At 48.2% G+C, this 71,681-nt stretch overlaps 5 protein-coding genes across 5 annotated transcripts; 3 read left to right on the top strand and 2 right to left on the bottom strand.

Annotated features, from left to right (window-relative positions):
* Positions 1-16,263: 16,263 nt before the first annotated feature.
* Positions 16,264-20,336, top strand: LOC135818125 (pancreas transcription factor 1 subunit alpha-like). Its single transcript, XM_065331453.1, has 2 exons — positions 16,264-17,409; positions 19,433-20,336. Exons 1-2 carry the CDS (start codon positions 16,789-16,791, stop codon positions 19,607-19,609), a joined length of 798 nt encoding a protein of 265 aa, XP_065187525.1. The 5' UTR covers positions 16,264-16,788; the 3' UTR covers positions 19,610-20,336.
* A 6,846-nt stretch (positions 20,337-27,182) lies between these two features.
* On the bottom strand, positions 27,183-42,674 carry LOC135818126 (tRNA endonuclease ANKZF1-like). Its single transcript, XM_065331454.1, has 15 exons — positions 42,250-42,674; positions 41,717-41,766; positions 40,072-40,174; positions 37,569-37,783; positions 37,148-37,263; positions 36,412-36,510; positions 35,103-35,275; positions 34,012-34,110; positions 32,235-32,765; positions 31,061-31,679; positions 30,323-30,434; positions 29,885-29,983; positions 29,477-29,578; positions 29,277-29,326; positions 27,183-28,973 (listed from the first exon to the last, which is right to left on the bottom strand). The coding sequence occupies exons 1-15, from the start codon at positions 42,425-42,427 to the stop codon at positions 28,850-28,852; spliced, it is 2,670 nt and encodes an 889-aa protein (XP_065187526.1). The 5' UTR covers positions 42,428-42,674; the 3' UTR covers positions 27,183-28,849.
* Positions 42,675-43,301: 627 nt separating this feature from the next.
* On the top strand, positions 43,302-47,485 carry LOC135816915 (uncharacterized). The gene is made up of 4 exons (XM_065330018.1): positions 43,302-43,489; positions 44,409-44,476; positions 45,016-45,565; positions 46,735-47,485. Exons 1-4 carry the CDS (start codon positions 43,485-43,487, stop codon positions 47,483-47,485), a joined length of 1,374 nt encoding a protein of 457 aa, XP_065186090.1. The 5' UTR covers positions 43,302-43,484.
* Positions 47,486-49,360: 1,875 nt separating this feature from the next.
* Positions 49,361-66,138, bottom strand: LOC135818123 (late secretory pathway protein AVL9 homolog). The gene is made up of 18 exons (XM_065331452.1): positions 65,801-66,138; positions 65,572-65,692; positions 63,116-63,201; positions 62,630-62,701; positions 62,198-62,287; positions 60,977-61,049; positions 59,864-59,904; positions 58,957-58,995; positions 58,677-58,746; positions 56,910-56,989; positions 56,363-56,416; positions 55,825-55,959; positions 54,907-55,036; positions 54,595-54,681; positions 54,050-54,164; positions 53,519-53,575; positions 52,934-53,043; positions 49,361-50,469 (listed from the first exon to the last, which is right to left on the bottom strand). Exons 1-18 carry the CDS (start codon positions 65,891-65,893, stop codon positions 50,165-50,167), a joined length of 1,758 nt encoding a protein of 585 aa, XP_065187524.1. The 5' UTR covers positions 65,894-66,138; the 3' UTR covers positions 49,361-50,164.
* Positions 66,139-66,683: 545 nt separating this feature from the next.
* On the top strand, positions 66,684-69,746 carry LOC135818122 (RNA-binding protein 45-like). The gene has a single exon (XM_065331451.1). It carries the CDS (start codon positions 66,809-66,811, stop codon positions 68,462-68,464), a length of 1,656 nt encoding a protein of 551 aa, XP_065187523.1. The 5' UTR covers positions 66,684-66,808; the 3' UTR covers positions 68,465-69,746.
* The last annotated feature ends 1,935 nt before the right edge of the window (positions 69,747-71,681 follow it).

The following is a 71,681-nucleotide window of genomic DNA, read 5'->3' as shown; positions in this document are numbered from 1 at the left end:
TCCCCGCGTGTGTGTGCTGGATGACCGCCTTGTCCAACGTGACGTTCGTGACAAGACCAGCTGGGCAGGACTTCAAACTAGTCCAGAGTGAGTCATTGGTCCTAGTGCAAACAAGAACACCTACCCATAGCCTATACTAGGGCCGCCGCCGGGCGGTATTGTTCATACATTCATTTATACATTCATTTCAAGGCCAGAGGTACAGAGTCTTTCAGGATGGCAATGGCCTACTGAGTTCCCTCCACTGTCAAGAGTACTCTGTCTAACGCAGAGAGAGGGTGTACCATTTCATTGCACCCCCAACCGACTAGGCTTTCTGCACCGCCTGGAGAAAGAACATCGGGAAACTGCAAAGGAAGAAGGTGCTCCAACGTGCATGGGTTGTAAGACAGGTCCAAATGCATGCCACTCCGGGAGAATAATGATCTGACGCCGTGTTCACTACCGATGTGCCTCCAGGGCAGCACGCGGCAACTGACAACACCTAGTAGGAAACTGGTGAAGAAACCTTTGGACTGGTCTCGCTCACCGTCTAGTTGAGTGACTCTCTCCCTCGCTTTCTGAGTTCGCCTGAGGTGACAACGTGGGATCGCCCGAAGGGGGAAAGGGTTTTCGCGCGCACACTGCCACATAGTTATAGGTGTATAGTACAGGTGTGTTGGATAGTGCCTCGCGCTCTCAGGGTACCGGGTAGCAGTCACCGACAATATCTGTCCGTCTCCCAGTTTCAAGCTTCTCACGGGTGATACAGATAGGTAGGAATGCGCGAGACGCAAGCAAGGCCCTGAGGTGTGAGCTGACACCCAGTGTTTGGCCAGAGGCCTAGCTTGCGCAGGAGAACGATGAATGCTTTAGTATCGTCGACCGACTCAGCCACACACACGGCTATCTATTTGGAAGAGGGTGTCAAAGAAATGGTTCAAAATACACATAATTCGCAGGTAATTGCATGCTCAAACCATACTTTATTATGACGATCATCAAGCCCCAAGAACACTCAGCTCTTGCTCCTAGACGCAGTGGAAATATTGTTTCATTCAACACACGCCAAGTACGAGTAAGAACATCGATCGAATTTTCGTCTCTCCGCGACTTGAGATAGACGTGGTGCGGACATATCCAGTCGGTGTTCACCAAGTCAGCCGAAGAGCGAACACTGTCGATCCGGCACACAACGAATGCTCCTACACAATTATCTTCTTGTCTAGTGGGTACTTCGTCAGGCACTTCCCATCACGGAAAATGATACAGAACATCAGTGTCTGCTCTAGGATTGTAGGACAGCCAAGTGCATGTGTACCTGGCGCAACCGTTTCAACCGGGTTGGAGCCGGGTACACCTGGCGCTGTCTTACCAGCCGAGTCACATGCTTTAACTGGTTGGTTGGTATATTTTAATTCGGACAATAAACGGGAACTAGGCCCAATGATATAAAGGCGAATGGATTAGCCGCATTTAGAAAAGAGAGGACAGAAATTAGAAAATTACGAAAGAAGAAGACATACAAGCCATGTAGTCAGTCCTTTCAAAGTTCGAAAGTGTAAAGTACTAGCCGGGTCACAGGTGACCCGGTACTATATTTTCAACCGGGTCCAAGCGCCGCCCAACCGGGTGGATTACCCGGCTCACCCGGCTCTGGAGCAGACACTGAACATCTGCTGGTCAGGTGTCCGTGAACAAGCGCGCACATTACGCAGAGCGGCCCACCAACCCCAGAGGAACAGCGCGAAGAAGCAACAGCCGCTGGCTCTGGAATCTACGAGGCCTCGGGGCACCACTGAGGTAACGACCACAAGCGAACGGATCGCAAGGGAGTCGAGCAAAAGGAGCGATCGACACGAATCGTAGCCTTATGCACAATGGGGACACACAACGCATCTGTGAACGTGTACTGTTTGAGTTGGTAATAGACCTCTGGGTAATTAGCAAGTGGAGGTATCGATTTGAGTGAGTTCCGTGGCTCGGACTGACTATCTCCAGCACGTTCCCAATGTGCGCGAGTATGTTTTATGCTGCTAGAACCTACAACGCGTGTAATACGCCACCGCAATAAAGTGAACACTTCTCCGACTCCCCGGAGGCTTGAAATCGATCCGCGACCGCACGCCATGTCAAATCAGTGACACGACGCCTTCGGGGCGGCAAACCGGTCAACGCGCCACACACGCGGCTGTGCGCCGCCTTGACCGGAGTGTACGATACGAAGTTTGGCATATTGGCCAGCAGAAGGAGCTACCAGCAACTGGACTGGAGTCATATTACATGTAGTAATGTGTATGTATGTGTTGTTGAAATCGATCATTAATTTTAAGGGACCAATGCCACTGCTATGGAAGGATTGATCACAGCTTATTTACGCTTTACGTGCATGGTTTACAGTCGTGCAGGCTGTAGCAGAAGCAGTGACTCTGATCCTCTTGTACACTGTACACTGACTGTACAGACGGTCATGCAGTCGCCACTGTGCACTGTGCACCTGTAGACCGTCCTCATTTTGTAAACGGTACTACCTGAGGACCAGTATTGGTTGGGGGGAATGTGGCAAATGGCAGGCTTGAAACACGACTGTTTGTTCTGCCAAAACATGCTGTGTCTCCGACGCTCTCCAAGTCTCGCCCAAGCGTCGCCTTGCTGTTTAGTCGTGCCTGGCACTACGTGAACAGGACGTGGCGCCTTCTTTGATCCCCATGTACAAGCATGTCCTGGCAACCTCAGTGCTTCGCTATACATGTGCCCCGGCCTTATCAGTATGGCCTTACATTCGGCTCCATTACCCCGAGCACAGGAAACGAGAAGATGTTTGTGCTGTGCTACAACTTCAAGTAACAGTTTCATGCACTTGCCAACCCCTCCCCTCCCCCCGGCAGTGCGTGAAGCAACCTGTTGTTACAGCGCAAACAGCTTCTCGTCTCCTGTATTGGTGTACATGGTACATGTATTATACTGCTCTGCACTCTGGCGCACTGAACACTGCACACACTTTCCAGCTGCCCACACTGGCCCTAACTGTGTCTCCGGCTCCAGCAGCAGTCCAAGCACACTATTTCTAAAGTAAAGGCTGTAGCGTAAGGTGAAACCAAACAGACAGAATGCATCTTGTACTACATGCACATGGGACGACGATGTGATGTCTGCATAGCACAGGGCGCCAGCCTGGCTTGCTTGTTTGGAAACCACTGGATTCAGTCCGACCTAGCGAAGAGACGGTCCGGCTCGGAGTGTTTTGTCTTTCGGAAAACAGTATCAGTCATATGGTTACGCCTGGTCATGTACCCATATCCAATATCAGTATTCCCGACGCAATGCAAAAGACGTTACGACTAGTGGCGTCTAGCTATGAATTCGTTTCCTTTCAAGCCTCCCACCAGTGCTAGCTGTACTAGTGTTTGACTGTCTGCTAAGTCACTTGAATACAACTGACGATACGTGCTCATGAACTCGTGTGTGGAAAATGTGGTCCAGTATTGATGGTCAACAACTGCTGGAATGCCACCACGATGGTCACTGTTCGTATTTTCGTTCATAGACTGCATACTACATAACGCTACACTATGGGTGAATAGTCGCTTCCATTCCACTTTTGTCTCCTTGCCTGACAGGTACAATACCTGTTATGATGTTTGGTCCGCTCGCTAACATCAACACAATGTTATACTTTGTCTGTGACCATCATCCCAGGAAGCATTACTGGCAAGTCTCTAGTATAAGTATTAGTAACATACAGAAGTATTGTAGAAGCCTTCCGGAGACGCAGATGCTGAAATACAAACCATCAGTGGGACCATCATAGGCATACGTTTGGCTACTGCATGGAGTAGTAGTGGTAGTAGTGCTGATGGCGCTACGCGACCCAGTATTCAAACGGATTTAGCTCTCGCAACTGCAGTGCCCAGAACGACGACAAGGAGGAATACAGGTTTGCACATACATGCATACATACATACATTGTAGCGACGCGAAAGGAGGGCATGCAACTTATTGAACTAGTGACAATCTGGGAAGGGAAAGGAGTTGAAACTGGCCATGTATCTACCTCTGTAATGTTACTCACGATAATGGGATCAAGGTACGCTTACCATCTAACACGACCTGTCAGAAAGATGCTAATATCGTCAAGAGAGAATAGCTTGATGATAGTACCTCTGAGTATATTGATGATCATTCAATGCTTCATGAGCAGACACTCAAAGAGAAAGAAGGGTGTCTCCTCGCTGGACTTACCAACTCAGGCAGTCAGGGTAACAAAGTGGGCAGTGGAGAAAAGAAAAGAGGTGCACGTCCGACCACATGTACACAATCATATTATCATGCATACATTTCTCTACCCGGTCTCCCTTTGGTGCGTCCATCGAGCTATGAAGCCGAGGCCTCTGGTCGGCTGCCCCACCACCACACTCCATTATTCACCCCAGTGTCTGGAGATTTGTGGATTTTGTAGACGAAAAAATACGCTATTAAAAAGCAGCTCTCTGCTGCATGCCATTGTACATGTATTACTATTATCGCATGTATGCACGACGATGCACCCACACTGAGATGAGGATCAGAGCTGAGTGACAGGCATTAGGAGCGTGCATCTCCACTGAATTTTCAACGAGCGGACTGACGCCGCAACACCTCTGGGGCCAGTCGCAAATTGGCATCGCATCAAATTGCACCTGCATTACCGAATGCATGCACAGCGGTTGAGAAAGCAACCCTACTCGGTGATAGTGATACAGGCCGATTGTGATCATTCTGCACGACACCAATCCAAGAGAACGAGTCTACAAGGACACAGTCATAACATCATGATGACAGTCATCATGTGTAAGATTTCCGAGAACCGCCAGGCGTCACCTTCAGCTTCTCTGATCTCAGCACAGCGGCGGTTGTTATGGATGTTGATCAAAACAGTTAATGACATCAACACCGAACAGCTGCTCGAGTGTCTCCATGGAATATGCTTCTTTACAGGTAACAACTCGACACAGCAATCCCGTCCGGAGTCAATATCCTTAGGAGACACGAATACATGTATGCCGCGGCTTTCGCGAGTAGTCGCAAGTGTCTGCGACCCTGTCATGAGTCTACCATCTGGTCTGGGATCTTCTTAAACCGCTAAGCAGACCTCCATGATCTTAACCGTGGTGGGACAATGACAACTGCCAACGCAGGTTCCGAACGTCTCGAGCAAAGTTGCAGGTAATATCCATGTGGCATTATACAGGCTCTGTAGGCCGATACACTGGGCAAGTTATCTCTGATCGTCAACAAAACCAACATGTGATCTTAGCACCTGGAAAGTTGTGGAATTTCACTGCACGTTACAATTTGGAACTATGCAGAGCACAAAGCCTACGTCTGTGGCATAAACATTACCATCAGCAGAAGCTTCTCACCAGAACTACTATAGTACATGTACATGATTGTACATGTAACGTTAGGCGACGGCTGCAGAGCCATGCATGGCGAGAATACACGATCGTAACCACTGACCAGGGACAGGGTGGTAGGTGCACTGTAGATGGTTCCAGAACAAGATGCCTGTGAGTTTGCCAGGTCATATTACAGCGGGGCGGTTCTGCGCTGGGTAAACGTGGTGGCAATTTCATGAGAACCCCTCGCAACACATCACTCTGCAGAATACATCAGCCATGATGGCTCAGTGTTCCGCAAGGGTTAAGGTTCCCTGGTATCGTGCGAGTATAAGGTATTAATGGTGCCAGCCGTTGATATCTGCTCCAGGAACCGTGCTGATGTGGTCAGAATTCAGTACTGATCACCAACACGTCAGCACGGATCGCCAACAAGTCAGCACTGATCGCCAACAAGACTAACAAGTGATCGTAGCACCTGGCAAGTTGTGGAATTTTTCAACTATTCCAGGGATACAGAGTAAAGACCCACCACTTGCTTGACCCTGGCTGTATAATGCCCATACAACTCTGTGTTGTGGGTGCAAATCAAGGAATGGTTTACTGGTATCTGGCTAACTCCGTGCAATTTTCATCAAAGAATGCACATGTACAATGCATACGTGGCATCACATTCCCACTACTCAGAACTCATCACCCTTCTTCTAATTCTGCATATGCATACAGTATGTTGCAGTGATTTAGTGCAGAGTCGTCCAAGTGCCTCGCGAATACTGTGTAAATATGTTCAGGCATCATCCAGGAATTCATGTTCAGGAGCTGATATTCCAGTGCTTTCCTACAATACACTCTGGGCGTGTCTGGGCAAGCTTTGAGCATTATGGTCGGAAGCCACCCCATGCCCCATCGGGATAATATTGTGACCCTGCTAAGTTGGAAATATGCCTGCAAGCTAGTCAGAAGCTACCTTGGAAGTACTGTAAACACGACATTTTTGCCTGCCTAAAAGGCACTAGAGGACCCACTGTATGCGACGGGAATGCTGGTCATCTAATTCTACCTTACCCCTGAAACCTGGCAGGTACCTTACACCGATTTTGTTTAAATACATCTAAAATAATACTTGTAAAATAGAAGAAGAAAACACATGGGAACGAGTTATGAAGCACCAATCAACGACTGTAGCAAGATGATAAGCAGTCAGAACTGACCGGCTACTGAGACATTCAACGACCTAGGACCTAGCTCTAATGTTAACACATCTCCACTATGTGCAAACCAACAGCCTTCCAACTAACTTGGAAGGTTCAATGTTGGGTTAGACCAAAGAGGGGAAGGTGAGCACAGCGGAAATGCGCACAAGCTACGTGTATGTCCCACGGCAACGGTTCTACCCAACCTTGAACCTTCCAAGTTGGAAGACTGTTGGTTTGAACACTGAAGACGTGTTAGAGCTATATGTAGGGTTTAGGTGGTTGAATGTGTCAGTAGCCTGTCCGTTTTTTGCCCTGGTATCGCACGTTCTGACTGCTAATTCTCCTGCTACAGTTGTGGATAGTTGCTTCGTAACTCGTTCCCATGCGTTTTCTTCTTCTATTTTACATTTTAACACTGCGGGCTCATTATCCGAGTTCAAAATAATACTTTGAAGTACATGTTATACAGTACACTGTGGATGTAAGCCACAGCTGCTCATGAGCACAATGTGGATAAAATATGAAGTTAAAGGGGCAACGTCACCCACATGTTCCTACAATTGTAAGAGGCTTGATCAGGATGGAAAATGCCTAGTGTGTTGTTGGAGCTGGACAGTTGCACCACAGCATTGTCCATGCCAAACAGATAGCAACACCCAGACTCAATGCCTCATACTTTGAAGTGCTGACGACCAGAAAGTCACAACATACGATGGATGTTCTGCGGTCAATGCAACTCGTCTCGGTCGGACTGGGAGTTTTTTTGCTTATTAGGTTAAAGTGTGAAAAAGAGATTACTACAATCGGGTCAGGAGCCAAAATCTGATGTAACGTTACTGTGGCTCAAAGTCGTCAGAAAGTTTTTGCATGATTGTGTAAGCGGCTTCTTTCATAGGTCTGACGGAGAAGAGTGGTACACTGCTACTTGTAGTTGTCGTTGTTTATTTATTTTACATCGCATGTCAAACGGGCAGTTCTGCCCAATATTATGAAAGCGATGACAACCAGTAAGAAGAGTCAGAAATGAAGAGAAAAGGAAATAACAATACGAAAATGGAAGTGGCAATGAGGAGAGGCAGGGTCAAGACGAGCAGAAAAATGGATCTCAAATTTACAAGTCGGGTCATCTTAGCATGATTCTATCAGTCACCTCTGGTGACGGGATTAGTCAACCCTCCAACACTTGAAAGCTTGTGGCCAAGACCACCGACACAGGAATATACCGTGATTGTAGATTCTACCCGAACTCACTGATGGCCAGATGGCCAGAATGAGCGCTCTATACGAAGCACTCTCGGAACGTGCTACGGATTTTTCTATGCCGCAGAAAGTCAGACCCGGGAGAGGAAGTGCTAATACAGTGCAGCACGTTAACAAGCTAGCCAGGTGCCAAACTCATTCGTGGAGCACGAGCAAATTGCCAGGAAAACACAGCAGTCAGTTAGCAGCTTTGCGGGACTAGAGAGAAGCAGGTGGATGTGTCTGTCACTGTCCGGTAGCTGTGGAGGATGGTTTGAATTAATTACCTGAGGAATGCGTTGGCGTGTGGCTGACTCGTCTTCTCCATGTTGTCTTAACACCACTGCAAGCTGTCTGGATGGGCAGGAGCAGCGACACGTGAGTAGTGTTCATTGGCCAAGAGAACAGATCTTGAAGGTAGACCTTAGAATCAGCCGACATCACAACTTGAACTGTCTTCACTGCTATGTCTTTGATTTGTTTGTTAGATGAAGCGAATCACCCATCAGAAGGATCATATCCACCATCTTTCAGTTCCTAGTCGAGGCTGCTTCACTAGGCGTATGTTGTACGAGCTGCACGTTTCACGCACATCACAATAACGTGTGAAGATGGGCCGGCTGGGAACGGTGTGTCTATAATCATATCTAATATTTACCTGTCACGAGCGCTTGCTAGTCCTGTTGAATGAATCCAAGCCAAGAGATACTGCAATCATTTGTATGTTTCACACACCAATGTGACGATGGGAATTTGTTTTTGGGGGTGGTCTGGTCCAATGGCATTCATTGCTTCTCGCGCTGATATGACATCAAGCCAACTTCAATACTATTAATTTTTGCACACACACACACACACACACACACACACACACACACACACACACACACACACACACACACACACACACACACACACACAGCGCATGTACTCGCACATGATTATTCGCTGTTTTTGAATACGTGTACAATGTACAGTCATGAACATCTCAAAACACAAGTTTCTGTCACCTGGGACACTGGATGATGAATCCCTGACATGCACGACCTAACAAACATGACAATGCCATCATGCACAGTTATTATCAGGGCGGTATTGACAAAATTTGAGGACTCTCGCAGCACCGGTACGTGTTAGCTCCGCGAAACACTTGGTTCGTTTCAGTCACAACCATGTAAAGTAACTCAGTACTTGCCAAATATGAGAAGAAAGGAAGGAGGAGAAATACATTGTAAACCACTTCAAGTACAAGGAGAAGACACGCAACGGCAAGAAAAAGTACACAATGCAAACTCTTCGCCAACCTTTAAACTCGGATACTGAGCCCGTAGTAAATGTAAAAAAGAGAAGAAACACATGAGAACGAGTTTATACGACTGTAACAACCAACCCTTGTGGAATATTGATGTGCATCAGCGCAGTTGGCATGGTACCATTGACAGATTTACCATGACCATTATTGCATGGAGCACAGGTCACTGGTGCGCAAGACTCAGTTAGACTGAGAGGTATGAAGGGACAGACCAATGGCTAGATTAGATGATGCCGTTCACCGTCAAGACTCCTTCGTTGGTGGAATTCCTCCTCCCGACACAGCAGTATTGAACACGTACAATGATCATAGCCAGCATCAGCACCAATGCGATGATTATACACGACAGGAATACTACATTGCACATGTATGGTGTGAGGAGGAATTGGGACCAACAACCTAGGCCATAGGTCGGCGGAGCCCACCAGTAGCTTTCCGTCATCACCGCTGTTTCATGCAGCCTCACTCAATTTCTGTCCTGTAACCTGTTTGTTCTGTCTTGGCCCTTTCCTTCCGTCCTGTTCGTTCTTTTAAGAAATTTAAAATTTTCATTTCGAACTCAGATGATGAGCCAAGGATGTTGCAATTTTTATTTCATTTGTCTTTTTCCATACAATGCATGCATTCCCATCCTAACACTTGCGAGTTGGGTGTACGATTCTTACTTTGAATTAAGTATAGAAAACGAGTCTTCTCTCCATAGAGTCCACACACACACATCATGATCTTGCAATCAGTAAAGACACATGTCCCACCACTTCCCAACTCGTCGCCACAGAGTCCATTCAGTTCGAGTTAAAAGCCATCCAGGACATCATCACACATATCATCATGGCAAACTATTTCACAAAGTCCTCCTCGAGTGCTGTTCGATCCTGGCCTCTGCCTGGTACAGTATTGGCAAATCAAGGAGGATGTTGCCAAACAACAAAATTGTACTCGTACAGCTACAGTCGTACTATAACTTCGGATGGTCTGAGCACTCAGCTCAAACAAGAAACAGCACCCTAGCCCTGGTCTTGGTCCCAAAGACAGTAGGTAGACTTTGAGTATACATGTACATGTACACTAACAGTATTATTCATGTATGCACACGTGATAAATCACTGACAATGGTCACTGTGACCTACACGTACGTACCTAGTGTATTGGACACGATTCTATTTTTACACCCACTGGTAAAAAAACTAACACTACAAACAAATATAACAGCCCGATCAAGAGGCACTTATAAGTTTAGGGGTGAGATGGTGAGCATGTATGCCATAGTGCATGTATCCGACCGCCCTAGTAGTATTCTGCTTCCGCTGGAAACAATTAGAATTGTCCACTACAATAATCACGGGCACGTACATGTACATGCAGTGGACAATTTCGCACTCACTGACGTCAAGTGTCAGCACAACTACGGTTACTTGAAGGTCAATACTGTTTATCGCCGGTCACCCGCAGTGCACGACATTCATCATCAACACCTCTGTTGGACGCAGCATCAATTGCTGCCTGGAAACTTGTCAGCTGATCGACCACCAGTGACCAAATTTGGCCATGGAGAGTCACAGCGTGAGCGACAATTACAGGATAATCGACACCATTTGGATTCTTGCTCGTTGGCCAAGTAATCAGCTCCATTAGTTTCACTAGCTTCAACTCAATACCTAGGGCTACTGCAGTACCGTTTCTTTACACGCCTAAAGCTCAGAATGGAACGCATTGATAGTGAGGAACAAGACTTCAATGAAGACGTTTAAAAACAGCACTGAAACTGGAACAACTTCGGCCAATGGCTTTATTATCGAGCCTCCCGGACTCGGTGTCAACAGTTAATGTCAATCATGTGGAAACCAAAGCTGAATTATTAAATGGCATGGGCCTGAATCATGCTGTCCATATGTTACTTGAAGTACTTCAATGGTTAGTATTGGTTACCCTGGTGCTTAGCTAATAAGCTATTTTTGCAGAATGCCACAAAAACAGCAGGTACTATTGTAGGTGTTGTTTAAAGCGACTTGCATTGTTGACTACGAGTATTTAAGTGAACACAATCATAATGTACGATAACGATACAATCATGTACTACGCATTTCAGTGGCATGGTGAGATGAGCAAGACATCGACCGTGTACATTGTACACGTGTGAGTGTAATTATCGTGTTGCGAACGCCTTCCCCCAAGTTTCCAGCAACGTGACAGTGGTACATTGTGCCGTTCTTGAATGGAGATCGTGATAGTTCCATCTCCAATTCGCACCCACGCACGGAAAATAATGTACTGACAGGTCAGCTCACACCAGTTTGTTCTTCTGTCCGCGTGTGGACATGCTCCTGTCACACACGGCACAGGTAAAGGAGGGGGGCTAAGTAAGTAATTACAATGTAGTTAGTTGGGACCAATAGTTGTGTAGTATCCCCGCTCTAACACTACTTGAACATTGTTCTTTTCTACGTCTTGCCTAGTAACTGCTTGGTAGGATTCCTGGCTAGTACTAGGAGTACATGTACTGTATGTGCGTGGGTTCCCAATCTTCTACAAACGGTTCATGAAGAGATCATCCGAGGCTACATTGTTGTCGGCTACTAGTATTCACCAATCCAGCTACTGTATCAGGAAAGAGAGCAGTAGCCTGCGGTGAACTGGTGAGCAGTGTCTATCTTATTCTAGCCTTCTATGGTCAACACACTGCACGCACTGGATGCTCCCTGGCCACGGCTTCCACTGGCTACAAAGATCGAGGGGCGTGTACTAGTAAAACTGCATTGCAGGATTTCAGCACACGTCCCTGTTTCCCCAAAAAATATTGTCAGTGTGTGTTGAAGATACTGTATATCCAGGATGCATAATGACGTCGAGAATGTGGCAGCAAGTGCGTGCGCGTCTCTGGCCGGCTCTTCCGCTCTCACCCGTTCGAACTACTGAAGCACTATTTCGTAGAACAGCTCTTGCATTTTATTCCGGGAACCAGGTTTTCAATACTCTGGCATGGCAGCCGAGCTGGGGTTTGCCACACTCCGGAGTCACGTAGATCTACGTGTACCGTCGAGACCGTGCAATGGGTGGACCCGACAGTGGAATTGTATTCGTCGATGTTTTAACGTGCCGGTGGAGAATAGGACCAACAGACGTCGCAGCAGTTGAGCAGGTTAATAAGCTTTAAAAACCAGGAGAAGAGGGCCGCAATAAACCAATAATGATTTCCGTATATCCTTTGAACGCAAATAGCCGCACCGTGACATACGGCCGTCGTGTTCAAACTGTTGCCTCATTACTCAAATAGCCATGGCGGTACGGAAATCGACTGAAGTGCTTTTACAGCGATCGTGTCTCGATTTCGCTTGAAGATCGACCAGGCACGGAACCGCAAGAAGAATTGACTCCTGACCGGTGTCTTGATGCGTGGTGTCGTTGGTGAGGTTTTCCTGGTTATTTGGCAAACGAATTTCCTTAAAGATGTGACTGGCGTAGTAGTAGACGAATGCCGTGTAGAACTAGAAACGACAATAATTATTATACCGTTGCCGCGCACTCCAGTTGGTCCACAATCTCATTGGCACGTACCGTGAAAGTAACACAAACTTGCCGTTGATACGGGGCAATGGATGTTCATTTGCAAGTGGGCCGGAGCTCGTCCTTGCCTAATCAATTACATGTATATTAAATGCAAGTAGGCAGTCGCACATTCCATCAATAAATAGAAAAGTGTGAACGGTGCGGACAAATTCACAATGAATGATCAGTACATGGCAATGTGGAGAAGCCGAAGCGAACTGCATGTACATGATTGTGTTTGTAACGACGGGGTTACGTCCCTATCAATCACCCACTACTAGTACTACTGTATCTGCATGCTAGGATTTCCGAAACATGGTTTTATGCAATAACCTCCTAATCATTACATGTGGATACATCGTTTACGTTGTGTAACTAACTAACTAATTGCTTGTGTGCCTGCCGAATCGTGCCCGGCTTGCACGATTCGGCAGGCACACAAGTTAGTTACACTTACAGGGCAGGTCTAGAAGTCCGGATGAGTGACGAACCGTACTGGTATGCTTGCTGGCCGCTTATCTGATTAGGAAAAAGTGTGTTTGTTGAGATGGCAGAACGACGTTACGTGCATGACTTGTTTTTCAACAGCATCACTGTGTATCTGCCAAGAGAGTCAGAAATACCGTAATAACGTCTGCAAGTAGTCACTGTAGTACTGTTGTCTCTGTATGTATGTGCGTGTGCGTGTGTGTGTACAGTAGGGGCGGCTTCGTTTTTTCTCTGGAATAGCCACGTCGACCAGTACCCGTCAGGCGTCACCCTTGCCTAGTCAGTGACTGTATATTATTACTATACAATCACGCAACATCATTCAGCTAGTGAGCTACACATACTTCACGCTCGAGTGTCAACAGCCACCCAGCAAAGCATTGACACGTCTGATTGGACTCGACATGTTGACAGCAAACTCTACTCAGCGTCGCGCCCAACACAGGCAGAACTGTGAGCGAGCGCGCTGTTTTCGGTAAACAAGCCCAGCGTCTCAATTTCACCTCCGACCGCAATGGGGAATCACCCGTGGATAGGCGAGTCCCGGCACCATCCTCACAACAGATGTCTTCTTTGCTGCCCTGTCCTCAGCCTTGGCCGTGCATTACAATTGACAATTAATTTGACATACATGACTGTACATGTGCTGTACTGGAATGGAGACACACTGCACTGTAGGCTGTACTCATACTAGCGCAGTAAAACCTGTCAAGGCGACCACTCGGAAAAGGCGACCACCTGTCCCAGAAGACCACTGCAGCCAGGTTCACGGGATGCTACATGTACAATCATGTACATGTATGTCCAGTCAAATGACCCTGGATAAGAAGTCCACCTGGTTACAGAGACCACATTTTGAAGGTCCCTCGAGCGGTCGTCTTAGACAGGTTTCACTGTACACGTAACAGAGTATTGTAGCTTGGTTGTTGTCACGCTCTAGCCTCTAGTACATGTACATGTACATTGTACATCATCTCGAGTGTTTGAGTGGTAGGATCAGGCACGGCTTCGCGAACACTGGATTAAAAGCATGGTCATTGGTCACGCCATACACGATGAGGTCGTTCGTATAAACCACGATCACACGGTACTATTCACTCCTCGCTGAGACCTCGGCCTCGCCTCCCTGCTATACTAGGTTAGTGGTCATGGACAATCACTGCATTCGGTACGCGCTACGTATATCGGTACATGTAATCGTAATGTGATCTACTGGAAGCATGCATCCTATGGTACGCCCACTACATGACCGTACAGTATACTTGAAGTTATTACATTGCACATAGTCATTGTAGTTCATATTCCTGATCTACAGCCTCGCTAGGACGAAGGTTACATGAAAGCTTCCTAAACTCATCCAACCTACAGTTCCCCTATTCCCCCAGCAAGTTCATAATTGTACATGACCACGAATATACATGTAATATGTTAGTGCGTGTTGTACGTAACGTTGTCACCATGGCATGTTGAACAACTAACTACTGTAACTTTTCTGAGATGAAGCCATGCTTAGTGCTGTCAATCATTTCGCTCAGGGCGCCGTGAAACCCCGATTTCACGGCGCCCTGTTTTCAAGTCTACATAATTATACGTACTCAGTATATGTGCCGTGTACATACTGCAAGTAACAGTTTTCTGTTACTGCATGTACTCGTAGTTATTGTATTTTCTTAGTGCACGTTTTCCGCATGGACAATCACTGCATAGAATTAATTGATGTCTATCTCTCACGACTACGCGTTGGTCGCGCTGCCCAAATTTGTACTGTCCCCGCTACGCGGCGGTGTGGAAAGAATCTGCATTCACCCCCGAATACCTCCTTTATCGCCTGCGCTCATATCATGCCATTTGCAAACTGGTAATCCGTATGGTCACCGAACAATCGATGTCGCGCAAAGCAGCTCCAGATCGCCACGTCCGGAAACTCGACTCTACTCCACGCCAACGCACAGTCGGTAAAAGCCATGCAGCTAGCATGCAGGGCCTAGGGGCCGGTCAACCCACGCGCGCGCGCAAGACGACGAGGCTGCACTTACTTGCGCTAACGTATAACCATGATAACTCGGGGCTACTGTCGCAAGGGGAAGCACCATCGCCGTCCCGTCCTGAGGTCCTGGGAAGGGAACGAGTGGAGTAAAGCTTGGCCTTCTCTGAAGTAAATAGTAATACAATGATTATGTAGCTAGTTAAAAGATAGTTTGATCAAGGAAAGCCTCTTTTGCACACCAATCCGAAATCGGGTTTTCCTTTGCTCGAGATCGCATTTTCAAAACGCAGTTTTATAACAGGCAGAAGAAACTCATGAAATGCACACGGAATAATACAGTATAAAGTCAAGTGGCTAGTTTGATGCGACTACCACAGCACGAAGATATCAGAGTGCCTGTAGCCTCATTGGCATTAGGAGTAGCTCATTGACATTGGGACTATGGGAGTAGCTGCGACTTGTGATAGTAATTACATGTAGTGGGTTGTTACCGAATTAGTAGACATAATACATCGAGTTTCGTGCTGCATGATTGCCGTCTGATCCTGTGCAAAAACTAATTATAAGCCAGTGGTGTCGTGGCGGGCATCAATCAGGAACACAAGCATGTGGTTTCTGAGTGAAATACACGACCTTGCGGTGAAGGCGACAACACGGTACGGCGCAGATTGGTAGAACGTGTAGCTCTGTAGATGATAATCACTGACTCCATACAGTCATGTACGTCCTTGCAAAAGAAGCAACGAAGTCAAAGACAACACCTGCCTGATCTGGTCTGACTTTTTGCATCATTCCTCCAACTCTCACTGCATGCATCGGCTTTACTGTGTGTGCGTCTAGTCTGCAGATAGTGCTCAAGAAAAGCGCTAGAGAGTGACTAGTGGGAGATCGGGTGAGTACTAGTGAGTAGCACGGTTTTGCGAGTCCGTGTCAACGCCAGCGACGTGTCATCATACAGCATAGCAGAGCAACACCTCCTGGGACCTGTCACAGTGTCAGGCAGTGCGGACCGAGTGCAGCGCAACTCAAAGCCCGTGCTCTCCAGTACTGCCGGCAGTAGACTCGGACTCTAGTCTACGCATAGCTCGAGGCACCAGGACACAGCCTTTGCTTTGCCAGTACTGCAGAAGCCTAGTGTGTGGCGTGTTTTCGGAGGTGCTTCGCCGTGTGTCCCACTGGGAGGACGCAGACTGCGATCGAGGAGATGTTACATGTTCCTCGGGATCGACAGTGTACAGCGCACTGGGGCACAGGTCAACGGGGCATACCGTCTGCATAGTGTTGTCCCTGCTGCAGATACTGAGATAGATAGCCAGGCGATGTGAAACCCTCGTGGCTAGGGCAGGCTCAGCGCTGCCTTCCGCCACGGTCCGGCCTCCGCTGGCCAATGGCCACGCCACGAATCGTCGAGATCAGGCCTGCCAGTGCCCCAGCTTCTGCTGCTGCAGCGCTGACTTGAGGCTCTATAAAACAAGAAGTTGGCAAGCAGTGTACCCCAGAGACCAGGCAGGCTAGAACACAGCTGTTGCGAAACAGACTGCACCGAACCAGCTAAAGCCTCTCACCAGCTTCTCCCAAAATTTCTCAGTTCCCTGAACATCGCGGAGCAGCTGTTCTGTATCACACCGTCCGACTTCGAAGAACAGAAGATTAATCGCAAAGATGACCGACTACTTGTATTTAAGGAACCAAGCCATGGAGAAGGAGAGGCAACGGCAGCAGCGTCAGCAGTATGAATCTGCGTACTCGTGTGCAACCAGCCCAACGGATCTAGCCTCACCGGTTGATTACTCGTCTTATCCGTACGGATCGGCAGGCGAACACAGCGCCGTGTCCAGCAGCAGTCCGTACTGCTGTTCCTTTTCATCCTACTCGCCGGTACCCTCGCCAGCACCCTCTCAACAGTCCGTCATGACCTTCAGCCCGGGCAGTCGCAGCAGCCACTACAACCTCCCCAAGCCTCTCTGGTTCTTATCGCCATCCAATCGAACGCAGCGGAGATTTATCCAGCCCGAGGTGTACGCACGGCGCCGGGCCACGGCCAATCTTCGTGAGCGCGGCCGGATGTCGGAGATGAACCGGGCGTTCGATCGACTTCGCGGCCGAATCCCAATCTATCCGCCGTCGCACAAGCTCTCCAAGATCGACACGTTACGCCTGGCGAGACAGTACATCTACGATCTCAGAAAGTTGTTGTCTGACGATCTGCCAATGGGCTGCGATTGCTCTCTCAATATTCGCATAACCAAGGATGAGAGCAGTGACGAAGACTCCACATCACCGGTAAGTCTACTATGATCTTGTGTGCAGCGAGCTGCACCTACCGTGTCTGTTTAGGCCGTGCATACTGGCACCATTTTGGCCAGCATAGTATGATTAGACAGTGGGCACGGCTGGTTATGTAATGCATTCGTACATACCGGTAATTGTACAATAATGCCGTACCCTGTGTCCCGTGATGTCATGGGCAAAGTCGGATTGCGGTTTCTGGTGTTTTCTCCCGCGAGCTGAGAGTGGCTGAACTGTCTCCACGGTACACTGGGCAAGAATCTACAGCCAAAGCCCCCTGGTCCTGTGGGCCCTTCCCGCACACACCCTGGGCGGTTGGACTGGCATGGCGGTAAAAACCCCGTTGTCACTGCATCATAGTGCATGCTACCCTAGACTACACAACCCTGCGTGTGACTTGAATGTCTACGTAACGCGACTCATTGCACGTTGCTATGGTAGCAGAGACGGACAGAGCTCGCTTTTATGATGGCGGAGACGTCATGCAGTGATGTATTTGTATTGCACGTGTGTTTGTCTGGCACGCGCACACTGGTAAACAAGCACTGCAGCTTGCTAGCAGCCCGCAGAGTGTAGAGTCAACTGTTGTTTGGGCCCCCGGACGGCGTGGCTGGACCAGCACAATCTAAATTATTCTAATCCTGGCCAGTGAAACCGCTAGTGGGTGTTGTGAAGACATGGCGTCTGTCTAGCTAGGCCTGGTATCGTGTATCCCGTGGCGAAGTAACCCATGCAAATGTGCAATCTGGTGACATGTTCCCGTCAACATCTGACTGGAACCTCAGGACTGACGTCTTCAGCCAGTCTATTGTACAGCCTAGTATTGGCATTGCACAGTGTATGATAGTAGACATCAGGCCCTGTGTACATCATGCATCGATTGTACATACAAGCACGCAGCGATACCTATCGCACTGTAGGTGCACTGGAACATGGCGTGGGACAAGCAACACTGAATGCAGGACTGGATTTGCACCGCTGAGAACCCATGGCCATGCCAGGGCCTTGAAAAGACCCACATACACACACACAGTAGTGGGGTCTGCATGACGAGACTACTCTTGTCAAAAACACTGTTCCCGGACGTAGACGGCCACCACATATATAGAAGGCCAATCCGAATAACATGGTCCATGCTGCAGGACACTACAAGTGTAGTCTGGCACCTGTACATGTACACTGGATTGCTGAGATGTGAAACACTGCACCTTGCTCTACACATTCAAGTATCAGCACCCGGTGGGACAAGATGGCGACGAGCTGACACTATGCAGTATCTACCAGCACCATGTTTATTAACACCATGGCCGACTCGCACATAGCATTGCAATGACCAGTTCCAGGGTTTTAGTACCAGTTGTCCAATGATTGCTTCAGCATGAAGCTCTTTAGAAGTTACAGCAGAATCTGACTGAGCCTCTTCTTTTCATACGGGTATGTGCGAAGCGATCCGACCAAAAAGTTACCTGTAGATAAAGTTCTGGGAGTACAAGCTATTCTTCGGCTAGCTGGGATGGAACTAAACATCCCAACTCCTCAAGTTCCTGACCGTTGTGACTTGTTAGCCAGAAAGCCTGCGCTATTTTCATGCACCAGCGTGCCTTGGGCGATTGTGGCTTGTTCCGGCTTGTTGTAATGAGGTGACAAATGGAGGAGGTGGCCTTTTGACGAGTACAAGCTTACATCCTCACAGCCAGAAGGACTAGCCTGCCTTGAGCTGTTGGGGGTTTGATGGGCAACCAAATGTACACTGCCAACTCAACACCGATTTTAATTAATTCTACAAGGTGTCATAAATAAAACCTGCGCCCTGCTGTGCGCTGGGGCAACCTCCAATTGTAGCATTTGGAACAGTGTTTTAAAACATCTCCACGCGGTCATGCAATCGTGTCTTGTCTTGTCTGTTGCCTATTTGCACTGTCTTGTATTTCGGGGTATGTGTGGTGTGCGACGTATGTATTGCTTCGTTATGTCTGACTCTATTATTTGCCATTGTTTCATTTCGCTGTCCACGTAGAGGTCATCCAGCAGTGGTGACGGCCTGGATTCCAATCTCTCTTCGTCCAACGCCAGCGACGAGGCCTTCCAGACCATCGACCAGGTAATGCGGACTCTGGTTCCGGTAATAGCCGCCGAACTCCACTACCAGCATCCCAGCCAAGAACCGCAACGTACTGTGGAGCAAGCAGCGTGAGAAGCACACACTGTCGCGTTTGCCATTCCAAGTCATCCCGAATGTTTCTTGTTGACCCTGAACGTAACGTGGATGTGTGATAAATCCCATTTTTAGCTGCTTTCTCAGAGCTGGTCAGAATGAATCTATGAAAAGCATGAACTAACGTAACCAAATGGCTATATTTAAGTAAATTGGTAAGATAGTCGTAAGCTATACTAACAGTAATCAGTATCATTTGCATTTTCTGCACATTTGTATTTGCATGAACGACGTCCCCAGCATGCTAAGCTGAACTTTGCTATTCGGGCTAAACATGCGTTTTTTTTCGCTGGCATTCGCATTCACACACGCTCTGTATCACTGGTAAGCCGGTTAGCGGCGTAAATCTAAGATATCCTATTGGTTTCAGCATGAGTAACTACGTAAACTACCTGTAAGGATAATAATGGTAATATCTAATGAGAGAGTGAAGCTCATATCTGGTTGCTTTCTTGGCCGTGCATACTCTCATAGTACCGTTAAGTTTCTAATGTTCCAGTTCTCCATCGATCTGCATTTGCATCAGCATACTTTTCTACGAGCTGATATCTGTTGTCCTCGAGGTAAACTTCGCGCCCACTATTCCGTGATTGCAATTATGACGTAATTATTATTCTCATTATCTCCACATGCTGCCACACAGCTGGCGCACCAATACGTATTGGCTGGAACCATTACAAAAGAATCTATTCAATCAAGAATTTAAGATGAGTGCGTTTGTTGACTGCTTATATGGGGCTGGTTGCCCAAGGGGAACTGAAACCTGGTCTAGACACTAACTGGTGAATATCGTGTCGCACTTGTGCATCAGTGCTTTTTCGCTGCGCTATTTCGGATCATGATCAACGGGACTGCTCCGCCCCTCCTAAATCTAGAACTGCCAGGACTGCCTGGGTAGAGGGGCGGTGGGGGGGGGGGGGGGGGCACTAACTTTAAAAAGCAGTTGCCAGGTCAGGAGCACTCAACACTTGTAATGGGACATGTACATGTACAAGTACTTGTAAGTAATTCACCGCTGAGTCCGTGAAGGAGTGTAGGCGTTTCATTCGGATTTCCAGACTTATCGGATCATTTGGTGGCCAGTCTACTAGTATTCCCGGCGACGACGGCCACCTTGAATTGTCCGTACACATGACTCTAGTATTCTGAACGATTGTGAATGAACGTGACACTCTTGAGTTGCAACACAGCTCCCCCCCCCCCCTGAATTCTCCGTATCGCTAGAATACTGACCTCTGTGTCTATTTCCAATCTTCATCTGCTTGAATACCAGACCAAGTTGCAAAGCCTACGCTATTGTAAATATGGCAGCCATATTCAGTACAAAAGAAAAATGGACCAAGGAACTACAAGTTACGCTATAATGTCCACTAACACCACCAGTTACAAAACAATCACTGAGCTCATGCGATAACATTGCACGACACTGACCGACGGTTCAGACGTTCTTTTGTATAAATTAATCATTGGCTCTCCATAGGGGTCAAAGGGGTGTTCCGGGTACCCGGGTACCCGACCGTTAATCTCTGGTACCGTTAGTAAAAGGGTACCCGTTTGGATTTCGATGATCTAGTCAGTACGGAACGACACTGCTAGGATTGCGCATTCCAGGCGGGAGTCAATTATTTACAACTCCACGCTGGATGTCTGCATTGTTGTTGCATTTGTGAACCTAGTAGATCTACCTCTGCAACTATCAGACACAAATCAATTTGCGAATCATAATGTGATATCAAAATTCAACCTGAGAACAGATAAATCAATATAACGATTTATGTGAAAATTGCGCAAAAATTAAACATGGCGGCTAAAGGGTACCCGTTAACCCGCTCGTTAAGAAAATTACCCGGTCGTTAGTTAAAGGTACACCCGTTTGACCCCTAGCTCTCCATATATGGGCCGAGTCCATACCATATTCGGTATTTGTATTTTTCACCTCCTTCAGGACTCCCTCCTGTGGCGACAATTCGGAAGAATTGAAGAATCTTGAGTAGTAGCCAAGGACAGCGTGTGGGTGTTTGCTCTGCAATTACATACTTCAAAGTAGCCAATTTTCGCCAGTTTAGAAAGCACGTAGCAAGAGCCAAAGCAATCTAGCGGTATACTTGAAAATTAATAATACGCGTCTCCACCAAATCAGCACGTGTCCGTTAAATGGTGGTCACGGGTGGACAGGATTCATTACCAGTTTCTAGTAGAGTAATTGGAGATATTCACTCTCTCAACTGAGAAGAGCCATACTTGCATCTACATGCATAATAGCTCAAGGGGAAAGGAAGAACACCAATGCTAATGTGAGAAGAAGCAAAGTGTCAAGTTAGACTGAGGAAGGTGTGAATACTGTCGGCATGAGGAAGGGTGTGAAATGCATGCCGCAGAACTGATGGGTGATTCCGTGAAGGTGAGAACCGTCACATTGATGACATCCAAACAGTGAGTGGGCTTTGCATTCTGCCACCATAACAACTCTGGCTCAGGGTCCCATCCAGGTGTGAACACTAAACACAGTTTGTTGCCAACAGTAGCAACTGTGCCTGTTTGTTCATCGACTGTAGCTGTGTAGGCTTAGCCAACCAACCAACTGTGTCAAGGTGGAAGAAGTACTTCGAGATGCAGTACATCTGAACTAGCTTCAACTATATTTTTGGTTGCCAAGATGAACTTGTGCACTTCTAGGCACTGTCCGTATGAGAAGTATGTACTGCAGTACTTGCGTTGTAAACACGAAACTAGTACATGTATATATCATGACGTATGTACATACATGTACAACATGTAGTACTGTTATTGTTGATCATGGCTTACGGGTACACACTGAATCTAGGGAGACACAATCACGACTCCGCCCAAACTCTAATACGTACAGCCATGTATACACCAGCGTGCATGTACATGTGTATGGACGATGTCACGGGACTTGACCCCCTCTCTCTCTCTGAGTGAAGTGTCACAATACCCCTCACAGTGTGTACATGTACATGTAATGATCTAATGCCAGCACTCCCTGTGTAAATACTATCCAAAGTCCAAGTGTGATGATTGTCAACCCGCACGTCAAGGGCCGCGGAACGATCGGACATGAACGTGTCCCGTTCCTGGTAACATTGCACGTCTCACATCAACGTTGGCAGGGGGAGATGACCACAACATGTATACACCAGCCGAGACTACTAGGCCATGTCCCTGACATAGCAATCGTGACTGCATACCATGTAGACCACACGTCAAAGATCACGCCACAGTGCACGCAGAGTACACCTATAACATACATAATGGGACAACAGAAGGGTGACAGGAATTATTCACGAAACTCGGGACCAAGCTCACACAGCTTACGAACGTCAACAGTTTGTTCTTCACGGCTGTTCAGATTCCGAAAAAGCGGCACCTACGTCATCCGCGCCTTTGCGGCTGGCGCAGCTAGGTTGCTCAAGAAAATTCAAAAATTCGAAATTTAATTGCATCGAAATTACCTTGAATACATGGCTTCTTCGATGGATATAGGACAAACCAAGCCTGCCTTCCAGGTGAATTCAGGTTTATAAAACTCCTTGAATGCAGTCGTCTTCATGTCCAAAATTTCGAAGCTTCACTCCTGATGAAAGTGCTCTTTTCCTCGACGAACGTTTCCTTCGTATTCTTCCTTTTCATAGCATCGTGCCTATTCCTGGGGATACTTTCAGCTAGCTTCTTGCCCAAGGTAAGGTTTTCTAGCGTCTTCTCCAAGTTTTTCCTGGTGCACAATCATACTACCTCTGCAACCCAATTGAGTTTTTTTCGTCGAGGGCCACTCATTCTCGTCGAGGGTCCCTCGTTGTCAGCCCCCATGGCAACCCACAATTCAGTGCTAGAGTCTCTGTGCAGGGTGTGTGGGTTCTTTATACCACCCTTTCGGAAAGACAAGAAGACGAGGACGACTACACATGCAGTGGCTGATCACGCAGATGAGCTCCTGCATTATTTCAACATCAACACAACAACAGACACGCCAGACGTACATCCTGCAACATTTTGTGATTCATGCAGATCGTACTTGAGAAGGGCATCCTCCTCTTCTTCTAGTGACTTTAGAACACCAACTCTCTATCTGTGGCAGCCACATGGCAGTACCACTCCTGGCCCTTGTAAAGTGTGCTCAGGTGCTGAGGATAGGAGAAAAGGTGCAGGCCCAAGAAGCCGTCGACGTCATGCTCAACGGCGTCTAGGGCTAATCCCACCCACTGCAGTCGAGACGCACTTCTAGAGCTTGCTTCCCCGGCCTTCTTTGCAGGGAATGAAGCACCTGCCTTTTTATCACCCTCCCCTCTCTTTCCTGCTGTGTCTGTTTGTGGCAAGTGAATGCAGCCGTGCAGCACCCATGTTGCGAGCGTCTGTCGTGTGTGTCGTATATGCATGAACTATTTCAAGATGCATTTGAGGTAGAATGCATGTCACATGATTGCAAAGCTAAGCTGTGGGCAGCTCAGCTAAAATCTCCTTCTTCCTTTATCTCGTCTATTCTTGCTGAGCGCAGAATTCAATGCAGCCATGCCACGAATCTTTCGAGCCTGTGCTTAAAAAACACAGAATAGACAGACAGGCATATCACTCCGGGGCTTTCATGGGAAACCACATTCATAAAGCACTGCAGCCAGCCACATGCAAGGAAATAACCAGTGCTCCTCTACAGACAATGACAAACATCTTCAACACTGACAACTCACCATACATCCAGTACACACCACAACAACAAGACCTGCCAGATAGAGCATCAGCACTCCTAGACAAGTACAGCAGACTCTTCACGCAATACAAAGATTGTAGGGCAATCTTCGCAGTGTGCAATAAGATCACTCCTGACAAGCTGCATCAACTCTCTACGAACATTAAACTCTTCATGGCAACACTAAGGAAGACAGTCTACGACCAGAACAAGACTATAACGCCAAAAATGCACATGCTGGAGGCGCATACTGTGGACTGCATCAGTCAGTTCGGTGTATCCCTTGGACTGATGGGCGAACAAGGTGGTGAGTCCATCCACAAGTGCTTCAAGCACCTGAGAACATCCATCAGCAATCAGGGACGTGGACCGGCTCCAGGTACTAGTACACTTCTGGCAATATTTGAACAGCACGCTGCCAAGATACAACGCCATGAGGCTCCAGCCTGCAAAGCGGAAGCACTCCGACAAGTCAGCTAGTTGAGCACTGACAGTTGCTGTAAATGAGTATGCCGTTTGCATGTCAGAATCCAAAAAAGCTGATGACAATAACTATCATAGTAGCAAGGATGAAGGAAACTTTGAAAGGACATTGAAACGCGTCGCCAAAGGATGGCGGGTGGTGGTGGTGGGGAAAGGTAAGTCAGCGTAGGTACATTTACTAGTACTGGACTCTTCCACGCTCCGAACTTCCCAAGTCAACAATCAATATAATTATATGTACCGAGTTTCGAGCAGGACATACAATGTAGAATTCCTGTATGCAAAGTAATAATAGCTGATCCTGCATGCACAAGATCAGCATAATTTTATGAAATGCATCCAAAGCATTTTTGTTCTTACAAAAAAATCACCAAGTGCACCCACTCGCCATTTTGGTTACCGTAGATACAGTGGTCACGTGTACAGTGACACTTTTCGGCAAAAAGATCGGCCATCTTCAATACTTTCCAGCATGGAACAGCCGTGTCTTGTTGACCTAGTCACGGTGTCGTCTATTTTCCTACGCCCCCGTGGCTCCGTCAGACCTACCCGCTACTGAGGTCTACAAATCCAACAGAAAGAAAACATGTCTACCCCGCGGCCGCCTCTCACTGGACACTTGCTGTGGCGCCGTCAGCTGATTAGGTTTCATACACTCACCGTGTGTCATTTGCATTGGCTGGCATGTGGTGAGTAGTATGGAACAGGGGATTGCTGATTACATCATTCCCATAATCACCACTACATGCAGTATCAAGAGTACATGAACCAGAGTGTGCAACTGTGCATATCAGATCTGAAACAGTGCAGTGCAGTTCGTGCACCATGTCACCCTGATGAGGTCAGCCAAGCCGGGTTGCGTACAGCTCAAACTTTCGTGTTGCACAGCCCGGAAATCAGCCATGATTTTAGACGTCCTGCTTTAGGAGTTTGGTGTTCTTGTGTGACTGTGTGCGCTGAGGACACCCAGTCTACACCCACTACACTAACAACAAGGACCATTTTAAATGTATGTTGTGTATGCCGTGCGTTTACCCACCCTTCGGAAAAGATCCAATCGCTTCCCTCGGCTCAACACAAGCTTTTTAGGAGTATGGGCCCCAACGGTTAGTTCCTGGAACTTCCACGATTCGCGGCCTACACTCACCGTTATGCAACAACACAATTGGGCGCTTACCCGACGTTGCAACAACGCATTCTGAGTTGGCCGAGTTAGTGCGTAAGCCTCGCTAGCGCTGTTCCAAAATGACACCGTTTTCCAGACGACAAGGAAAGGTCATTCCAACGGTTATCATTGGCTCTCTCCCCATCACATGCCTACGAAAATACCCTCGGCAGGCCACCACTTCTGGGAAATCCTTCACTGCAAATACATTGTACTTGAATGGTGACAACTATTCATCACATTCTGGGAATGCAAAAATAATGGTGTCGGACATGTCGACAGTTCCTTCAGACTTTCACGGTTTTCATTCCCTCACACAAAAACTAAGACAACACGCTACATAGGGTGCACCGGTGGTAGATCTACATGTTGGCGTTCCTATGGGTGCGGAAAACTAGATCTACACTACACTCTACAGTTTGTAACCGAGTCAACAGTACACCAGTCTTGTCCAGCATAATCTCGGCTCGGATTTCTATCGAAATCAGACCAGTTCTTCGACTTCGGATCGGTTGTTCGGAAAGAGGGTGAGTTTCGGGCAGGCAGTGTGAAAAATCGGACGGTTTGGAAACACTGCCCGGGATGTTGATGGCCAATACGGACCTCATGATGGCACTATTATCGATCTTTGGTGTGATTACAACACTCTGCTAGTCTCTAGCCGGTATGCACACGTATGACTTCATTCCTGGCATACACATGTATGACTTCATTCCTGGCATACACATGTATGACTTCATTCCTGGCATACACATGTAACACTTCAGACTAAACTGCAAGTTCCGCATCCACAAGAGGGCCACCACCCTCAATGGCCAAGCCGTGCGTGCGTAAACACTGATACTGGTCGATGCAGCTCCTAAAAGCAATGGGAGATACGCAGCTGAAGCCGGCCCACGCCAGTACAGCAAATGTTACCAATAACTGGCCAAGAACCGAAAATCTCACTCCCTGCAACCATGTAGCTCGCAGAACAGGCCACAAGCTCCAATCACTAAGGACTGCGGGCTACAGACTGTACTGTAGTAGTAGACTATCATACATCATCTGATCAGTGCACTAGTGGTCGAAACTTTACGTACTGTAAAAGCCATTATTCTAACGAGGCGCATATATAACGATTTCCCAAAATTGACTAGTTTACGTGTACCAAAGGTAACGATTCTCACTCATTCTCAACGCTCAATAGGACAGTATATGTATCGATTTCAGTATAACGATTTCTATTTTAACGACAGATTTCTCCTCATTAACTCGTTAGAGTTGGCACTTCGTTATTATATAATTATGGCTTTTACAGTAATTAGAACATTCTGCAAATGAACTAAATCTGTAACGGAAATGGTAAAAGCGCAGAAAAAATATGTTCTCTATAATAATAATAAGTTACACAGAACTCGAAGACTAATAATAATATAGATGCTAGCAAAACTAAATCAAGCACCTTATTTTTAATCACCTTAAAATAGCGTATGAAATTATGATGGAATAAAAAAAAGTATAGGAAATAATACTGAAAACCCGGAAAATAGCACAAGCACAACGGATGAAACTGAATAATTTGACCATGGTTCGCACAGGGCCTTGAAAGCCTTAAAAGTGCTTGAATTTTGAAAAATCCTTCAAGGCCCTTGAATAGTTCTTGAATTTTGGAAAAAAGCGCTGAAAGGCCTTGAAAAGCATTGAAAAACGGTTTTTGTTCAAAAATGACACCTCAGACCGCGGTCACACATGTCTTTGGCGGGACTTCCACCTCCGCCGTAGCTGTGTGTGACCGCGGCCTTAGCCTTCTAAAAACGGTTACTTTTTTCAGTTTACGCTGCGCTTGTCGAACATTGAAAACAGCTTTTGGTCGACTCGGGCGTCCATCAATCACTTTTGTTTTGTTTCCTGTGAAATCAAGAAAATGGGCAAGTGCTCGTTTCAAGCGAAGTGGCTCGAGGAGCAGAAGTACCAGTCATGGCTGGCTGGCGATTTGGATAAACACCGTGCTCGGTGTAAGCTGTGCAGAACCACTTTCTCAGTCGCTGCCATGGGCGATGCTGCCCTTAGCAGCCATGCTGACGGGAAAAAACATCGTGAGATGCGTTCCTGCGCCAGCTCATCAGTTGGCACGAGATCGTTCCTGCCCCAGCAGCCGTCGTCGCCGTCGTCTACTGCAGCTGCTGCAGCATCAGCTGCTCCAAGTTCAACGTTGGTGCAATTCGTCAGCACTAGGGAGACGCTGAAAGCTGAGGTCCTCTGGGCTCTGACTGTCATTGCCAAAAACTTCTCGTTCCGAAGTTCGCAAGGAATGAGCGCCTTGTTTGCAGAGATGTTTCCGGACTCGGCCATCGCAAAGAAGTTTCGCTGCGGCGAGCGGAAGGCCAATTACATTGCCACGTACGCCATCGCTCCGTACCCCTGCAGACTCGAGAGAGATCATAATGATCATAATGGCCACTGGTCGGCCATGTATTATATTTCTATCTAAATATATATATATATGGTGAGGTCAGACTAACGTATGGTGATGATCGTGTTGTGTGCGGGGGGGGGGGATGAGTGAAAAATGATGGGAAAATGGGCCTTGGAAGGGCCTTGACATTTTTCTCTGTGTTTTTGTACGAACCATGAATTTCATGTGATCAAGCTTTCAGAGCATGAGTTCCACAGAGGTGGACGGACAAACAAACAAACAGAATCTAAAGACGAAATCCAAGACCAACTCTCCAACAAGAGGACTGGAACAATCAAGAACTTTCTAGACGAACAATCAAGAACTTTCTAGACGAACAATCAAGAACTTTCTAGACGAACAATCAAGAACTTTCTAGACCTTTCTCAACAAGCCGGGGCAAAGTACTAACACTGTAGTCCGTCTCTTGCTTCACCTAGCTGCAGCCATTTTGGCCTGATGGGATTTGAGACAATCCATGGAGCAGTACTTCATGTCGTACTTGGAAAATGGCGTCACACCTTCCAGGCTGCGCCCACACAGTCCACAGCAATTGCTGTAAAGAACAGAGCAAGAAGTACACGCAGAGAGAGAGAGAGAGAGAGAGAGAGAGAGAGAGAGAGAGAGAGAGAGAGAGAGAGAGAGAGAGAGAGAGAGAGAGTCATGTCAACGTAACCAGAGGAAATCAACTTTGAGTCGAGAGCCCCTTTCAAATTCTCACTGGTAGGTGTTGCTAAATAAACGTACTCTATACGATTAGGCACAGTAGCAGGAGGAGCAGCAACAGCAGCAGCACGTTTGCTGTCACTACCACCGTGCAACAGACACCGCCGCTGCCGCCTGCAGCACTCTGACTCACCTATTGGACAGCTGCTGCGCTTGAAGACGACGCTCGGCGGCCAGTGCTCTCTAGACGGTGGAGAGAAAGAAAAAAAAAGAATATGTACATCAGTCGACACTCCAGATAGTCGGACAAAAGGGCATCCACAATTTACTGAGTGGCGCTGAACACACTCCTCCAGAGGTTTTGTAGGAATCCTATCCCAATGAGTTGCTCACCTTTTCTCTGTCACTAAGAGCTGCGTACCAGCGCTTCTCCTTCTCCTCTTCCTGTCGCTTCTGCTGCTCCTCTTCCAAGCGCTTTGCCTCGGCCTTCTTCTCCTACTCAGCAAGCAACAAAGGTGTGAGAGGTTGAATGTGGGTCAGGTCAAATTCTTTAATTTTCATTTTTTTTATTAAGTGAGTTCTCAGGTTCGAGTACCCTGGGCCTCAGCAACAACTAGCTCAGCAGACTCTGTTTTAACATTAAAAGAAAACCTGCTACGTGTACAGAAGCCCTTCGCCCTTCTATGAAAGACCATTAGACCAAGACTCGGAACGGAGTTAAACATTCAATTCAGCAGCAGGCAGACAGTTCTTCTCTGATATCCCGGTGCCCAGCGCCTCGCCGTGTTCCTGTCCGCTCACCTTTTCTTTCTTCTGCCGCGTCTGTCGCTGCTGCTTTCTCTTCTCGGCCTTCTTCCTTTCACGATCCGCTTCCACATCGTCCGTCAATGGCGCATCAACCTTGATCAACAGGTGAAGAAGAAGTAAGAAATTAAAGTGCAATATTTCATTATGACGGACAAATGAACAGTTGACAGGGTGAGTAACACATTTCCACAATCAAAAAAGAAAAATGACAACCGCTGGAAAGACGGCAAAGACTGTACTAAACTGCACCGCCAAACGCTATTCCTACGCAATGGGAGCTGCGATCATGGGTGTTCACCAAATCAAATGTAAATAGCCTGGCTGGCACTAGCAATGCAATCACATGTACACATGAATAGAGCTACCCGGATCAGTGCAAAAAAAAACACGGGCAAGAAGCGAACAGAACTGCGCGCACACGCCATGCCTCACCCCAGCGGCCTGATAGTCGTAGCGATCCGGGTGCTGTCCCCGAAACCGCCGGAACGTGTCGCGAACGGTCTTGTCCTGTGCCGCTGCGTACGCCTTGCTCTCGCGCTTCCCTCTGCAAGCACATACGTGCAAAGATAATAATACCAGTCAATGGCAGTCATACATACAGTGCTGTCTGTATGTATAGTCTGGTGTAGGGCAGTTGAACATCTATCACATGACCATACAGGGCAGCCATGTTGGCACCAACTCCACTCAACCCCCTGCAGCTACGGGTCACGCAATGTCGGCCACGTTGGCTCCACTGTTCACACGCCGTGATCACTTTCTGCACAAACGCAGTCACACGACAAAGATGTGAAACCACCCCATTCTCTTCATCAGAACCAATCTGCCCCTACACAACACGTAACCGCATCAGCACCTAAGCAGCACTGGCCAAATCGGCCACATCCGTGCTAGATCTAGTTTCTAATTGTGGTATCATATGGACACTACAAGTGCATGTGTATGGGCATGTACATGTGAAGACACGAAGCACAGAAGCAATAATTATAGTTTCTACTAGGCCTTTCGTGCCATTGTTTTTCAAGTCAAATACAGTGGCGATTGAAGCCGCAGCAAGCAAGTTCTCATATCCGGCACTTTGGCAGTCAGCACAGTGACAAAAATAGCACCTAAAAAGCGCTATCCACGTCAACTACATAGCGATGCATGTACATGCGCATGTGCACTCACTTGGATCCAGGATCAGAACCACACTCGAGCAGTAGCTGAACAACACTCGCCTGGGCTGATTCTGACGCCACCACCAGGAGGCGTCGCTCCGCTGCGCCCACGGCGGAGTTAAGCAGCTGCTGAGTGTGGGCCGAGCTGAGGACGGTGTCGACGTCAAAGTCCACCACCACCGGCGGCTGTGAGCAAGAGCGTGCCAGGGCCGGCGATGCAGCAGCGGGTGCAGCAGTGCCATTGTCATCTTGATCTACAAGCAAGCACTGATCTGCATTGCTGGCACCGGTATTGGAAACGTGCGCTTCGGCGACAGCCGGAGCATCCGACGGGCTAGGGTTAATTGAAGAGCCGCTGCAATCACCAGACAATGCCGCCGCGTCCGCCGACGCTGAGCTCTGGCCAGCGCCCGGCTCAGTATCAGCGGTGCAGTGCCGTTGCTCCTCCTGGCCATGGCTAGCATCATGAGAAACTTCGCTGTTACTCGTGCAGCTTGCGTGTGATGCGGTGGCCACAGCGGTGGCAGTGCGCTGTGTCATCGTACACTGCATCAACAGAGACTTGAGCACGGGCACGTTTCCAGTACGGCAGGCCGTCAGCAGCTGGTCACCGAACACAACGAACTCGTCTGGAAAGACAGACAGGCATGCACACATATATACATGTGTAAACGAATTCCTCGGCTGTCCATCGCTTGATGACGTGTGTGTATACACTAATACGCGTGTAAAATGCATAAAACTCAGAGTAGCAACTAACTAGCCTTGATTGCCCTTGTTCAAGTTGTTGTTCTGTGTGTATAATGTACATGTATGCATAAAAGCACAACTCATAACAGACCAGACTACTAGTACACCTTAGAACAAAGCACTCTAACCAACCAGCTACAATAATGGCACACAGTCAACTTCGCGTATAACGACACTCGGCGGGGCATCAGAAAAAATGTCCCTATTCGCGAAGTGTCCTTATACCCGAAGTCTCATTTATATGTATTACAGTTAGATGGGGCTTTGCTCTGGGCATGGAAATTCTGTCGTTATTCGCGAATTGTCGTTATATCCGCAGTATTATTAGCAAAGTTGAGTGTACTATCCCAATGCAATTACCGTCATTACAATCGCGTTGTCCAAACAGTACACACCACTTGTACATTATTGCTACACAACATCACCAGACTAACCAACGACAACATGCTGAGCTTGCTTGTCACTGTCCGATGCCTCGCGACTTGACTTCTTGTTCTTGCCCCCTCCACGCTGTTTCTTCCTTGACGCCGAATGCCCATCGGCAAAAGACAAGCTGCCACCAATAGGTGGCCGTCCGTTGCCAAAGTCAACCACCAGCTCCTGCAGGCGGTCGGCAAGATCGATGGTTTCTTCGGTGGTGGACAGCTCTGGAATGTCATCGCCGCTATTTTGAATGGTGTCTTCCACGGTGGAAGACGTTGTAGGGTCGTCCAGGGTGGAGTTTGTCGCGGTCGTGTCGCTCTTGAACACGTCCATGTCCGACGGCAGCTGCTGGTAGCGCGGATTCTCCATGCGATGACGCTCTCGGCGGGTCAGACTCGCCTGCGGTGACGAGGACGGCGGGGTTCTAGAACCGGCAGCCGATCCGGGCGATGGCGATCGCTTGTCCTTGTCTTTGGCGAAAACGCTCTGGGAGCGTACCGTGGGTGGCGTGGCAAGGCTGTCCTGGAAGTCCGAGACAAGACCTGAAATGAAGGGGAAACACACACACACACACACACACACAAAGCTAGTGAGTGCCGTTGCCAGTAGTGTCCGAATGCAATGCATGCTACAGAGTATAAACAGGCAGAAGAACGAGCAGTTGCGGTTTCGTAACTCTGAGTTTCACGAACTGAATCGATCATCAGACGGAAATTGATACTGACCCTGCCCTGAGAGTACTGCTATATACCATGAATGTGGCAAGCCCAGCATAACAATATAACAACTAATAAACAGTAATCTTGAAGAGTGGACTCAGATGGAGAGCCAAGGTTTAATTTACACAAAAGAGAAAGACCAAGGAACTACAAGTTACGCTATACTGTCCACTAACACCACCAGTTACTAAACAATCAGCTCATGCGATAACATTGCACGACACTGACCGGCGGTACTGACGTTCTACAACTAACTGGCTAACAGCTCTATAACTAACTTAGAACCTTCCAAGTTGGAAGGCTGTTGGAGTGCGCATCCAAGATGTGCTAGAGCTGTTAGCCAGTTAGTTGTAGAACGTCAGTACCGTCGGTCAGTGTCGTGCAATGTTATCGCATGAGCTGATTGTTTAGTAACTGGTGGTGATAGTGGACAGTATAGCGTAACTTGTAGTTCCTTGGTCTTTCTCTTTTGTATAAATCTTGAAGAGGAAAGCGAAAAAAGAAAACACACAAAACAGGCAATACATACTCAGGAAAACCCTTCTCAAACAGCCAACTGAGACCACCTGATCACTACAAGCAGTCTTCCTTTGGCACCAAATGTGTAGAAAGTGCTGCAGCCACCTTGGTCAGTTGCAAAGATTGTATGTCATCAAGAATGAACACAGTACAGCATCAATCATTTTTTTCAAAATAAAGGATGAAAACTTTACACGTTCGTGTGCCACTGTGGTCGCATCCTTTCGCGATGTCGTGCAATCTGATATGACACTTGACAGGCTGTACGTACGGGACTGCCTGGCTGCATGTAGGCCGCCGCGCACCAGGCCCCTACTGCACTACAACTTACTAGTACAATGCACAAGACACAGGTGCAGGATGTGCTCCCGCCAGGTCGGGCTTTCCGCAATACATTGGTGACTTTTCAAAACCCCGGTCGAAATATTTTTGGGGGTGCACTTGCCCCCTGTGCCCCTCGCCCCTGCCTTCCATGACACTAAAACGGCCAACAATACATTTGAGACAAGTCAACGCATGGGTTCATGGGTAGGTGGGCTGTGAGACTGACCGTGCGGTGTGAGCGTGAACAGATTAGTGTGGACGCGCTGAACCTCCCTGAACGTTGGCCGGCGCGTCGGGAACGGGATGGTGCGAATGCGAGGAGAGCCTGGAGTAGCACATGACAATGGACAGAACCAGCAGTTAATAATTATTTACAAACTGTATAAGCATCTCTGCATCTCTGACTCCACAAAGGACGAAACAGTTCGGTCTGCAGATTGAGTAAGCATCTCTGCATGTAAATTTTATAATTATTATTCACACATATCCGCCGGATCAGCACGCATGGACAATGTAAAATAGGGATCCACGAATACAAACCAGCACAATGTTCCCTCAGCAATACCAGCAAGCAAAGAGAAGTGAGGAAAGGAGAATGATCGAAAACTCCGCATGATATGCAAGTGGTAGTAACACTTCCGCCCAGGTCACGCATATAATTATATGCCATAAGGAAGATACAGTCCTGATAGAGGACAGCCAGTGCATGCAGTGAACCACAGAAGCAGCTAAGTTTAATTCAATGTAAACAAATGGGCATGGAGCATTAGGCTATTAAAGCGAGGAGTCCCCCAAACGGTTATCACCACAAGTACAACATCAAGTTTACTCGTTCTGAAACAGCTTCCTGAGTACTGTAAAAGCAGAAATTTTCGGTGGTGTAATACTTTCGGTATTCTCCAAAATCGGCGGTTCGGTAGAGGGAAATTTTCGGTAAAACCTGTTTTACAGGTACTAGTAAGTGTACTAGTACTACATGTGTACAGTATCGGTTGTACCGAAATTTTCGGTGCGTTTTATTTTCGGAAAAATTGTCGGCACCGAAGTTACCGAAAATAAAACACCACCGAAAATTTCTGCTTTTACAGTAGTAGAGTACCAGACTACCAGTCCATGTTCAATAGTACACGCATGCCCTTTGCTCTTGGACTTCACATCCCTGTGTTCACTTTAACCTAGTGCAGGAAGAGACCGAATAAACTAGTGCAGGGGAAGAACGAATAATCCTACTGCTAGACGTTGCAACTGCAGCTGTACATGTATATGCATCGTACACACGACCAGCATAGCACAACACAGAACAACAGCTCAACTGACCTTTCTCCAACAGCGGCGTGCGCCCGGCGAAGAACACGGGACGCTGGTAGAGAGGCACGCGCAGGAAGATCAGCGACGCGGCGGCGATGTGCTCCGACCACTGCTGGAAGAGCGCGGCCACTTCCAATTTCAGCGCCGCTTCATTGTGCCGACGGATGTTAGCACCTGCAGACCTGAAGATGAGAATAAAACAGTAAACAGGAGCAATGAGAAATATATGCAGAAGTCTACAGCGTTCACCTACATGGCAGGATTAACACTTGAACTTGCGTCAGCCCCAAGTTTACAAGCAAACAAGTGTGCTTCAAACTAACTAGCCAAGCAAGGCTTACATACAACTAACAAGGTGTAAGCTCAGCTGGTAAGGGGTGAGCACTCCGATACACTGTGCATGGAGCGGGGACTGGTCAGGTGTGTTCTTGCAAGCTTTGCTGAGTCGAAGACTCGATGGGTTACTCACACACTCTGGTTGGCAGATATGAGTGAGTCCAGAGTCAAGTCAGAAGCCTAAAGTCCAGCATTGAGAGAACTGAGTTTCTACCATGACTTACTTACATGTCCGTTCATACTGTTTCCGTGCAGAGACAAGAGATAGGAAGGTGCATGTATACGTGCATGTGTATGCGCTATGTGCATCAAGTACTTTTCAGGCAGTTCACAAACCTCTCCTTGCATGTGTATAATGTATGGCTTAACGTGCACACCCACACACAGACACACACAAACACACCATTGGACCATTGGACGCCCATCGCCGGAGGCGATGATAGCGATGCTACAGCAGAAGCCATAGCAGCTTGTGCTGGGATTGCACCATTCAACAGCTTGCAAGGCTGAAGAATTGACCGCCACTATTCAGCCTGGTCTACACCACACAGCTATGAAGTGGCTTTTTCTGGCCAGTGAATCCTTGCATGTGTATAATGTATGGCTTAACGTGCACACCCGCACACAGACACACACACACACACACGCACACACAGCACACACACACGCGCGCGCGCGCACACACACACACACACACACACACACACACACACACACAGCACACATGTACACAAGCGAGCGCGGGCACATCAACAGACCTACAGACAGACAGACATACACAGAGACACACATACAGACATACACAGAGACACACATACAGACATACACAGAGACACACATACAGACATACACAGAGACACACACACACACACACACACACAGTACACAAGTATACAAGCAAGCACACAAACACTGCCAAACAGTCAGACAGACAGACAGGCACACCGACACACACACACACACACACAGATGGCATGCTTACTTGGCATGGTGGCCTTGCGAATCGTGCACGCTCTGCGCCGTGCCACGCTTGGCACGCACGACATAGCGATGGAACGTTTTGTGTACTACAACGGTGGACCTGTATCAGAAAAAATCAACAGCAACATTATAGTCACACAAATACTGCACCAGAGATGAGAGGTCTCATGACATTGGGCACCATGAGTGTACATCCGCATATATTTCACTTGCCACGGCGACACAGTGGCCCTTCTGTAATCCTGTACCAGTTGACCAACAGAAATTCTACTGCTTTATGGAGGGTGCTGGATTATCAAGTGCGGCGCTAACAACGGGCAGCAGTACAGTTTTAGGAGTACAGTAAAACTCCCCTGATACGGGGCAAGTTGCACTGGCCAATTGCCCGGAACTCAGAACATACATGTACTGTACAAACACAGAACAACAAGGGCAAGGCTAGTTCGTCGCTACTCGGAGTTTTATGCTTTTAAAACTTGTACTTCAAAAGTACTGTACATAAGTTACTTACTGCGTGCAAGCAAACATTTATTTCACGCCAATCAATAGTTTTCGGGCCGTTTTTTGTTGAAAAACCTATTTTCGTGACTCTATAAGGAACAGAAAGGTGCCCGACCCGGTAGACGGACATGCCTGGATTTGGGTTTTTTTACTGTATGTGCGCAAGCAACGTGAAATAAGAGGTGCAAAGAAATTGAAAGAATGATCATGTGCCTTGCACGTCGTCGTCCTCTCACCCATTGAAGACAGCGCCGGCAAAGTGACCAGCAGAGAGCATGATGATCACAGTGTACATGGGCTTGGCTAGGAGCCTGTCCACTTGCTGCTTTAGCTGATCATTATCGTATGATACCTGACACAGACACATACATACACACAAAGAGGGATACACACACACGCATGCACAAACGGACACACACGGACACACACACACACAAACAGATTTGGGTCTCAAGGACTTTGCCTGAATATCGAGCCCAGCGGGCTTTCTCATGCCAGAGGAGATGGACACACACACACACACACACACACACACACACACACACACACACACACATGCACACACACACATGCGTACACACATGCACACACACACACGCACACACACACACACACGCGCACACACACACACACACACACACACACAGATCACCGTACCTTGGAAGGATTGACCAGAACCCTGTGGATGGAATACACAGAACCGCCAGCCTCCAGGAAGACCTTATTGCCGGCCCTACTAGTAACGGACTGCGCACCATCCTCGTTGTCACTATCCTGATCCGGGGCATTGGATATCGGCTTCTTCTTGCCGTGTGGTGCAAGATCCTCTCCATCAGAATCGCAATCGGAACCAGATATACTGGACACCCCACCTGAACGGCACGGCACGCAGAGAGAGATACGCACACAGACAAGACACACACACACATACACAACAGTCAACAATGGCCATGAGACTTAGGACAAGTCAAAGTGACAAAGAGCTAAAAAGCAGTACAGCGGAATCTCATACAAGGGGACACAGGGGAAACAGGCCAGGATCCCTGCTGTAGGTGGGAATGTGACTCGCGTATCACGATCACAACAATGTGATGGATTGCACATAGTCAGGGTCGAAACCGTGCCCTGGGTCGAAGCCGTGCCCTGGGTCGAAACCGTGCCCTGGGTCGAAACCGTGCCCTGGGTCGAAGCCGTGCCCTGGGTCGAAGCCGTGCCCTGGGTCGAAACCGCGCCCTGGGTCGAAAGCGCACCCTGGGTCGAAATCGTGCCCTGGGTCGAAATCGTGCCCTGGGTCGAAGCCGTGCCCTGGGTCGAAGCCGTGCCCTGGGTCGAAACCGTGCCCTGGGTCGAAACCGTGCCCTGGGTCGAAACCGTGCACTGGGTCGAAACCGTGCCCTGGGTCGAAACCGTGCCCTGGGTCGAAATCGTGCCCTGGGTCGAAAGCGTGCCCTGGGTCGAAAGCGTGCCCTGGGTCGAAAGCGTGCCCTGGGTCGAAAGCGTGCCCTGGGTCGAAAGCGTGCCCTGGGTCGAAACCGTGCCCTGGGTCGAAACCGTGCCCTGGGTCGAAACCGTGCCCTGGGTCGAAACCGTGCACTGGGTCGAAACCGTGCACTGGGTCGAAACCGTGCCCTGGGTCTAAACCGCGCCCTGGCTCGAAACCGCGCCCTGGGTCGAAAGCGTGCCCTGGGTCGAAATCGTGCCCTGGGTCGAAGCCGTGCCCTGGGTCGAAACCGTGCCCTGGGTCGAAAGCGCGCCCTGGGTCGAAATCGTGACCTGGGTCGAAATCGTGCCCTGGGTCGAAATCGTGCCCTGGGTCGAAATCGTGTAAACCGCGCCCTGGGTCGAAACCGCGCCCTGGGTCGAAACCGTGCCCTGGGTCGAAACCGTGCCCTGGGTCGAAACCTCGTGCCCTGGGTCGAAATCGTGCCGTGGGTCGAAACCGTGCCCTGGGTCGAAACCGTGCACTGGGTCGAAACCGTGCACTGGGTCGAAACCGTGCACTGGGTCGAAACCGTGCACTGGGTCGAAACCGCGCCCTGGGTCGAAACCGCGCCCTGGGTCGAAACCGCGCCCTGGGTCGAAACCGCGCCCTGGGTCGAAACCGTGCCCTGGGTCGAAACCGCGCCCTGGGTCGAAACCGCGCCCTGGGTCGAAACCGCGCCCTGGGTCGAAACCGTGCCCTGGGTCGAAACCGTGCCCTGGGTCGAAACCGCGCCCTGGGTCGAAACCGCGCCCTGGGTCGAAACCGCGCCCTGGGTCGAAACCGTGCCCTGGGTCGAAACCGTGCCCTGGGTCGAAACCGTGCCCTGGGTCGAAACTGCGCCCTGGGTCGAAACCGTGCCCTGGGTCGAAACCATGCCCTGGGTCGAAACCGTGCCCCGAGTCGAAACCGTGCCCTGGGTCGAAATCGTGCACTGGGTCGAAACTGCGCCTTTGGTCAAAACCGTGCACTGGGTCGAAACCGTGCCCTGGGTCAAAACCGTGCCCTGGGTCGAAACCGTGCCCTGATTTCGGAGGTATGTGTCGTTGAGGACTACCTGCCAGTCTTGATCTGTTTCATTCAGGTCTTGTCCGCTATTGTTGCTGTCAAAGCAAGGCGTACTGTTCTACAAGTACATCACTGTGTGAGGGCTACCCTGTTGCGATAGCTACGCCAGCAACTCTTATCGGCGATGGTGCCATCGTGAGAATAAAGAATTCAAAAAACCAACCGGACGTGTATGCCGACGATTCAACCTGCAGATCAGGCGTGTACAGCGCTGCCCTATGAAACTCGATCATGCGAGTCATGTCTTCGCCCAGCACACGTGCACAGCCCGCGGTGTTCACAGGCCTGGGGTTGTACGGCGACCGGCATGTGTGTGTGTGTGTGTGTGTGACATTGGCTCGCATGATCGGGTTTCATTGGCCAGCACTGCACATTGTATTCTAAACATGTCCACACAAAAAAAGGACTCTGTGTTTGACGATGACAGCATGTTACAAGGCGGAGGACACACTGCGTTGAGAACAGTGCTCCTGGCTGCAACCATAAACCAATTAGCCAAGTCAACATGCTGTCATCGTGGAACATGTTAACCTATCAATCAAGGCGTCCATATACTAGTACTTGAAGTACTGTGTAGCGAACACACACTAACACTAGTACTATAGCACTCACTGCCCAATGCGATTTCATCAAAAACGTCTTCCGTCACTGCGGGCCGGCCAGCCAACTGCTGGCGCAAGTTGAATCGGTGCCAGTCCAGGCGTGCATGCTCCACCTGCGTAAAAAGAAAGACCGGCAAGCAAGCATACATACATGCAAAGAGGCATTGGTATGGCGACCAGCCTTAGAACTACAGTCGACTCCGCGTACAACGAACTCACGTATAGCGACTTTCGTGACATAGCAAACCATTGTTCCTGTGCCTCTTTGAACCCATACAATATTAACCCAGTGTCTGCTCCAGCGCCGGGTGAGCCGGGTAATCCACCCGGTTGGGCGGTGCTTGGACCCGGTTGAAAATATAGTACCGGGTCACCTGTGACCCGGTTGGTACTGTCGAACTTTGACGGGACTGACTGTGACATGGCTTGTATGTGTCAGATACTTCTTCTTCTTTCGTAATTTTCTAATTCCTGTCCTCTCTTTTCTATTTGCGGCTTATCCATTCGCCTTTATATCATTGAGCCTAATTCCCGTTTATTGTCCGAATTAAAAGAAACCAACCAACCAGGCTACCGACCCGGTTGAAATGGTTGCGCCAGGTACACGTGTACCCGGCTGTCCTACAATCCTAGAGCAGACACTGTAACCATAGTAGTGAACAGTTCTCGCTTATAACAAACCATATCTTGTCGGGTCGCATGTAAACCGTGTACAACAAGAATAAGAGGGTGAAAAAAGTGTTTTTACTCCGAGTTTCACGCACTAAGCGATCATCAGAATTCAGAAATGAGCAAATCTGGATACTGGTTCATAAACCGAGTACATGTATATAATCATATTGCAGGGGCGTCGGACACGGTACGGTCACTACGGTATTGACAGTACCACTTTTTTTCCCCAGGTACCCCGTGAATCAATAAAATACCCTGATCTGGAATCTAAATTTCCAAAAATTTCGGCTCCGCCATCCCTCCCCCACGAGTAAATTGTACTTCAGATGACTGACCGTACCACACTAAAATACCTTCCGACGCCAATGAATTGTGTATATAAGTATAACAGTCATGGGCCACAGGGCGTTGCTTGCATGCTGTGAGTGCATTTCTCTTCTAAAGAACTAATTCTCCTGCACAATGGTATTCGCTAATTCAGGAGTCGACTACGCAGAAAACTGGTCTCCATAGCCGGGTGTTGTTGATACATGCATGCAGCACAATACCAATGGTAATGCATGGTCTGGGATCTGACATGGCTGGTCTCCTGCTGCTACAGCGGCCTAATAAGACACAGGTTTAACCATATGCACAGACACGCACGCACGCACCATGTACATACACCCACCCACACGCGCAGACACGCACTCGTGCGCACCCGCATCCACACCCATACTATATCAGTATATGGGCAATAGACACACCCACCCACCCTTGACCTTGATACACATTGCCTTGGTCCCACCTACCCACCCACACACACACGCACACACACACACACACACACACACACACACACACACACCCACATACACACACACACACACACACACACACACGTACACACACGTACACACGCATTCTATTCAAACCAAAAGTGGGCAACAGTACATTGTACGTTTTGTTTGTCCAAGGATCAACATCAATGCTCCTTCACTCACCTGAGCGTTACGGGATGCAAAGCGAATGTCGCATAGGATACACGTCAAGCCTGTGGCCCACACGCATACACACACATACACACACACACACACACACACACGCACACACACACACACACACACGCACACGCACACACACAAATATTCATGCAGCCGCAAACATTATTGTACACAAGCGGACGTCAATCTAGAAAACCAAAAAGTGGATCGAGGGTAAGGTGCGAGTTAGACACAGTCAGCCTACCCCTATAATTAATATTGCAATAACCCTTGGTTTTTTGATTTTTTTTCCTGCCAAACTAAATCTCTACAATGACATAAACATGTCTGTAACTCTACTCTAGTGGGCCCTACAACGATTTGATACGGGTTGACCAATTGATTTTTCTTTCTCCTTTAATATACCTAACAAGCACATATGCACGGACACACACACACACACACACACAAGCGCGCACACACAAGCGCGCACACACACACACACACACACACGCGCGCGCGCGCGCGCGCACATTTTTAAATTATACACACACCTGAGGCTGAAGCGGGTGAGCTTTCAACAGGCCTCGGGCCGTCCGTCATTACGCTGGCCATTGATGAACGATCATTGGGCGAGTGAGACGAGGTTGTTACTTGTCGGATACAACCCTCCGAGTATAATGAGCAGCACGACAGCATGTGCCGAGTACCTTTATCGTTCAACGATAGCATGCTGACCAATATGCAATGTACCGAACCAAAATTGGAAGAAGTTCTAGCTACACAGACATTAGCAACTCAAAGCAGGACAATACTGTCACTCTAATGGCAATGCTGGGCTGGTATTGCCTGGGTCGCACGAAATCGCCAACAAGCCAATACTGCAATAGGTAGACAAAAATATAATGCAGCACTACCGACTAGACTGTCGACATGTCATTCAAACTGATATGAACTGAAAATACCGTGTTGGTAATGCATGGGAATGAATGGGTACAGTAGGGACCTTTCGCATTTGCTACGAAACGAATGCGAAACAAAAGTTTGATTCGGCTCGTAATCGTTTCGTTGAAAACAGATTTCAGGTTTCGCAAGTCGTCATGCAAATGTGCATGGCAACTACGAATACGGCCGCGGGCGCCGGTAGAAGGCGTACGGGTTTTTACACGCACACGTGCATGGATCATGGAATCAAGGGAAAAATGTGTACCTTGCAAAACATGTGTACCTATCCAAATAAATGTGTACCTGACGGATTCGGAGCGTGCCACGAATGAAGAGGCCTCCATTCGTGAAAACGAGTTCTCCGCAGGGACTCTGACGAATCCTCGAACCCAGGTGACGAATCAGCATTCGTTTCGTATCCGTCCGCGGGGTGCGAAAGGTCCCTAATTACCAGTTTTACTAACTCGATATAGCTGACGCGTCGACGTCAAAAGAGAAGATGAAATGACGTAAATTGACCCATACTGCACTGCAGTACTGATGCATGAATCATGATTCAGCGCTCGCGCTTTATTTCAAAAAGCAGTGTGGCACTTCACCGTCTTCAGCGCGGGAAACGTCGTCATTTTCGTCCTTTTCAGAGTGTGGCCTGTGCCTGTGAGGCTGTGGTTGCAGACTTTCGCAGTCGAGTCATCTGTGTGGTCGTTGTGTGGCAGTTCTGCGATTTGTCTTTCGACACCTAGTACATGTACCTGACTGCTGTGCTCTCTGTGTAATGCACGTAACAGTAAACTGTCGTTCCCTGAGACTCTGACTCTGAGGCATTTGGATAATATCATCCAAGATGAGGTACGTCGCTTTTCTGAAATGGTCTAAACAAATTCTCACTTAAAATTAAGCAAGGGCCAGGGGCAATGCGGAGCATATGAAATGCACGTCACATCATGAGTACATTTGCCATTCAAATTTCTTCTATATAATTATTATGAGGTTTCTGTATGCACTTTTAAAACCCATACTGATAGGCATTTTGCCACTCCGCTAGCTCCCAGTTTTGAAAGGCGGATTTGACGTCGTTCCCACGATATCCTGATCTATTCAAGTGCTCTTCAGCCTTTCAGGAGCAACATCAACCCAAAAAGGCACGCTGTCACAGTGATCTACAGTACCGTAAAACCTGCGGTGACCGGGCGCCCTTTTGGGCTTGGTGCAGCGGAAACCGTCCTGATATGACAGGACCGAGGATTCCACTTAGACTTAGTACAGGGTCCGGTGAACGCAGGCTTTACTGTACTTCAATTGCACATGTGTGAGGTATCGTAGAATCCCGCGGATAAGCCCATGGGCTTATCTGTTTCACAAGGACATTTCGGTGGGCTTATACGAGAACATGGGCGTGTACGCGGGCATGGGCTTATACGCCGACACCAACATTGTGCTATTGAAAAGTATCAAGGAAGTGAGAAGTACATTGCTGAAAATCACTGTGCAAACAAAAACAACCGATGGTTGTGCTGAAATGTACAAAAAAAAAACTACATGGACATGTACTACGTACATGGTATGACCAAGAGTCCATAATTTATGGACTCTTGGTATGACCCACTGTAGGCCCGTGGGCTTGTACGATGAAGCTTTGTGATGTTGGAACTAACCCTGGGCTTATGCGCGGGCATGGGCTTGTCCGCGGGATTCTACGGTATTTAGAGAGGTGACTGACTGGCCTAACTTAAAACTTTAAAAAACTTTTCTGTCATGTTTTATGCAGTAAACGCAGGGTTGAGAGGCGGCAAGAGCCATCCCAGAAGGTCTTGTGTGGTGCCAGCCGAAGTTTCAGTAAGTGTCCACAAAGTATGAAGCTCGCATGGATAACAATCATACGTTGCATGTTATTGTTTATACAATGTATTCAAAAATGGGTGCAACCGCGACGGGATTGATTCCCACTGACATTTTGATCATAGCTGCCTAGACGGCAAGGCATGTTAGAAAACAATAGTGTGAAATAGCCGTGGTTGGCTATAACACCCTGCAATCGCCACGCAAAGTACTAAGTGGTCATCGGCTACCCCAGCCATGTATTTCTTGGAGTAAAACTAACTAAATTATGACGAGGCTAAAATAATACAGCTGATTTGTGGACGATGTCACGCTGTGTCCGCTGCACTGTTGTAGATGATCCTAATCATGTCTGCTGATCGTGCTGTAACCTGCACAAGGGAATAAGACCGTCAATGCACATGACAGTATTAAACAAGTAGTTACTTTTGCTAGTTATGCATACTGGTTGATAAGAGAGGAAGAAAGTCAACGCTTTAGTTCATCGTCTTGACCGCGCGCACAATTGAGTCCCACTTCTGTTATGCTGTGTCCAGATCTCAAGACTCGTGCAATTCCAGGCGCAAAGCAGGCCGATGCAGGGGCGCCAGTGGTTCCGCCTTCGCGTCCTGTTTCCTGGGGATCGAGCGAAGAGCCCACGACGAGAGAACTCATTGTGTACGCTGCTCTTGCGGTCATTGCCGCCGGGGAAGACTACTCGAGACCACGTCATTCATCCCATTCACTGTACAAATCAGCAGAAACACTTGCGAACCTATTCCTGCCAGCTGACCAGATAGTGACCAGCAACCAGCTCTTCAATTATTTCAACCGAGCGAAGAGAGGAGATGGACAGATCGGAAAATATCGCGGTAAGCTCAGGACAGCGCAATTCCGCCCCTGTGTAACAACAGTGGAAAGTGCGTGCCGCGGTATATTCTCGAAGGCAGCTGAAGAGCCAGCTACTGTGGACAGTGAGTCGATTTGCGCGGTCCGATCGGCAGCAACCACTGCCGTGAGCCAATGGCGAACACGCCTTACACAGACTACTGGTAGCTCAACTAAATGCAACTTTGGTGTGGCAGAGATCTCTCACCACGTTTCCAAGTAAGAAGTCCTTTTTTAAAGTCACACTAGCTTCAAGACGTACTGTACACACATGACTGCACTATTGCTACAGTGCTGCCCAATGAAATCCAGTCGTGTCACTCAAGTACGCGCCGGGCGTTGCGCAGCCCTAGGCCTGCGAACACTGGGCTGTAAAATGGTGCAAGGCGCAGACTTGAGTGACGCGACTGGATTTCATTGAGTAGCACGGTAAAGTCAATGCGTAGTGTATGAAGACACCTTTTTTTTTCAAATGAAGTCCCATTCTTAGGAAATTTGGCCACCTGTTCACTGCCTATTTTCTCTCCGAAACAAGTCACAACGTATTGTACATCGTGGGTTACAGTGCAAGTTTGAAGATGGAGATGGGTTAGCATTGTTTTCCGCCTTATTTTATTTATTATTTATCTAGACTATTCACAATCACATGGCACCAGCCAATGAAGATATGATGTGGGTGATGGCCAGCCATGGCGACAGTAGAGGACCCTGGGGAAAAAGAGACATGAAAGTGGGAACAGAAATGTACGAATAGCTTATTGACGTATTGTACAATAGCAATACAGTCAGACCTCGCTTAACCGCACACATCCGTTTTCCACAAAAATGTCCGGATAGGCGAGGGAACCGGATAACCGAACACCAGTCATGTAGGATGCATTGCGTATGCTGTGGATCTGTGGATAGCGAGGGATCCGGATAAAAGAGGACCGGATAAGCGAGGTCTGACTGTAAATAACTTAGGATAAAATGTAATGCTGCCGCCATCACCACACGTACACATCAACGAAATCGTAAAGTTTTCCAAAATAATGTTGTCTCCATGTCGTTAAAAGCCGCTAATACCGTAAAAGTCCGTAAATAAGTACCTGCCCGAAAGAAATACCCCCTTCATTCTTTTGGCTCTGTCTGTTGAAGTCAAGTCAAGCCCGATAAACATACTGCCCGAAATAAGTACCGGTATGGTTCGCACATGCAGCACGTAGCATGTACATCTACATAAAAGTGTTTTCTCCACTACACACAAGTCAGGTTCGAAAGTTAGTTCGTGCCCGAAAGTCAGTACCCGCCCGAAAGTTAGTACGGGTGTGGTCACTAAATTCGAAAGTAAATACGTACTTATTTACGGACTTTTACGGTATTGTGTCTTTGTTCTCTTTCCTATACAGGGCAGAACGCTGGAGAGCAGTTAAAGATGGCGAGGGACTGATGTTACTCTACTATGGAACTTCGCAAGGATGTCCGCTGTGCACGGTGCTAGTGGACGGAGAGAAAAAGTCGTACAAAGTCAAGGTGCATACTAGTAACATGGTCGCTCAACTGAAAACTGCATGCCCGGAGGCCCCCGAGCTACTGGACTGCATGGACAATCTTAAGGCGGTTATGTCAATAGTTGAGAATGCAGTGATCTGTGGTGGCTGCAGCTACGCCAAGTACGAAACGTGGATTGAGGAGCGACTGGACGGCGAATGTTTCCACAACCAATCTGGCGAGTGTCTGGCGAGACTCGACGAGCCTTGTGATTGTACGCCTGACCGGTGCATTCGCTCTGTTGCTTGTCCGCTTCTGCTGCCGGGAAATGGCGTGTCGGTCTGTATGGCCTGCAAGGACATGGACTGCACACTGCAGAGCGGTCTATCACGCCACGAGAACAATACCCCGCCAGGCAGCAGAACAGCAGATGTTCACCTGAGCAGAGCAGATTTAATCGTAAGGTATCGATTAAATCTGCTCTGCTCAGGTGAACATCTGCTGTTCTGCTGCAATAATAGTAATCAAGAGTCTATTAGCGGAAAACGAGTGCATACAACAGTCACAACAAACATGCCGAGCATTGGCGAGCTAAGCACACAGTGCTCAGGTCTTAATCTCCTTCTCCACCACAGTCCACAGATCCATGGTCCACAGATTGCTCCTTGATATTTTAAGAATATGGCGGGTGGAATCGACCAGATAACAGTCTAAGGTGGACAATCCTTCCTGCCAATGGGCAACCTGTGATCGGAAAGTTTTGACGCCATAGAACACTTCAGAATCATATCCGGCAGACTCGCCTCCGCATCGATGAAGCTTCCGCACTGCTGAATCCCTGTTACAAGTGTGAATGAGCATCCGCAAACACAAGGAGTGTCAAACAGAACGCAACTCATACTTTGGCTGGCCCGTTTCTCCATGTCTGACGCAATGCATCTCATCAAGAAGCTAAGGAATTTGTCCAAGAGTGGCCCGATACGAGCAGTGGTGTCCCAGACTCCTGGAAATCAACGGGAAGCCACATATTCTGGCACGTGTTGAGGATGTGTACAACTGTGACCACCGCAGCAGGGTTCTCACCAGAGCGACATAGCGGAGCGCTACGCCTTCCTTCACGTTTTGCCCCCCCCCCCCTTTCAAAATGAATGCGCGGTGCCCTTCAGAGTGAGAGCGCCGCCTTTTTTTAATATGCGTGATGAGTACACACCATGATTGTAGTGGCACAGCATTGTATGAGTCATTGCATGCTATAATCGTCACCGTGACCTCGAAAGCCATACACATGGCGGGTTCCAGTGGCTGGTGAATAAATACACGGAACGGAAGCTGCTCGGTTGCTGGCTGATGTCGGTGAAAGACTAAGTAGCGGCCAAAATGACAGCACAAAATGGCAGATAACGTCGCAAAAAGTTGGGTCCGCTGATCCTACCCCCCCCCCCCCCCCCGTTCACTTTTGTTCTGGCTAAACCCTGCGCAAGCAACTCCAATACACCCCTTTGAAGCGGAAACATGACTGTGTGGCTCACATAATCTTTTCCATCGGAATTCTCTGGACCATTTTCACATCAGCTCTTATCCACAGTTATTTCCATTTGAATGTTTGCACGCTCTCTTCATAGTTCATACCCGCTTTTTTCTTTCTTGTGTACACCATTCAATTATTGTGATGTTTTAATCCAACTGATGTCCATCGCAAGAGAACGTTCATGGAAGACCTGTGTGGACTTGCCTTGCCTAGTTGTGTACCTGCCTAAGTCCTTGCCTTGACTTGTGATGTGTTCGAAATAATGACTGGCAGTTTATTTTACCTGCAAAGTGGAACACGTCCACACAGCAATGAGGATACGTCACTGTACGAGGTGAATAACAATTTCTGCACATGCGTTTTTTTATCTAAAAGAGATCATTTCCCAGTCATTGTAGGTCTGTGAAATCACCTTTACAGGCTTCTGACACTGACAGGCAGTCTGTAGTTGTGGTCCATATACAGTTGCGCTCACTGAAATCCGACCCAATGTGCAAAACTGGCGCCCTCAACTTCCACGGCCCTGGCAGTGGAATGAATGCGGCTGGACGTACACATGTACACCCACAATGATGTAATCGGAACTGGTCCAGGGCGCCAGCTTTGCACTTTGGGTCGGATTTCAGTGAGCGCAACTGTACATGTAGCCTTGAAAGCAGGATAAATTCGACATACGGCCTGCGTTGGCCTGTACTTCAGCGCATGGAAATTTGGACATTCAAATTGAAACTGGTGGGTAAATATACTTGTGTAGCAGCATGCTCTTAATTGCGCCGACGCAAGTTTTCGTCGGCAGTTGACCGCACATCAGTCACTCGCATCTCCGGCCATGCACCCCCACTCCCCAGGTCCTGCAGGCATCAAGGGCGTGAGGAGGGGAGAGTGCACATCACGAACATGCATGATCAGATAGATGCCCTCATGCCACCGTGTACGTCAAAAGGGCACCGACCACCGAGGCAGCAGCGCTGAAGCACAAACGCTGAAAGCAAATACTAGTACAGTCATGTACACTGTACTGGAGTAAATGAGAGTAGTATTGAGGTCTTGAAGAAAAATTAAAATGGGAGCATTGAGCACACAGTAAAAAATCGAAATAGCTCGGTATCTGGGGGTATATGGGAGAGCAGTGGAGAGGAATATTTCTGGGAATGTCGGAAAGAAGAGCCACTGGTCGATTATACAGATGTGCACCAGGCGGTGGCTGGCCATGCAATAACATTAATCTGCTGGCCAAGACAAAGACGAACAAGAAAAAAAAAGCGTGGACGCAGTACTAGACACGGAACATGGAGCACAAGTAAGCAAAACTCAAATCCCCAAGGAGTTCCAGCCGGCGCAGAGTGCACATGTACACGTGTACATACAAACAGCATGTACATGTACACCAGATAGAAACAGTAGTTAGTGAAATGAAAAAAATAATAATTACGTAAACGGTCAAGTAACGGGTAAAAAAAGAAGAATGAGATGCATAGAAGAGTATGCCGCCCTTTTCCACCGCGTGGAAGACGTGATACGGGGACTGATATTGGCTGGCTAACTAGAGAAATCGAAAGTGTGTGTGTGTGTGTGCATGTGTGTATGTGTGTGTCTGTGTGTGTGTGTGGGGGGGGGGGGTATGTGCATGTGCAGCCTGTGTGTGTGTGTGTGTGTTTGCGCGAGTGCAAACTGCTTCCTAATGGTGGAAATAAATAAACGTGATGAGCCCCATCCTGAAGAGCAGCATGTCATGGTTTTGTTCAGGGAACAGAAACCTGAGCAGTGGGCACATCCCTTACATCGCCACTAAGTTACACTACAAGTACACAACCGCTCGCTTATTCCGGACCGGCCATATTCTCCGGCGGGAGGGCGTAGAAGCGAGAATTGTGACCGCCCCCATCGTCGTCGTCTTCTTCTTCTTCATCATCATCGCCATCACAACTGTCCCCGATGTCCTTGGTGTGGCTCACGAACGCCAGCCGATTGGCGCTGTTGGCGCTCTTGGTGCTGCCGCGACTCTTCGTGCTGTCGCGATGCGACCTGCGGCCCGGACTGCCCGCTGACGTGCCCGCCGTGTTCTTCGTGCGCCACGAGCTGATCCAACCGCCGACTGCTGACGACGCGGACGCAATCGCACCACCTATTCACAGGGGAGGAGACGGAGGAGGATGGGCGGAAACAGAGAAACACCAAAACTGAACACAGAGCAAGTACTGTAAAAGCCATATAATTATATAACGAAGTGCTAATTCTAACGAGTTAACGAGGAGAAATCTGTCGCTAAAATAGAAATCGTTATACAGAAGTCGACACATATACTGTTCTATTGAGCGTTGAGAATGAATAAAGGCTTTTACAGTACAACATTACGGTAAAGTACCGCCAGAGCGCCCCGCCTCGCGAGAGCGCCCCACCTTGATTTTACAGCCAAGGGAAGAAAATCGTATGGCAGAATGCTACTAAGTTTGTACGATTTGAGAACCTTCGTGTACTAAGCTACACTTGGTATGCTTTTATGTGGAGCTCGAAGGTAAACTGGGTACGGATTGACTGCACAATGTGCAATGTTTGTACAAGGTCCGTGCCGTATGACCTACAGACAGGAATCCACCTCCACAAGGCGGCCACGAAAGGACGAGATGGTGGGGCGCTCTGGCGGTACTTTACGGTACTTGTACCAAGAGTACATAACCCTCAAGAGAGTGCAACTGCCCGCATAACCTCTATGCTGTGCTGTGACGGCAGAACTTCACATCACGTGACATGGTTCAAAAGGTTATGCTGGCAAACAGTGCAAAGTGACCAAAAGAGAGTTGTACCCAAAGCTGGGCTGCGTACAGCCCTGTATCTATCATCAAGAGTACATAACCCAAGAGTGTGCAACTGCCTGCACAACCTCTATGCTGTGCTGCGACGGCAGAACTTCACATCACGTGACATGGTTCAAAAGGTTATGCTGGCAAACAGTGCAAAGTGACCACAAGAGAGTTGTACCCAAAGCTGGGCTGCGTACAACCCAGTATCTATCATGCACTAGAGTGCACGGGTTCATCACGTGATGTGAAGTTCATACATGTCACGTGCCTGTTGTCAGGTCGTTGCTAGCATTTGGCCAATCAGAGCAGCACCGTACCAGGGCACTATCAGACGATAATGCCCGGGTACGGCGTACCCATGCCCATTAGGAATGACCCCAGGCGTACTAGGTACGCTGGTGCACTGCCAAATATGCACCAAGCCATGCCTTTTGGGCAATGACCTGGTACATAATTGGCAGCACTCCAGCGCACATAGAACACGTGGGACCATTCACGATATCCTAAGGACACCACATGCACTCGCACACACCACACAAAACGAAACTACTTACGTGCACCGTCCAAAACAATTATATTTTACTAGCAATGTTGACATAGGAGAAGTAATTTATAACAACGTGACAATAACACACAGCATGTCACTACCATGCATTACTAAATTCAAGTAAATTGAGACGAACAAGTCGACAGGTGAACATGCATCACAAAGTTACCTATCTGGAAGAGATCAGATTGTATCTCGAACTCCTACAAAATGTACAGTTACATATACATGTACATGTACTTCAAATGTACATGATTGTCCAGTGTACATAATGGACCTCAAGTAAACTGAAAGCAATGCGAACAAAATCTCAGATGTACATTTGTGTGAAAAAGTATCATTGTTCCGAATAAGAACACTTACAATGTACTCTCAAAGCTAGTCTATTTACTAGTGCCACTTGGTCAAGGATGTTTGCGGTCAACGTTAACTCCAAAGCAGCAGCGAATCAGCTAACTTTCGTACCGCCCAACAGGCAACACTAACACCAAAATGCAAAGACATATTCCTGGAACTGCAAGTAAATCTGACACATAACGTTCTATCATTCCACGGAGAAAGCTCCTTCCTATCTTGTTCGACCCTTCATTCATATGACAGCTGATTGGAACCTTCCTCCTCCCTTGACCATGTTTACCTTATTTGTCTACAACTAGGCACGTAGCATGTATGAACTATAATAAACACATGGTGCGTCGTGCATTTTGGCTGATTGTATGCCCTAGTGCGTAGCCCTCGGTCGTGCACCGTAGCCCGCGGGCCTGCGGCCCTTGGGCTACGGTGCACGACCTCGGGCTACGCACTAGGGCATAAATCAGCCATAATGCCCTCCGTACCATGTGTTATTATATACTTCTGCCGTCGCAGACCCCATAGCTGGAGTTGCACACTCTTGTTTATCTACTCTTGCTATCATGTACAGAGTGCAAATAATGTGTACGGGTTCATCACGTGATGTGAAGTTCTGCCGTCGCAGACGCCATAGCTGGAGTTGCACACTCTTGGGGGTTATGTACTCTTGCTTGTACTTGTAATGTAGCCTACAGGGAGAGAAATTGCTTGGTGCTATACTATATGTAGGACCGCGTAGCCTCACTCACATGAGGTCGATTTTCCCTGGCCAGGACGTTACATGTACAGACAGGAAAGCAGCCCAGCAAAAGCAGCTCGAATCTCAGAGGCAATAGAGCACTTGAGTGTAACAAACAGTGAGGATGACATACATGCACCAGCAACCCTACCTAGCTCGGTTTTAGTGGTGCTGGCCGCAGCTCCCAGCTTCTGCTGAAGCGGTGTCAACGCCTCGCCGACTCGCATTTTGGTCTCGCTCATCGATTGCCGGATCTGATCTCTGTGGGACAGGGGGCAAGCACAGCAAAAAACAACACAGGGGTCACAACAAGAAAACCGTTCCAGTTAGAGTTTCCCATATTCCCAATCCCAACACACTCCATGCATGATGTCATTGTCATGCCATATGTACACATTCTGCTGGATTAGATTGTTACCTTGCGGATCTTGGTCACATTTCAGTAGATTTTATGTTGCAGGAAAACAAACTAGTGCACAAAGCTACTGGAAATTGCAGGGCATGCCAGCACAACCGTCTGGGGAGTTTTCGTTCACGCGACAGGTGACAGCGAGAATATCAGGAGATAAAACAAGGCCGTAGTGATTTTCTGTACCCCACATTGAATGGTACGTCTGTTTCCAACACCGCTTTCTTAGGAAGTAGTTCTGTCCGTGCAGAATAGGAAGGAGAGAGATAGCTACAATACTCATAAAGAGAGATAGCTAGCGAGAGTTCTACAGCTTTCAGGACGTACTGTGTTAGATTGTGATCTCGGAGGTCAGCGAGGCCAATCTGTCCTTTGCACGGATGCCTGTAGCCACAATAACACCAACAGCACAAACAGCAAGGGCTTTAATGAGTTTTTTAAAGATCAACACAAGACACAAATTATTGAAATACAAACACCACACGCACATACACACACCATACACAGACACCCACCCACCCATTCACACACACACACACACACACCTGGCCTGTCGAGCCACTGCCAAAAGGGTCACGCACAACGACAACTAGCCGATATAACAGCATGTTTCTAATACCCGGCTGAGGGTCATTATTCGCAAGGTTGACTGAAGCAGTACAGTAGCAGGCAGTCACAAGAATACAACCTTGAGTTGCTACAGCGGGCACATGAGCAGCTTAGGGGCCATCCGGCATTATCGATAATTTTCACGGAACGAAAAAGTCTACTTTTGAACCCCCCCCCCCCCCCCCACCCACCCATAAACGAAACTTTTCTCTTCGTGAAAAAGATCGATAATTACAGACGGCCCCTTACTTGGGTTCGATATCGGTGATGGCAGGGTGCGCCAGCCTTGTCCAGTGCAGGTAGTTATACTGCTCTTTCCATAGCCGGCCAAAATGCGTCCCAAAGTCGGCCATGAGACGAGAATCTGTGGAGGATGAGAACACAGAGAATACGGATGAATAAATTTGAAGGACTTGAGCACTCCAAATGCAAGACCGCCAAGGAGAGGCGTGATTATGCTCGAGAAAGATTGAGGACCAAACATTACACTGCATCTGCAAGCCAGGGCAAGGATACAGCTGTGAGCACATGGCTGCACCCGCACGGAAGTAATATGCAAGTAGATGCCGTGATGTTTGACCGCTCAGCTGATCACAACTCCATTGAACCAAACGGGGAGGAGGGGGGTTCACCACTCAGCATGACAGGGGACTGGACTCAGCAAGCACAGCAACACACAAAATGGGAGCCAACATGCCATGGTTGGCTCTCACCCTTCATCTCAACCGATTAATTGGCCGCTTTACGAAGTGCCAGGATAGGTTGTCTAAATTTAAAAAAAAGTAAAAACATACCCTTGCTGGACGAGCAGACGAGCAGAGCAACTAAGTACTGGCGAAACTGCTGTCGCACCCAGTCATCACCACCAAACCAGTTTGTCCCTGAGAGTGCAAAGAAAGCGGACGCAAACAACAAGACTGCTTAAAAGTAGTGTGACGGAATGTGCATGTATGTATGTATGTATGTATGTATGTATGTATGTATGAATGTAGCGCATTGGCCGGCCACCATGGCGCACATACACTCTAGTGTCAAATGCAAACTGGTTAAGAGTACAGTACGTCAGAGGATCAAGTGCACGTAACAACGCATCGCCACGGACATACCTGACGCGCACGACTCCTCATCCGCTTGAACGGCCGAGAGGATCTGATCGGCAAACCGCTGATCGGCCACCGTTAACGTCAGGCTGTTGCGCAGTGATGAGTCGAGAATCTCTACAGACCCACTCTCAGTCTGCAAACGTGAACGCAGAACCAAGACAACGCATCAGAAGACCATGGGAGAAGCGGGGGTGTGCCCAGCCAGAATGCGGCGGAGGAGAGACAACGTTAATCAGTGTGGATATATCTATGTTTCGCGTCAGTTCAACTTCCAGAATCATATGCGAGAGGTGGAAAATAATAAAAAGTTGCAAAATAATAAAAAGGCTCATCAGAGAGGTGTATGCACTGTACATAGCACAACAGCTCGTGCATGATGTACATTCGAGAGAAAAATCGTACATCGAAGCACAACATCTGGGTTATCAGCATGAGTAAATATTCACTTTGGACAGAGGAGGCAACCGTTGGTGCCCATGCTTCGCTGGCTTATTGTACTGAGACTTCAGCAGCGGTGCAAAGAGCTCCGGAACGACGCATCCTCTCAGCTTGAGGCGATCAATGCGGTCTGGTGTAAGCTCATAGAATATTGCTCCCAGATGCCGAACAAACGATTTACGAACGCTGGCCTAGAGGCCATTTCTGAATCCCAGCTTCGCCGTATCGCAACCAGTCCACACTGATGACTCGCACAATCGTACACTCACTGTGCATGTTCGATTTTTTTATTTTTTTTCCGAAAAAAGTCAAAACGTATGCGTGCGGACGACGCGAAACATAGCTATAAAAAATGATGGCCTTACTATTATTAGAAGTCACTGCGTTTTGAGTCGGACTCAGGACTGTTTTGAGTCAGACGAAATTATTGACCGACGAAATTTTCTGTCTGGACATACTCGGGTACAAGAACTATGTACTCACATCCACTTGCACGTCAACGAGGTTGGGCGAGTGCAGGAATAGTGCGTTAGTGGAGCCGGCGACACATCCCAGCATCTCATCTCCCTTGAAGTTGTCCATCTGCTGCAGGGACATGTACGGCAGGACTGGTGTGTCCTGTACCCAGTACACACACACACACACAACAGACACATGTATATAATTGTGCACACACACACACACACACACACACACACACACACACGTACACACACAGAATACCAGCCTTCAGGGCACTTCTGAGCCTGCTAGATTCACCGAAGAATTCACCAGAGACAACAAACCCATTAACCATAGCATGTACATGTAGGAGTCAAGGTCTTTGGAGCTTTCCAAGAGCGAAACATTCACCTTTGGAAATATTAGAATGCACATGAGAAGCACACACCAAAGTCTCTACGACGGCCATAAGACTCGTAACAGTAACCGGCCTCCAAAGTCCAAACACTACATCACAGTACAAATGCCAGGTGGTGGCGGCGGTAGTGAATTGTACATAGACCGCATGCGCCACACTCACAGCACGGCAAAACCGAATCGGGAACCCGTAGTCGTCAGACGTCGATGATAGGTCCTGAAAGCGACAACACAGAGAAACACACACACACACACAGGGAAGTTGTAACAGGACTTCTTCCAGCAGCACGGACGGGCTTTGCCCATTGCCCAGCGTATAGATGTAACGTACACATACACATATTCAGTAGACATCAGCTTACTACAAAAGGGTTCTAATGATAAGGAGAAAGCAACCGTACAAACAAGAAAACCACTAACTATTCTTGCTCAGAAGACTGCATACATGCCTAGTGAAATCAGCATGGGATGCAATCCACCTTTGCAATATCACAGGAATGGCTTCAGTTCAGTGGCAAAACAGCACGTCCACAAACGTCCAGGAGTATTACTAGTAGAACACATGAACAGGATAAGTCATTGGACACCTGCACAGAAGTACGTGTATAGGCGTAGAAGAGTAGAGCGGCACAGCACAGACTGCTCGATGCATGTAAACATTAGTACATTACTAAACAAGCCAGCATAGCTGTATGCTTGCCAGCACTCACCACATCTGCAGGCTTAGCACTACCCTCTGAGGACACTGGCGGGGCAGGCTGTATCTGGGGTAAGCACGTCTCCAGGACACCTAAGCAACACACAGAGAAAGCACATGTACAGCAAATACTGTCAGGGCTGCTGTTGCTGCTGGAGTCTTAGGCCTCGTTTACACGACAACGATTGAAAAACATTTTCAAAAGAATACGCTTCCACAGATTTTGATAAGAGCGTTTACACGACAACGCTGAACAACTTTTCAAAAACGTTTCAAACGTAAAACGGCCTTCAAAGTGTTTTTCAATCATTTCCGTTCCGTTTCGTTCTCGTGTAAACGGCAAAAACGTTTTACTAGTACGAGCCTTGTACTCAAAACATGCCGCCGCCAGCCTGCGCCAGGCCAACTTATTGCACGTGATCATTGCGCGCCGAAAAACGTGTTGCAGTGTACACGATTATCGTTTTCGTGTAAACAGCAAAAACATTTCGAAAACGATTGAAAAACGTTTTTCAATCGTTGTCGTCTAAGGGTGTCATCGATAGGCGAATCTGGATTGAGTGCGAGCAGGCGGTGTGGTCCGAGCAACGCTGGCCCAATCGAACAAAACAAGGGTGCAGTACGCAAAATGTACGCATATCGTACAAAGATTCTGTGAAAGCTGTCCAAAACGGCAAAGTCCATTTCCACTCCGGCCATTCCCGGTGTGGGGGCCGGTGTGGTCGGATTCCACTCCAAGTACACCTACTCCAGATTCGACCAAACGATCACGCTCACTCGGAGCACACTTGCTCGGGATTCGCCCAATCGATCATGCCCTAAATGAGGCCTTACACTCATGATGTGCAGAATATGCCTTTTTATTTAAAAAAAATTTCAAATTTGGACTTCACGGAGAATTTCACAAAGTGTTAGGAAATTAGAGGCCGCATGCCACGTACTGCTCTTTTCTCTCTGAAACTCAACACTTGCAAGCCAGATATGAAAGAAAGAAAAAATCATCAGTCAGACCACCGGGACTCGAACCAGGGACCTTGCAAGGTCCCTGGTTCGAGTCCTGGTGGTGTGACTGATGATTTTTTCTTTCTTTCATATCTGGCTTGCAAGTGTTGAGTTTCAGAGAGAAAAGAGCAGTACGTGGCATGCGGCCTCTAATTTCCTAACACTTTATTAAAAAAAAGGAAAAGAAAAAAAGATGCATGACAATAGCAACACCAAAAAAAGAACCGTCAAAAAAGGAGAGAGAGAGAGAGAGAGAGAGAGAGAGAGAGAGAGAGAGAGAGAGAGAGAGAGAGAGAGAGAGAGAGAGAGAGAGAGAGAGAGAGAGAGAGAGAGAGAGACACACACACACACACACACACAATAACAAGGGAACGGTTCGCTCTGATTCAAATGCTAGTGAGAATTCATAAAAAAATTAATTCCTCCTACATTTCTCAAAAAGTATGAAAACTCCACTGTAGCCATCCATTATACACATACGCAGTCATACATCCTAACACTCTCCAAACGGTCTCTGAGCTACACCAATCACTAAAAGAAAAAGAGATAATCATTCGAATTTTCGGGCCAGGCCCATCTTCAAGAATCCCATTATATTGTACAGACAATGCCTTACCCTGAGAACCCCGAGCAACAACTTCTTTAACGAAATGCTACAAAGCACATGATCCTAGAGGGTGGTGGCATTCCTACAGATGCGGAAAACTCGGCTGGAAGCCGAGTCTTACGCGAACCGTGATTTTTTTTACAAAGCACATGATACGCACTCCAAGCTTACCTGGAAATAACGAAAGCAGTGCCACCACTGTCTCACATAGGTTATGCACAGGATGGCTGTGAAACAGTACCTGCAAGGATGGAAAGACCAAAAAAGACCAGCAAACATGTCTATGCAAAGGCTTCTGCTAAACCCCGTGCCAAAAACGAGACCAGATTGACCACCAAGAAGCAAATTCAGTGTCTAAGAAAAACCGACAAGATGCACAAAAAAACGGCAAGGCAGTCGAGATCTGGTCAGCGTAAAGCCAGTTGACAACACAACACAATAACACACCTACCTTCTTCTCCAGGAGCATAAGTTTGAACAATACTAACGCCTGCATGCAGATAACACACACACACACACGCACGCACGCACACACACACACACACACACACACACACACACACACACACACACACACACGCACACACACACACACACACACAACATGAACAGTCAGCCATCAGCACAGTAGCCAGCACAGTAGCCAGCACATACAGTCATCGCATGTATTATGTAAGATCGACCACGTGAATAACGACCTCGGGGATAAAACTCGCGAACAAACGACAAAATCTCCAGACCTAGTGTCCATGTGACTGCATATTTTTCAACCTTATGAATAATGGCAACTCGCACATAACGACCCCCTCCTCATGCACGATCAGGGCCGTTATTCCCAACGTAGACCGTCCTCACACACACACTGGGGTATCAGATCAAATCTACTGCATGTGCTTCTGAAGAGAGCGGCCTTTCAACTACGGCGATTCCCGATTACACTTTCGACAAAAACTTCCAAAGGGGAGGAAGACGCGCTTCTAGCAGGGTGTATCCTGGTTCAATACAATCGCCGGGCCATTCCTGAGTGCACCCCATCCAGCCAGCACTGGGCCATGCACAGTGCTGCATTCCACAGCTCCAAGATTTCTTGCTTGGAGCTCGCCTGAGGAAACAAGATTATCTCTAAGCCCCCCGTCCAGCAATAATATCCGCACTCAATCTGCTAGGCGAGAGATCGTGCTAAGCCTAGAACCCAGGACACACAGACACAAACAGACAGACATATATACTCAGCACAACTGCAAAGCTCTGCCTATGGCATATGCGTTACAAAATATTTATAAATGTCCTCTACCTGGAGACTCCTTATTGTATCTAGGTACCGAACAGAGCTTTCTCAAGAAGAAATAACGCCTCACCTTGCGTCCAAAGCGGAGGATAAATTTTCTTGCTGATATACCTGAGCAAGAGAAGATCACAGCCACAAAGAGAAAAAAAGAGTGGAAACTGGTATGTGGAGACAACCAATAGATATGTGAGCCGGCGGAGTATGGCTATGCTCAGCCTCATGACTATGCTCCAGTGCTATGCACCAGTGGACAGTCCAGTGTTGCCATGGCTGCATGCCTTGGGCTACTGTAAGACCAGTACTGTTACGCGAATCGATCACATATGATCGATTCATGATCGATCCGTAAAACCTTCGTAACTCCATCATGTCTTGTCCGAGTTCAACAATCGAAGGGTCTATTCAGTAGCGGAAACTCTAAGCTTTCCAATGCAACAGTCGCAGAAGAGCTACGATGTACGAATCCAGAGATATCGCGCGCCGTACTCTTGTATCGGCAAATTCAAATTTTTTATCGATCTCTTCGGCATTTTAGGGGAAATCCGTTTTCGTGTGCTCTTTGACCAACTCAGCACATGATAATGACGCAGTTGGCTGAATTTTGAATCGCCTCGAAAAGATTTGAGCGTTATGCGATAGAGAAGAGTGGAATGGCGTTGATGGAGAAATTTGCTCGCATATTGGGCTTGGAGACGACTTTGATGTGTTCCTGCGCCTGATTTGTGGCAGCTAGTTGATGGATCCTGGTATCCTGGCGTTGCTCTCGACAGGAGCTTTCCAAAGAGCCCAAGATTGTGGAAATGGAGCGAAGGAGGCCAAAGTTATAGCCTGTTGAAGGTGAAAATTGTGCTGAAAATTCAAATTCTGCTTCATTCTGTGCTGGAAATCAGTACATAAAGGGTTAATTCATTAACATTTGAAGTCGTTATCTAGAAAACGATATGTACATGTACAGTCATTTGCCAGTTTTGAGACGGAATTCGTTAGAATTTCACCTCACTACCCTACAAAAATCTGGAGATCGTTAACTTTACTTGACGTTAAAACATCTGGTCTTACAGTGCATGTCAACATACAGAAAAGGACATGGAGTGGTGGTGCTTGACAGCCGCATGGCAAAGAGCATGCCATCTGGGTGTTGCTGGCCAAAGCAATGGCTGCCATGGCCCATACATGTACTTACATGACGAAGGGCTAAGACTATGTGGTGAGCTAGGCGATGGTTGAAGAGCGCGATTCAAGTGGTTATAAACATCCTGGTACACATACCATACACGTGCACATACATACACACACGCATACACACACACACGCGCACACATACACGCACACACACACACACATACATAAACACACAGGCACGGAACAACCACATCAAACAACAAACCGCTGGGGATGGCTCATCCATTCGATAACACATTTGTTGTGCTTGCATACAACAAAAGCCATTCGCAATTCTTCCACTGGGTTTCAAGTATGAACTTCATGCATTTGATCTGCACTGAAGAAAATCGGAAAACTTTTGCTTGCTTTGCCAAATTCCTTGCAATGTCCAAAACAATCCTAAAGACCCACTGGAACACAAATGCCGAGTTCAAGCAGAACTAGATCATAATATCCAGTCACTTAGTGCGACAACTAGGCACAAAACTGACGGGCTACTCAGACATGCAACGACGTAGTTCCAACACAAATCCGAAGCGCAAACCAAACAACCTTCCAACCTGAGCTTTCCAAGTTAGAGAGTTGTTGGTTTGCACTTCGGGAAATGTGTTGGAACTAGGCACCAGGCTGTTGAATGTCACCGCACCCCCCGTCAGTTGTCAGTGATGTGCCTTTTCGTCGCATTACGGTAAGTCATCTGTCTGCATACCGCATTACCGGTATCAGCTGGTAACATTGGTGGACTGTTAGTCAAATCTCATGAATTGTCCTTCCTCTTATCGAGCATAATAATTAGGGGTCAAACGGGTGTACCTTTAACTAACAAACGGGTAATTTTCTTAACGGGCGGGTTAACGGGTACCCTTTAGCAGCCATGTTTATTTTTTTGCGCAATTTTCACAGGAATCAAGATTTCAATTCATCTGTTCTCGGGTTGCATTTTGATATCACATTGTGATTCGTAAATCGATTGGTGTCTGACAGTCGCAGGAGTAGATGTAGTAGGTGCGAAAATGCAACAACAATGCCGACCTCCAGCGTGGTGTTGTAAATAACTGACAATATACGATCCCAGCAGTGTTGCTCCGTACTGACTACTTCATTAAAATCCAAACGGGTACCCTTTTACTAACGGTACCTGAGATTAACGGTCGGGTACCCGGGTACCCGGTACACCCCTTTGACCCCTAATAATAATATTAGCTCGCCAACCAAGTTCAAACCATGTGGCACTGCTTACAATTAAAATCTGCGTTTTGGTGAAGTTTTTCTCTCCAAAGTAGGCATGCGTGGCCAGCGACAGGTGATGCTTGATGAGGCCAAACAGTGGCTGCAAACAGACGGCACATGGAGAGTACAGAACACAGTCATGTAAATGTACACAGGCATATAGTACAGACTTTCTCGTTCAGCCGTGAGCAGATGTTGCCACCTGCTTGCCCGATTCATAGGGCCACTTCCAAACACAGCGTATTGCGTGCATGGCTGGCACACATAGCCTTGTCACAAATTTGGCTTGAACACTCTATAGGTTATGCAATGGTGTCAAATCTGCCTTAGTAACGTTATACGGGAGCTAGCTGACCATGCGAGGTGAACTGCATATCTTCTATACGTTCTTCGACCGTACACCCGTTGTCATGTACGTGACACAGAGTATATACCCACCCACCTGCCGACATAATACACACACGCTCTTCTGGACAACACGTCGCTTCACATCGCTGCCCGTCTCCTCCAGGTCCTGTCAGCAGACACACGGCAAACATTAGCAGCACACGTGCACACCACGCACGCACGCACACACACACACACACACACACACACACGCACGCACGCACACACACACACACGTGCACACGAACAAACAGACAAGTCAAGCACACATACTTCCGTACAAAATACACTCGCGTGCGGGTATGCACGTACACGCACACGCACGCAGGCACACACACAGACACACACACACACACACAGCGCATACACACGGCACACCACATCACTACAACATACAAACCACTGTGGAAAGTGGACCACACTGATGCAGTCCTCGCAACCAGTCAGCAAACAGCCAAAATAGAAAATAAATAAACAACAGAACAAGCCTGGTTTCTACGAGATAGAAAAAGAGCACTTAAAAGGCATGCTCAGTACTAACCGCCGCTTCTATCTGCCGGTAGCAGGCCACCGCCGACAGTTGTGTTTGTGTGTCGTCCGGATCCGGGAGCAGAAAGAACACAGCGTCTGCGTGGGCGCAACAGCAGACACAGAACACAAAGTCACAATGCTGTACATGTTATTTTACTCACGTTGGCAGTGCCAGTACAGACAACAGGGTCAGGACAATACACCCACAGTGAAGCGACGTCAAGAGCAGAAGCAGGAAAGCGTACTTTAATAGTATACAAGCTACTAGTACTTCTTAATCCAACATACTTTTTTTTCATCAACCACCACACGTGTCCCCCTTTATCTGATACCTTTTTTTCCATCATTCTGTGAGAGCCAGCCGTTGGCTGGTGAGAAGGAATCATTGCCTGTTCGCTTGGTGAAGTAAAATAACGAATACCATGCCATACCATACTTCAGCATGGAGCAATACGCCTGTGCTCCACAAAGTGTCCGAAATGAGGGAGCACCTAATAAGTTAGCATCTTTTTCGTAACGTACCGCATTCCAAATAGACTCTTCGGGGCCACGCATGTTCAGCAGAAGGCGGAGTTCGATGAGGGTGATTCGCAGTCACGGCAAAGACGACTGCAATAGCAGTTCCCGGCGCTAGCACCGGAGGCAAACTCTCCATCGCGTGTAACTGCTATAGGAGATCCAGCGCCATGCGAAAACAAAACACGTACAGTTGTGCTCGGTGAAATCCGACCCAAAGTGCATATTTGGCGCCCTCAACTTGCACGGCCCTAGACGTCCTGCAAGTGGTGCGAATGCTGCTTGACGTACACAATACATGTACAGTGATGTGATCGAAACTGGTCCAGGGCGCCAGTTGTGCACTTTGGGCAGGATTGCAGTGAGCAGAACTTTACACGTAATCTTCTACGTGTACGACCAAAAGTACATAACCTCCAAGAGTGTGCAACTCCAGCTATGGGGTCTGCGACTCTGCGACAGTAGACCTTAACATCACGTGCCAAACCCGTACCCGTTATTTGCACCCTGTGCATAACAGATGCAGGTTTGCACGCAACCCTGCTTTGGGTTCAACTCTCCTGTGGTCACTTTGCACTGTTTGCCAGAGGAACCTTTTGAACCATGCCACATGATGTGAAGCTCTGCCGTCGCAGCACAGCACTGAGGTTGTGCAGGCAGTTGCACACTCTTGGGGGTTAGGTGCTCTTGATACGACTGGCATGTGTACTTTGAAGTGTGGGTCTAAACTCCCTGCATACAAATGTGTCCGTAGGCAAGAAAGAAAGATGCAAACACACACGCAAGCGCACGCGCGCACGCACACACACACACACACACTACTACTACTACTACTACTACTACTACTACTACTACTACTACTACTACTACTACTACTACTACTACTACTACTACTACTACTACTACTACTAGTACTACTACTACCAAGAGTACATAACCAAGAGTGTGCAACTGCCTGCACAACCTCTATGCTGTGCTGCGACGGCAGAACTTCACATCACGTGACATGGTTCAAAAGGTTATGCTGGCAAACAGTGCAAAGTGACCACAAGAGAGTTGTACCCAAAGCTGGGCTGCGTACAACCCAGTATCTATCATGCACTAGAGTGCACGGGTTCATCACGTGATGTGAAGTTCTGCCGTCGCAGACCCCATAGCTGGAGTTGCACACTCTTGGGTTATGTACTCTTGCTACTACTACTACTACTACTACTACTACAGTCGTCCCTCTCTAATCCGGCACCTTTTGCAACGGCATTTTCTGCTGGATAAACAAGGGTGCTGGATTATCAAATCCTGCCCTCCAACCCGGCCCACATGTTATCATACATGTTTGTGTCGTACGTCAAAACGTAGGGATTTTCTGTGTCAAACCAAGTACTTTGTGGAATGCATGTCTATAACATACACTTGGGAATATCTTATGCACTAGCATAGGATATTCCCAAGTGTATGTTACATGTGTTGTGTATGTTACAATGGTCCCTGACAGTATGCGATGTACAACTGCTGGATTAGAAAATCGAATTATGTACAGTTTGAGTGATTTGTTGCAGAAAATCGCTGCTGGAGGCGGAATTCAAGTGCCGGATTAAAGCGTAGATAATGAACTGAAAAAATCCGTTTTGCCAGAAATTGTGCTGGTTTGCAAGGGTGCTGGATAAACAAGTGCCGGATTAGAGAGGGACGACTGTACAACTATGTACAGGTACCCTATCGGGCCACGCCGCTCCCAGAAGCGGGAGACGACAAGTAGTGAGAGAAATCGCAAAGCACATACACACACAAACACACACATGCCTGGCCATTTTCAACACCGCTTGCACAACGCCATTGTGACTCCATTCGTACACGTTTTCTGGATGAAATGCGGAGTAAGGTAAGGTTTTGGTGCAAATCTATGTAAAATCAGTGCAAACCCAACTAATAAGTAAGGAGTCTGGTGATTACCTTCTGTGGCCAAGTGAGCTCCATCAGGCAACGCCAGAGCAGTGATATATTGCCACTCGGGAGGCATCACCGGTCTTCCATCCGCCTCGCCATACTTCAACGGGGGATAGCAAAACTCCACCTGCAGCATTAGTAGAGTTGAAACAATATTAATTTTATGAAAGTCTTCATGCCCCATCTCAACTACAAACTGGTTCGACTTCAATTATCGACAGTGTTGAGAACCAACCTCCGACCCTCGGGTATGGTGAAATCCAACCACAATTATGTGCAGAATGATCGGCTCAGAAAACTGCTCGCTGCCTGTGTCCTCAGACATCATCGACGCACCTTGGTCAATAATGCACCTCAATTTTTCTTCAAAACACAATTCAGGCTTTTTCAGAAAGGCCTGTTTCTCTTTAGTACGCGGAGGTCCAATCACGAGCTAACTGGCTTGGGCTTTCCTTGCCACTCAGCTTGTCGTCCACTATTCTATGAGTTGGACAGCTTCTAAATGCACACAATGTGCTTCAACAAGGGCTGAATCCCGCTCTATATCTCCATCCATCGCATTTTTCTTCAAAACACAATGTCATGTACCATGTACATGTACCGTCGACGGGCCGTCAATCTTTTGTTTCAAAAAATGTCAGCAGAATGTTTTCCGTGCGTGGCGATGACTTAGGGCTGCGTTCGTTTTTAGCTACTTGGTAGAGTAGAGTAGAGTCACTCTACCGATAGAGGTAGATGGTAGAGGCAAGTGTACGAACGCTGTTCTACCGGATCTAGTAGTTTACACGATGCGTACGTGAAATGTTTCTTTTTTTTATGGAGTTGTGTACAAATCCTTGATCTTGCTGGAAATCCCGTAGCTCTACCAACTTCTACCGGATTCTACCAACTTTTTCCCGGTAGAGCCGGTAGAGGAAAGTAGAATCTACCCTTTTGAGTAGAATTTTTTTTCAAAAAACGAACACCTCTTCCGAAAGAAGTAGTTTCTACCCAAACCTGTAGATCAAAAACGAACGCCCCGGCCGATGACGTAAAACGTCCAAAGATTATGTACTCGTACGATGGTACTCGATCGTAAAGTCCAGTTGCAAATCCGGATTTTTTTCTCCTCTAGAAAATCATCAATCGACAAAGATTTCTTCTTGTTTTATTTCCTTCAAAGGCTTCATCTCCCTTTCCGACGCGCCCAGCATTGAAAGTGCGCTTCATACTTGGCTGAAATCCTGACTGGCCGGCTAAAGCCATGGAACGAGGAGCGTCTGGTTCTGGAGAAGATCGCCGGTATTCTGGCCCGCGTGCCTCTGGTGACCGGTCATCAGACGATGTTGTACCTCCTCACTCTCGCCTGTTTGTAGTTTGTGGCAAAGGCCGCACATCGGACGACCTGCGGCCAGTGTTTGAGAAGTATGGAACGATCGAGGACATATTTGTTGTCAAGGACCGGCAGACCGGAGAGAGCAAGGGCGTTTGCTACGTGAAATACGATCGGACATCTTCGGCCGCACTGGCCCAGGAGGGCCTGAATGACACAGTCCTGGAGCCCGAGTCGAAACCTATACGCGTAATGATCGCCGCTCCCAAGACCAAACAGCCTGGCTATGATGTCAACGACGAAAAGAGTCGCAATCGCCTGTTTGTTGTGCTGCCGAAGGGCTCTGGTGACAAGGAGCTGCGCGCCGCTTTCAGTGGATGCAAGGACTACGACACGGCATACATTGTGCAGGACTGGAAAACCAACGAGCCGAAAGGGTTCGGTTTCGTGCAGTTCAACCGCGCCTCGTCAGCCGCGCTTGCCATGGAAAGCTGCGACTCCAGCTTCCGTGCGGTCATCGCGGAGCCGAAAGACGCAGCTCGCGACCGCTCGCGAGGTGCATCCGGTGGTGGGCATTCGTCCCAGGACGTGTCGTCAATGGTGTACCCGCCACTGCCTCCGATGGGTGGCCAGCAGGGCTCGTCTCGCTACAGCAGCGGCGGCGGCAGCTATGGAGGCAACGACGACGGTGGCATGCCCACCAGGCTGTACATCATCGTTGACACTTGCGTCTCACAGGATCAACTGGCTCGCCTGTGCGACATCGCGCCCGGCATGGAGCACTGCGACCTGAAGATGGTGCGAGGCACCAGCGAGTCGCGCGGCTTTGCCTTCGTCACGTACGAGAGCGCGGCGAGCGCGCGCTTTGCCAAGGAGCGCCTCAGCTGCGTGGAATACCCGCCGGGAAACCGCCTGGTCGTCAAGTACGCCATGGACCATCCGAGATCGGCAGCAGCACAGCAGCAGTACGAGGGTGGCGGCGACCAACGCTCATCTCGCTATCGTGGTAGTAGCGGCGGTCATGAGTCCTCGGGGCCTGCGTACCGTGACCATTACTCTGAAGACCCTAGCATGGTAGCGGGGGGAAGAGGCGGTTACCATGATGGCGAGTATGGCGGCGGCGAACAGCATCACCACGAGACAATGCGCTACGATAGCTATGCGCAAGGTGAGGAGATCTACGGCCGTCCTCCTCCGGCTACAGCAGCAGCAGCACCTCCTCGCCGCAGCAGCGGTGAGCATGACTTTGCAGCCGACCAGTACTCCGAGAGCGCTGCACACACGGAGCACAAGCCATCGCCCTCGGCCGGTGCCGTCGACCCGTCGCGCTTGTTCTTTGTAGGTACGCCGTCGCTGCCTCCGGAGAGCGTTCTTCGCTCGGTGTTTGGTCATTTCGGCAGCTTTGTTGATGCCTATGTTGTACGCGGACACAACTACGGGTACGCGCGCTATGGTGACGAGACGACCGCCCAGTTGGCCATAAAGCACCTGAACGGCTCGGAGGTGGTCGGCAACAAGCTCAAGGTCATGCTGGCCGACCCTGCGCCCCGCGCGGACGAGCCGAGCGCCAAGCGTACGCGTGTGTAAGTGTGTGCGTGGCTGCACTGTACACACACGGCCGGGAGGTGCGCGAGAGTGTGCGTACAACAGTGTGAGACAGACGACAACGACGACGACGACAACGAAGAGGCCAACGCTGAAGTGTGACCATTACAACAACTAACGGTACTGCAACACGTACGCACTCTACACTGGGCGGAAGCGAAGACGTTGACCATGTGGTCGAAGTAACGACACGCACTACTCTATACTAAAAGTAGCCATGTGTACCAGCGGCGGGCTACTACAGTAACTAGAACTGGTACTGGTGCGAGTACTGCTGCACGTAGACCTCGATGACTTGTTTGACGCTGGTGTATATTAGTATTACGCGCACTGCTAGTTACAGACTAACTTACTGTCGACACTAGGCTTCATGTATGTTGTGTGTTAGTAGAGCAGCAGCAGCACCATGCATTCTTGTTTCAGCATCCATACCTAACAGAGCAGAGCAGTGACGGCCGCTTTCTGTCCGTAGACGCCCAGGTTTTTCCAGGTTTGACTGACTGAGGTGCACGCCGGCTAGCGATACCACTCGCTCCACAACAACGACGACGACGAAAGCCTTCACTGACTTGCTTCTGGACACACGGAGTCTTCGTTCTGACAGTAGTGACTGTTTTACTGCAGCGTACGGGACTGAAACGTCGCTGTGGACGGACGCAGGCACGGTTTCGCTGTTATGACTTTGTTCTCTTTAGCCTGCGTATGTGTATGTATGTGTGTGTATGTATGTGTTTGCATGTATGTGCGTGTCTCTGTCTGTGCGTATGTATGTGTGTGTCTGTGTGTGCAAAATCACAAACATACTTCAAATACTGCTGCAGAAGTACATCTACACAGTTCCCTGCAAGCTGCATTTTCTTGTCTCCTTTTCTTTGACGTCGCCAGTTTCCGACGATGACACTAACATGTAGTTACGTTTACTTGTGCAACATGCTTACATACTGCTGTACTTACTACGTTTGACGTGACTAAAACTAGCACTAGTATTAGAACAAGTACATGGCGTGTAGTAGCAGCGTTGATCCCGTCTGCGTTCTTGCTTTCTCCTCCGCTTGTTAACCTGTCTTCGTTGCGCGAGTCTTCTTTGCATTGCGGTGTGCCGTTCTCTTGCTGTGTTCTCCATGGTCCAATGGGCAGTGATGCTCAAAGCTGATAGTGGCTGTACGTGGCATGCTGCTGTAGTCTACTGGTGTCCTGGCAATTCCCAGGAAGACAGACCTCTTGCTTTCTGGTAGCCGGATTTGGAAATTATCCGAGTGTAGCATCTGAGTGTGCGGAACTTTCGTGTACTTCATTACGGCTTGCTACAAGTAGTGTGTTTCCCGGGCTGTCGTCTCAGCTCGCACTCAAAGCGGCAATCCTATGCCATGACCTTTGTTCATGGAGAAGAAAGTTGAAGTGCTACCAGCGCTGTCTCTGTTTCACATGCAGCAACTTCTTTGCTTCGGCCAGTCGCCGTGCTGCCGCGACCTATGTGTTCAGCCGTCACTCTCATGCTCCTTCCTGAAAGTGCACGCTCGCTCTCCATGTGTGTTGCGTTCTATGCATCTGTCCTGAATCGTCAAACCTCTGCTGTTCAGTGGCTCCTTGTAGCGAGAGCGCCTGGGTGCCATCCCGAGTGGAGTCTGTTGGTTTCCCACTGCTGTGGTGGGGCTTTAACGGCCGTCATGCCTCTGGTGTAGCTGCCAGGACCTGATCCTGCATTATACTTCTTCAAGTATGTGCACCCACGACATTCACGGCTACAACTGTGGTCCGTATTGTAATGCAGCTGCAAATACTGTAACAAGTGTTGTATACTGCGTGGCTATCCTGTGCATAGGCGGAGCCGGAGTGGTGTTTTGCCCTGAAATACAACTTGGCATCACCAGGGAGCCCTACACATACCCTATGCGAGGGCTCTTTGGGCATAACCAGGGAGTCGTAAAATTAGTATTTTACGACTCCCTGGGCATAACTGACTGACACAGTCACAGTAGATTGGCCGACGCACTAACCGGGTACCATAACAGACAGATGGAGCCCCGCTACTCCACACAGGTCACTTGCTACACATACAGAGTGTAAATACTAGATAGCTGCACTCCATATCCGATATCCATTTACACTAGTGGAAGAAAGCCAACCAACCTTTACTCATTTTACCAGGGGTTGTTGAAGTCAACATGATATTATTTTTACTATGCTCTCTGTAGGTAGCTGCACTCAAAATCCGTTTCAGCAGAAAGAAAGCCAACCAACCTATACCACCAATGTTTCCAGGGGTTGTTGACGTCAACATTATGTTTTACTCTCTCTCTCTCTCGCCATGTTAACGGATCGAATGGGTGGCTGGAAGCAATTAGCTGTCAGTGCCGGTGAATTGCCAAAGGGTACTAGTATTTACTACATCTACATCTAGACTAATGGGCATGACATTCTACTCCAAACACCCAATCTGTGGGCATACCGGTACAAGCAATAGTATGTACCCCCCCCCCCCCCTGGTTATTTACTCTTGTGTTGAAGCCATATTTGCACTGTGCAACCACAAAAGTACAGTCATGGACATCTACAGATATAAGCACTCTTGCCGTCTTGGTACAACCACGGTCTTGGACTGTTTGTGCTGGTAGCACTATAACAACAGAAGTTACAAATGCCATTGGCCTGCCCCACCTGAGAGCAAAGCAGCATTCTTGCTTGATCTGTCTCGCCATCCTCTTCTTTCAGTGCCAATATTGTTTTTTCTCCCTCCCCTGAGGTATTAGAGTATTGACTGCACATACATTGAGGTGTTTTACAGCCTGATGGATTAGTGATAGCAAGAGTACATAACCCCCAGGGTTATGTACTCTTGGTGATAGTGATGGCTGCCGTGCCTTTGTTTCGAGTTCACATGCACCGGTCCATGGCAGGGAGTCGTACATTGCTAGTCTGCTGTATACAGCACCTGCACTGTTGATATTCAGTTACAAAACAGTGCCAAATAATTGACAGAGCTACAATTAATGTCTGAGCTACTCATCCCCACAACACAGCTACACTTAGTCTACTCTACTGTACAAGCAGAAATATTCGTCTGGAATTTAATTTCGTCTTTTTCGTCCAACGAGCTGTTGGACTAAATTAAACGCTGGACTAATATTAAATTAATTTGTCCAGCTTTTCAACACACTAATGATCCATGGACGAAATTTACAACCGGACGAACTCCCTT

Source organism: Sycon ciliatum, chromosome 5, assembly GCF_964019385.1.
Source record: "Sycon ciliatum chromosome 5, ocSycCili1.1, whole genome shotgun sequence".
NCBI lineage: Eukaryota > Metazoa > Porifera > Calcarea > Leucosolenida > Sycettidae > Sycon > Sycon ciliatum.
This window is presented reverse-complemented; position numbering and strand designations above follow the sequence as displayed.

Excerpts from the sequence above, each read along its gene's own strand:
- LOC135818125 (XM_065331453.1), top strand. The coding sequence starts at position 16,789 with ATGACCGACTACTTGTATTTAAGGAACCAAGCCATGGAGAAGGAGAGG. Across the intron at positions 17,410-19,432 it reads ACGAAGACTCCACATCACCG|AGGTCATCCAGCAGTGGTGA; the intron begins GTAAGTCTACTA and ends CTGTCCACGTAG.
- LOC135818126 (XM_065331454.1), bottom strand. The coding sequence starts at position 42,427 with ATGCTATCGTTGAACGATAAAGGTACTCGGCACATGCTGTCGTGCTGC. Across the intron at positions 37,784-40,071 it reads TGATGAAATCGCATTGGGCA|GTGGGGTGTCCAGTATATCT; the intron begins GTGAGTGCTATA and ends CGTGCCGTTCAG. Across the intron at positions 30,435-31,060 it reads GGTTCTGATCCTGGATCCAA|AGGGAAGCGCGAGAGCAAGG; the intron begins GTGAGTGCACAT and ends ATGTGCTTGCAG.
- LOC135816915 (XM_065330018.1), top strand. Across the intron at positions 44,477-45,015 it reads TGGTGCCAGCCGAAGTTTCA|ATCTCAAGACTCGTGCAATT; the intron begins GTAAGTGTCCAC and ends TGCTGTGTCCAG. Across the intron at positions 45,566-46,734 it reads ATCTCTCACCACGTTTCCAA|GGCAGAACGCTGGAGAGCAG; the intron begins GTAAGAAGTCCT and ends TTTCCTATACAG.
- LOC135818123 (XM_065331452.1), bottom strand. The coding sequence starts at position 65,893 with ATGATGTCTGAGGACACAGGCAGCGAGCAGTTTTCTGAGCCGATCATT. Across the intron at positions 56,417-56,909 it reads GTGCTAAGCCTGCAGATGTG|GACCTATCATCGACGTCTGA; the intron begins GTGAGTGCTGGC and ends TGTCGCTTTCAG. Across the intron at positions 53,044-53,518 it reads CGAGATCACAATCTAACACA|AGATCAGATCCGGCAATCGA; the intron begins GTACGTCCTGAA and ends CCTGTCCCACAG.
- LOC135818122 (XM_065331451.1), top strand. The coding sequence starts at position 66,809 with ATGGAACGAGGAGCGTCTGGTTCTGGAGAAGATCGCCGGTATTCTGGC.